The sequence below is a fragment of the Capricornis sumatraensis genome, chromosome 9 (assembly GCF_032405125.1).
Source record: "Capricornis sumatraensis isolate serow.1 chromosome 9, serow.2, whole genome shotgun sequence".
Classification (NCBI taxonomy): Eukaryota; Metazoa; Chordata; class Mammalia; order Artiodactyla; family Bovidae; genus Capricornis; species Capricornis sumatraensis.
The window spans coordinates 61700120-61758951 of record NC_091077.1 but is presented as its reverse complement, the minus strand read 5'-3'; the positions used below and the strand labels follow the sequence as shown (position 1 = coordinate 61758951).

At 40.5% G+C, this 58832-nt stretch overlaps 1 protein-coding gene across 2 annotated transcripts; it reads left to right on the top strand.

Annotated features, from left to right (window-relative positions):
• The first annotated feature begins 18169 nt into the window (after positions 1–18169).
• Positions 18170–51428, top strand: DCTN4 (dynactin subunit 4). 2 transcript variants are annotated; one of them, XM_068979540.1, is made up of 14 exons: positions 18170–18304; positions 21277–21347; positions 23486–23664; positions 28551–28594; positions 30675–30782; positions 31956–31976; positions 32370–32443; positions 32664–32776; positions 33069–33178; positions 36944–37017; positions 40211–40265; positions 41295–41402; positions 45860–45957; positions 48897–51428. In XM_068979540.1, exons 1-14 carry the CDS (start codon positions 18170–18172, stop codon positions 49108–49110), a joined length of 1404 nt encoding a protein of 467 aa, XP_068835641.1. In that variant the 3' UTR covers positions 49111–51428. The 2 variants fall into 2 exon arrangements, with proteins under 2 accessions (XP_068835641.1, XP_068835640.1); XM_068979539.1 differs by lacking the exon at positions 31956–31976.
• The last annotated feature ends 7404 nt before the right edge of the window (positions 51429–58832 follow it).

Here is a 58832-nt window from a genome sequence, read left to right as displayed (position 1 = left end):
GGCTACAGTAATCAAAACAGTGCAGTATTAGAATAATGATAGGCATATAGATCAATGAAATAAAAGTGAAGAGTCAGAAATAAACCTTCACATTTACAATCAACTGATTATAAGGGTGCCAAAACAATTAAGTGGGGAAAGAGCAGTCTCTTCAACAAAAGTGCTGAGATAATAGGATATCCTCGTGCCAAAGAGTAAAATTGGATTCCCACCTCACACCACATACAAAAATTAACTCAAAATGGATCAAAGGCATAAATGAAAGAGTTAAAACTGTGAAACTCTAAAAGGAAAATAGAGTAATTCTTCATGACCTTACAATGGAATATTACTCAGCAATAAAAAAAAAAATGTACTGGTGCAGACTTCAAGATGAACCTTGAAAATATCATGCTAAATGGAAGATCCCAGTCACAAGGGACCACATATTATGTGATTCCATTCACACAAAACATCAAAAACAAGTGAATCAATAGAGGTGGAAATATTAATGGTTTCCTAGGGCTCAGAGTAGGAGAAGGCAATGGCACCCCACTCCAGTACTCTTGCCTGGAAAATTCCATGGACAGAGGAGCCTGGAGGGCTGCACTCCCTGGGGTCTCTAACAGTCGGACATGACTGAGCGACTTCACTTTCACTTTTCAGTTTCACGCATTGAAGAAGGAAATGGCAACCCACTCCAGTGTTCTTGCCTGGAGAATCCCAGGGAGAGGGGAGCCTGGTGGCAGGCCGTCTGTGGGGTCGCACAGAGTCAGACACGACTGAAGCGACTTAGCAGCAGCAGGGCTCAGAGTAGTTAGGGGGTTGAGGAGCAACACCTAAAGAAGGTGAGATTTCTTTCTGGAATAATGAAAATCTAGAATTGATTGTTATGATAGTTGCACAGCTTTGTGAACATATTAAAAGCCAACGAACTGCACACTTTAAGTGAATGAAGTGTGTGATAATGTGAATTATATCTCAGTCAAGTTAAAAATACGTTTGGAATGATAGTGGGTAATGAACATTCAGTACTAGCTTCTTGTGAAATCTCGAGCAGAAGTCAGTCCTCCAGCTGTGGTAGTTGTTCAGCACCGTGTGTCACCAGATTTGCTGACCACCATATAACAAGGAGTCTTCTATGTCAATGAGTCAGGTCAAATATCCCCAACGTATAATGAAACCAGCCATTTTTGTGATCATAAACAATTTTTAAAGTTTGTAGTCATAGAGATGAACTGATGAAGTTACCCAGAACTCAGGAATAAATCAAAAGGATGACCAGATGTCTTGTCAACATCATACAATAGCATGGCCTAAGAAGCTGCCTAAAGATCATCTGACTCTCTAGAAATACGTATGTTTGTCTGATTTACTATTTACTGTTAATTAGGGTCCAGAGATTTTATAGTTGTATAAAGTTAGATGCTAACTTGTAGAATGTTTGATTAGGTATAGTTTGTTTGTTTGGTTAGTTGGTTGCTTGGTTGGTTTGTCCAGTAGAGATGCAAATTACTCCTGTTTGATAGAAAAGATAACCCCCAAAGTTGTGTTTTTACTGCCCCATGGGGCATTAACCAATTTTGCATCTAACAGCAATATTTTGTCAGCATCCTTTGTCATCTTATACTTCCTTTGTTTAAACATCTAAATAAAACTTTGACACATGCTTACTGTATATTTGAATACTTTTAGCATTTTCAAAATTATCCCTGGACAAGCTATTCAGAGAGGATACAGCACTCAGAATAGGGCCTGGTTCTGGCACTTACTAACCACGTGACTTGGGCAAAGCATTCACTGTCTATGAGTCTCAATTTTCTCTTCTACAAACTGTGAATGCCAATGCTTACCTCCAAGTGTTTTAATGAAGATAAATTAGAATAAACTCATGAATGTGAAAGAGCTTATGTCTGGTAACACTGCTTGTTGGTATACATCTGTTGTTCAGTCGTGTCCAACTCATTGCAAACCCCTGGACTGCAGAACATCAGGCTTGCCTGTCCTTCACTATCTCACAGAGTTAGTGTGAAATACTAAGTCTCACACTAACTCTGTGCTCTCATCCTGCTGCCCTCTTTTCCTTTTGCCTTCAATCTTTTCCAGCATCAGGGTCTTTCCAATGAGTTGGCTTTTCACATCAGGTGGCCAAAGTGTTGGTGTTTAAGCTTCAGCATCAGTCTTTCCAATGAATATTCAGGGTTGATTGCCTTTAGGATTGACTGGTTTGATTTCCTTGCAGCCCAAGGGATTCTCAAGAGTCTTCTCCAGCACCATTTAGAAAACATCAATTCTTTGGCGCTCAGCCTTCCTCATGGTCCAACTCTCACATCTGTACATAACTACTAGAAAAACCATAGCTTTGACTATTTGGACCTTTGTTATCAGCCAAGTGATATCTTTGCTTTTTAATATGCTATCTAGGTTTGTCATAGCTTTTCTTCTAAGGAGCAAGTGTCTTTTAAGTTCACAGCTGCCATCACTGCAATGATTTTGGAACCCAAGAAAATAAAATCTGTCACTGCTTTCACTTTTTCTCATTCTATTTTTCACGAAGTGATGGGATTGGATGCCATGATCTTAGTTTTTTTGAGTTTTAAGCCAGCTTTTTCACTCCCCTCTTTGACCGTCATCAATAAGCTGTTTAGTTCCTCTTCACTTTCTTTGCTTTTAGAGTGGTATCATTTTCATATCTGAAGTTATTGATATTTCTGTCAGCAATCTTGATTCCAGCTGTGATTCATCCAGTTCAGCATTTTGCATGATGTTAAATAAACAGGGTGACAAGATACAGCTTTGTCACACTCCTTTCACTATGTATACATAGTGAATATAAATTATATATTTATCCACAGGTTTTTTCCTGAGCCCTAAAGTAGATGTTTTTATTGCCCTTTAGAACACTAATCCATTTTGCATCTAATTTTATCAGTCTTATTTCAACATTTTTTTGTCATCCTATTGGTTGCCTGATACTATTTACAGTTCTTCCCTTCCTGAATTTTCAATAAACTAGGACACTGAAAATATAAAATCAAAGGGAAAATTAACAATCATCTAATCCAGTTCCCTCTATAAAGATGGGGAAACTAAACTGAGGCTCAAGGAGGGTGAGTGACTTCCCAAGGACACCAGCTGGCAATTGTCAAAGCTGGACAAGAACCCAGGACTATCCTGATTGCATTGTGTCATTCTGGCACTCTACACTATGATTTTGGTCAGAGTATGAATTTAAGGTAAGGTAAGTGAAGTCGCTTACTTGTGTCTGACTCTTTGCAACCTCATGGACTGTAGCCTACCAGGCTCCTCCATCCATGGGATTTTCCCAGCAAGAGTACTGGAGTAGATTGCCATTTCCCTCTCCAGGGGATCTGGCCAACCCAGGGATCAAACCTGGGTCTCCCGCATTGCAGCCAGATGCTTTACGTTCTGAGCCATGAGTTTATCAAGGCCCTAAGTTCAGAACTGCCTTTGCAATATTTTCCTTTCTATCACCAGCACTTGGTTCAGAATAATGGCCTCTCTGTTGAGTGAATGAACAAAGGATGCTGAGAGGTCTGAAGTTCTGCCTAAAGGCAAAGTCCTATGCTTGAAAACATATATTAGTCAGGGTTATCCAAAGAAATGGAACCAATTGTGTGTTATAAAGAGAGATGGGGGAAACAGGTTGATTTATTTTAAGGAATTGGCTCATATCATTGTGGAGGCTGAAAACTTCAAAATCTTTAGGGTAGAATAGCAGGCTGGAGGCCCAGAGGAAGAGTTGTTGGCAGAATTTCCACTTCTTCAGAGGTGGACAGGCTTTTTCTTAAGGCCTTCAACTGATTGCAGGAGGCCCACTCACATTATGGATGATAATCTGCTTTACTAAAGTCTACTTATTAAACTAGCAATCTCATCTAAGAAATACCTTCATAGCAACACCAAGAAGTGTTTGACCAAGTATCTAGGTACTATTGCCTAGCTGATGCACAAAATTAGGCGTCACATTTGTGTTTCCTTCTAGCCTTCCAGTCTCAAGGAAACTTTAACTAGGTAATTGTGTATGTACTTTACCGACAAAGGTCTGTCTAGTCAAAGCTATGGTTTTTCCAGTAGTCATGTATGGATGTGACAGTTGGACTATAAAGAAAGTTGAGTGCTGAAGAACTGATGCTTTTGAACTGTGGTGTTGGAGAAGACTCTTGAGAGTCCCTTGGACTGCAAGGAGATCCAACCAGTCCATCCTAAGGGAGATCAGTCCTGAATACTCATTGGAAGGACTGACGCTGAAGCAGAAACTCCATACTGTGGCCACCTGATATGAAGAACCAACATATTGGAAATGAGAAACTGATGCTGGGAAAGACTGAAGGCAGGAGGAGAAGGAGACGACAGAGGATGAGATGGTTGGATGGCATCACTGACGTGATGGATAGGAGTTTGAGTAAACTCCGGGAGTTGGTGATGAACAGGGAAGCCTGGTGTGCTGCAGCCCATGGGGTTGCAAAGAGTTGGACATGACTGAGCGACAGCTTCTAAAGCAGTCCAAAAAATACAGGATTATAAGAAACCAGGATGCAGAGATGGGGGGTTCTTGGAGGCCATGTGGACTCTGAGCAAAGCTCCAAGGTACACTGGGACAGAGAGAGCCATCTTGAGGGCCAGCCTAGACCCAGAATGTCAGCCAAGGAGAGGCAGTTCTTAGTTCACTCTAAAGAAGAATTCTTTTTGAGCTGTCTGAAAATGGAACAGAATGAGCTTTCTTGGGGTGTCATAAGCTCCCTAAATTGGAGGTATACAAATAGAGGATTCCATTGGAATAGTGGAAAGTTGGAGAGTCAGAGGGAAGTGAGTGCCCCATGGACACAAAGTAATGGGCATAAAACTGCCACTAAATCATACTATATTCTGGCTTCTTCTGCTGGCTCTGACTAGCTTGCAAAGTGATCTTCAGTGAGTCCCTACCCCTCTCCGGGTCTTTTGACCTCAAAAAGGGGGAAAAAAGAGACAGAGATAAATTAGGTATTCTTTTAAGACACTTACACTTCCAAAATCCCTTTAAAGCTAAGACTCACAGATTATAAGATGACCACAGTTTTGAGTTAAAAGCATATGCATGTGGGGTGATCCATCTCATTCCACGTATGGTTGTGGCCTGACTCAGACATAAACTCCCTCTTTACAGGTCCCCAGACAGCTCAGTTCTTTCCAGAGAGTTCAGGCACTCAGCGCCAGGATTCCTCTGATCCCTGTGCTCCTCCACTTCCCTTCCCCCTGGAAAAATTCTCAAGGTCTTTGTGCTCTACAGATCCTTGGGCAAAATGCCTTCTTACTCTGGGGAAGCCCCACTTGCTTGCTAACTCTGAAAAGAAATATGCTTTTAGTCTATAAACTGCTGCTGCTGCTAAGTCGCTTCAGTCGTGTCCGACTCTGTGCGACCCCATAGACGGTAGCCCACCAGGCTCCCCCGTCCCTGGGATTCTCCAGGCAAGAACACTGGAGTGGGTTTCCATTTCCTTCTCCAATGCATGAAAGTGAAAAGTGAAAGTGAAGTCGCTCAGTCATGTCCAACTCTTCTCGACCCCATGGACTGCAGCCTACCAGGCTCCTCCGTCCATGGGATTTTCCAGGCAAGAGTACTGGAGTGGGGTGCCATTGCCTTCTCTGAGTCTATAAACTAGATACAGGCATTTTTTAATTGACAACTTTTTTTTTTAACTGCAGCTGAACAAACTTTCTGAACTAATGATTAGGCAAGAAGGTAAAATGAAATAACTCTCTCCAAATATGTGGAATTTGAGATAAAACAGACTTCTGAGAGTACAGGAATAAAGAAAAGGAAATGAAAGTTTCTGTTTTATAGCTTTCTAGTGGAGTGGCAGTCATGCGGTCTCATTAATGTGGTTATTATTTGAATCAATTCTCATGGCTTAATTCCAGAATGTTCAATTATCACACAGTCATGTAGCTGAAGAGAATGCCTATTACTGGAAGATATCTCAGTCCAGTTGAACTAATTTTTGAAGTAAACTATGAGCTCAAGAAAAATATATGTAATAAAAGCCTTTGCTTTTTTTTTTCTCAAAAAATTACTTAATTAAAAAACATTTCTTTAAGACCACATAACATGTAGCTAGGATCTTACATGCATCATAACACTTATTCCTTGCAACAATTCTGTTGTGAAAATGTCCGTGCCCTCAATGTTATTAACTTAATCTCCCAAAGAGGATAAGTTCACTTATCGAAGATAACCCAGCCACTAAGTGGCAGAATTGATTCTAAATGCCCTGGACCCAGCTGACTTTTACTGAGTTAAGTTCTCTCTGTGCCTCTGTCTTCTGCTCCATGTACTAGAGTAATTCCTGCCATGGTTATTGCACAGTCAGACCACTAGACGCATGACAGTGATAGAGGAAGTAATTGTGAGACTCCAAAGGAAAAGTAGTTTTGAAAGCAAACAGTGCTGCTAAATTTTACAGAGTTTTCGTAAATGTTGTTGTTGTTCAATCACTCAGTCATGTCTGACTCTTTGAGACCCATGGACTGCAGCATGCCAGGCTCCCCTGTCCTTCACCATCTCCCAAAGTTTGCTCAAACTCATGTCCATTGAGTCAGTGATGCCATCCAACCGTCTCATCCTCTGTCATCTCCTTCTCCTCCTGCCTTCAGTCTTTCCCAGCAGTAGGGTCTTTTCCAAGGAGTCAGTTCTTTGCATCAGGTGGCCAAAGTATTGGAGCTTCAGCTTCAACATCAGTCTTTCCAGTGACTGTGCAGGGTTGATTTCTTTTAGAATTGACTGGTTTGATCTCCTTGCTTGTCTTAAAGACTCTCAAGAGTCTTCTCCAACACCACAGTTTGAAAGCAGCAGTTCTTCAGTGCTCAGTCTTTTTTACAGTCTGGCTCTCACATCTGTACATGACTATTGGAAGGACTATAGCTTTGACTACATGGATCTTTGTCAGCAAAGTGATTACCTAGTTACTTTAGATATGCATGTAAGTTTTATTTGTCCCTCCAGATTCACCCTTCACACGCTTCTCCACTCTGTGTTGTATACGGGGAGGGGCGTCTCCCCTGCATCCAGCCCACATCACTGGGCCCTGTAGCAGGCCCTGTTGATGCCCTGCCCAAAACCTTCAGACTTCACCCTCTTCCGTTCTCTGCAGACTTCCAACTGCTACTGTATCTGCATCTTTGTGTCTGAGGGCTTTTCCCAGAACCACACAAGGCCAATCTGCTGGCCTGGCATTCCATACATACCCAGGAATTAACAGTCATCCCCAGGAACTGCTCTCAACCAAAGACTTTAGAGGTATAAACACCCCCACTCCCTCACCCTTTGGTGGAGTTCTGTAACAGCAGAAATGATGAGACCCTTATGAGGCGTGTATTTATGTTGTTTCCCTGAGTTGCTGTGTGGGACTCAGCTCCAGGCACCCACTCTGATAGTTGATTTAGTATAACACAGTCTTCCTGGCTGCTTTCTCTTCCCTGCATCACTTCCTCCCTTCTCTACTAGTTTTCCCTGAACCTCTCAAATGAATGACTTTTACTTATGCCTTTATTGCATAGTCTTCTAAGGGAAGTCAAACTAACATAGGTTTCCCTGATGTCTTCCTGCTGGATTTCGCTGAGAGAGAAGCACCAGCAGGAACTGAGGTGTTTTGCATTCTACCTTCCCAGCTGGCATGGCATGTCAATGCCTGGCTGGGTCCTGGACCGACAGGCCCAACTCCTGTCAGGGGGCCTTCTTCACAGAGTCCTCTCTGTCTCGAGGTGCCAACTAGTGCTCCCTCACCTTATTCCATCAGGCATCAGGCTGTAAACAGCCGCCTACCTCTACTGGCCCTGGGGTACTGCAATATTCCTTACCCTCTGCCCTACTCCAACTTTTGCAAGCAGTTGCTTTATTCAGCTTTTCTCAAATTCCAAGTTAAGTCCACAGTCTGCTCCAACTGGTACCATGTGTAGTCTAGCAGGTTTGATGATGTCTGAGTTTGACCTCAGGAGTGTTTGTGATGAGGATACATGCGAAGGCACAAGGTGATGAGACAAGGATAGTGGAGGGGACAGAGATGGAACAGTGCAAAAAAAAGCGACAGTGCAAAAAAGACTAACTGTTGTAGTGGGAAAGGAAGCTGGTTATGTTATCTATTCCTGTGTACAAAGTATCTGAAAATTTAGCAGCTTATCAGAAGGAAAAGAAGGCACTAACTTGAAAAGAGATCTACACCCCTGTGTTCATTACAGCATTATTTACAGTAGCCAAAACAAGTATCCAGCCATGAAGGAAAGGATGAAAAAAGTGTGATAGATATGTATGTGTTATTCATGGCAACGTGAAGAGTTGTCACGAGTCTGTTGGCACATTCAGTTGTAAAGAAAACAATTTCTAGACTCTTGAATTCCTACCCTAGACAGCATATTAAAAAGCAGAAACATTACTTTACCGACAAAGGTCCAAATAATCAAAGCTATGGTTTTTCCATTAGTCATGTATGGATGTGAGAGTTGGACCACAAAGAAAGACTACCAAAGAATTGATGCTTTTGAACTGTGGTGTTGAAGAAAACTCTTGAGAGTCCCTTGGATAGCAAGGAGATCAAGCCAGTTAATTCTAAAAAAAATTAGTCATGAATATTCATTGGAAAGACTGATGCTAAAGCTGCTGCTACTGCTAAGTCGCTTCACTCGTGTCCGACTCTGTGCAACCCCATAGACGGCAGCCCGCCAGGCTCCCCCGTCCCCCAGGCAAGAATACTCGAGTGGGTTGCCATTTCCTTCTCCAATGCATGAAAGTGAAAAGTGAAAGTGAAGTCACTCTGTCGTGTCTGACTCTTAGCGACCCCATGGACTATAGCCTACCAGGCTCCTCTGTCCATGGGACTTTCCAGGCAAGAGTACTGGAGTTGGGTGCCATTGCCTTCTCCGGATGCTAAAGCTGAAGCTCCAATACTTTGGCCACCTGATGCAAAGAACTGACTCGTTGGAAAAGACCCTGATGCTAGGAAAGATTGAAGGCAGGAGGAGAAGGAGATGACAGAGGACGAGATGGTTGGATGGCATCACTGACTCAATGGGCATGAGTTAGAGCAAGCTCTGGGAGTTGGTGATGGACAGGGAAGCCTGGTGTGCTGCAGTCCATGGGGTCACAAAGAGTCAGACATGACTGAGTAACTGAATTGAACTGAACTGACTTCTTTAAATGATGTACCTGAGTTTCTGACAGGTAGGTTCTCCTTCCCCATCTCCTCTTTCTCAACAGCCCTTCTCTCATTTTATAGAAGAAACACAATCTTCTTTCCCCTTTTCCCACCATGTGGCTGACCTTGGTGCATTGCCCTAGGGGGCAGAAACCTTTGAGCACTAAACAACAGGGCCAGCCAAAACAAGGGTGTTGATATGGAAAAATGAAGACTCTAATCTCTGCCTTACAGGACCTTTTACAACACAAGTGGTTGCTAATTCTTTGCTTTCAACAAAATTGCTGAAGTGACTAATGGAACTGTCAGTTACTGAATCATGAAAATTAATTTTTGAGGATCATGATGGAATTTTTGGTACATAACTCAGAGGAAAGCAATTTTTGGTACATAAAGAATTGTGTGACAGTGCTGTGAGAAAAACTTTTCATTTCTTCCTACCTATTCATGTGAACAACGCTTCTTAGCATTTACATTTTTTAAAGGTGAAAGAGTCAAAATAAAATTGATACTGAATCCCATCTCAAAAAAAAATAGCAGCTTAAAACAACCATTTATTATCTCACAGTTTTGCGTGTCAGAAGTCCAGGAGCTGCTTAGATAGGTCGCTCTAACTCAGGGTCTCTCAGGAGATTGCAGTCAGGCTATCAGCTGGGTTTGTAGTCATCTCAATACTTGACTAGAACAGGAGAATCCACTTCCAAGCTCACACACTAGTTAGTCGTTGGCAGGCCTTGGTCCTCACTGGCTCTTGGCAGAGGCTTCAGTTCCTTATCACACAAGACTCTTCATAGGGCTGCTCACAAAACAGCAGCTTGCTTATCCCAAACAAGTAATCTAAGAGAGCCCTGTACACAGCAAGAGGGCACCATGCATAGAAACCACAGACTTTCATAATGTAATCTTACAAGTGTCACCGCCACTTGCCGGGGTCCAGCCCCGGTGGATCCAGGGTGATTCGAAGGTGGGACGGCGTCGGCGTCCTTGGAAAAATACATATTTAATCACAGATATATAGAGAGATTAGAAATGGATAGTGTAGTAGGAAGATTAGTGGAGAAAAAGAGGCTGAATAACTTGGATTACATGGAATAGCATCCATGCTCCAGATGGGAATTCAGCCAGAAAAACGAGCAGCAAGTATCAGGGGTACTTGATATGGGGGTATCAGTCTTTCTGGAAACTGATCCAATTTCTCTATTTTTCAGGTTTGTTTATATACCTTTTTGTTATACATAGGGATGAATACAGAGTCACGCGGGGGTCAGCAGACCTGACCCTTGTCACAATCAGGTGCTTCATTTAAATTATACAAAGGTCTTATGAGTTTCATCATCTTCTGGCCATGAGGTCTGCTGACATTTTATGGCCCTTTCTGATACCGGTCAGTTAACCAGAAAACTTATTTTTCCAGGGGTGATTTTTTTCTTAAATCAGGCGCCACCCTCCAAAAAAGTTGCATTCCTATAGGGTGAGGGTGTAGTGAGTTACAATCAAGAAAAGAATTTACTTAACCTAAGGTTTAACATGATTAATCTTAAAGGTTAATACTTATTTCTCCTATATGCTAGTTATATTCATTATAAGGGCAGGAATATGGACATTTAGCAGCAAATATTGGCTCAACAAATGTAAACCCTTCACCAATGTTCCCCTTAAGATCTATTTTGTCTTAAGATAGTAATAAAGTTACATTTTTACATAGCATAGTGATTTATAGTGATTTATAACAAAGTACAGTGATCTATAACAAAAAAGAAGATTCATTAACCCAAAAAGTCTAGTATTGCTAACATCAAAAAATTACTATATTTTCTTTTCTATATTCCAAATACATTGATTGATATATCCCCAGGTGCCTAAGGATATGGAGGCCTGATGGCAATCATTGACTCATCAATGAAAAAAGCCCTATGCTAATACTCCAAACTCTCTGTGCTCTTTATGGTTGAGAGGTTGTCACACACACGAGCTAGTCTGTCAGCAGAGAGGTTTGACCTGAGACATCCTTGTCACATCCAGGGCAGGGAATTAGCAGTAATTATTGGCACGACAAATGAAGAAAAAACCCTTCAGCAATATAATTCCTAATCAACCCACTATACTATACTAATGATCTTCTAACTTCTCAAAAGAGTCTGCATTTAGAAAGTTTTAAAACATCTTGTGCCTCTCACAGTTGGGAGGCTGTCAACAATCACATGCGGCCGGATGAACCTGATCAGGCAGGCCAGAGAACTTTCAGAGTTCGTAAGTTGAAACACTCTTATCACGCCCAGGAATTTTTATTAACTGGAGCTGCAAGTTAACTCCTTCTCTGAGAGAAATGGTTATGGGGGAGAGCTCCCCGTAAAGTACTCTGGTTTTGGGGGTAGATGCTCGGGAACAGGGGGTTTCCTGAGGCTTGATCACGCCTTTGCGTATCCCAAGCTTCCTTCCTCATGACTTTTGCCATGGGTGGAGTTCCTCACGCTGGCTCCCAACAGCCACTTCTGTTGTATGTTATTGGTCGCACAGACCAAATCTGGTACAGTGAGGAAGGGGAATATACAAGGGTATAATACCACTGAAGGACAAGTTGCAGGCTGGCTTCTACAGGTAGTCAAAAGTAACAAAATATCCCATTGAACTTCCCGGGGAGGGCAGAAAGATTCTCTGATGCGAAGCAACAGCTCAAAAATCTAAAAGAGCTTCCCAGAAATGAGCTGTAAGAGGCACTCAAGAGGCACAAATGAGAGGGCGGGAAAGCCTGGAGATCCCAATCGTCCAAACGTAATAAAGGAAAGCAGCTCAGTGTTCACTGAGTAAGCCGGAGATCCGTGTAACTTCAGACAAACTCTTTCTCCCTCTGGAACTATTTTCTCACTTGTAAATGAAGAGACTGGGCTAAACTGTGGCCTCAGAACAAATACTTAGGTAGCAATTTATCATGTTCTGTCATGTCGCTTTAACTTTCAACACACTTTACTTGCACGATGAAGGGCAAAACTTGTTTGGAAGAGCTCTTGGCACCATTGCAAATGGGTTGGGTGCTCCCACACCAGCTTCCCATTCTCAGCCTGAGCTGGAGCTCTAAAGATCTGATTCATGAGTTTGGTAATGGGCTGGCTCCTTCTCTGGGCCTCTTGTGAAATATGCTTTCCTGTGTGGCAATCATCATGTTTTGTGACTTGGAACACAGTTAACTAGAGACCAAACAAACTAGCTTCATCCACTTCCTTTAAACATAAAACTGTCTAATCCTTTCCGTGATGCTTTTTTGTTTTGATCTCCGGCACAAGAAACAGAGAGTCTTGATAATTTCTGAGGAAATAATCTCCCAGCAGCTGAATTTGGCCAAACCATGAAATGGATTTTCCCCCAGCCCAACAAGGACATCTCTGATGAGACTCCAAACCACCCTTCATATGCCAGTCTCTATACACGTCTTTCCAGAGTTTGGCATCAGGAAATACTGTGAAGTCTACTTCAAAATATAGTCAGAATCCCTGGTCCATGACACTGTTGCCTGTTGCTTGGGTCACTGCAGTAATCTCCAGACTGAACCTCCGCTTCTATCCTTGTTCCTCTGAAGTCCATTCCCAAAACAGCATCCAGAGTGACCCTTGTAAAATGTACTTTAGATCATATCACTGCTCTGTTTGAAATGCTCTCTAATGGCTCCCTACATCTTTCAAAGCAAAATCCAATGTCATTAAAATGCCTTCAAGGTCCTACATGAGCTGCACCCCTACACCTCTCCCCTTTGCTCCCTCCTTCTCAGCTCCACTGCCTCCCTGCTGTTCCTCAGTTAGGCCTTAGAAACTTTGCTCAGACTCTGCTTGGAAACCTCTTTCCCCAGATGGCCACCTGGTCCACTCCCCACCTCCTTCAAATCTTTGTTCCTATATTACCTTCTCACAAGCCGAACCCTGACCACCCTATTTAAAATTGTGACCAGGCTCCTTCTCCTCTTTCTTCCTTTACCTTCTTAAAGAAGTTACTTAAAGACCTCCCCCCGCCACCGCCAAAATTTTTTTTTAATTTAGGGGTTTCAGATAGTTGAAGATTATATTACTGAGTTAGGCTGGAATCTAATTTTCAATTCTCTTTTATTCAATTCAAGCAATACACTGGTGGTCTCCTAGAAGCAAGCTTTAGAGTTGGAAGGTGAACTGTAGAGAGATGGAAGTCCAGCTAAATGTGGAAAGGCTATAAAGTTGGAACAGGGATCTGCATTTGAGCCCTAGCTTCACCTCTAACGTCCTTTGGGAATCTGGGGTGGATCTCTTCCCTTCTCTGGGCTTCAGCTCTCCATCTTGAAAATAGGGGGAGAGGATTAATTAATCTCTAAGGTCAGGTCAGGAAGCAACAGTTAGAATTGGACATGGAACAACAGACTGGTTCCAAATAGGAAAAGGAATACGTTGAGGCTGTATATTGTCACCCTGCTTATTTAACTTCTATGCAGAGTACATCATGAGAAACTCTGGGCTGGAAGAAGCACAAGCTGGAATCAAGATTGCCAGGAGAAATATCAATAACCTCAGATATGCAGATGACACCACCCTTATGGCAGAAAGTGAAGAGGAACTAAAAAGCCTCTTGATGAAAGTGAAAGAGGAGAGTGAAAAAGTTGGCTTAAAGCTCAACATTCAGAAAACGAAGATCATGGCATCTGGTCCCATCACTTCATGGGAAATAGATGGGGAAACAGTGGAAACCACGTGTCAGACTCTATTTTTTTGGGCTCCAAAATCACTGCAGATAGTAAATGCAGCCATGAAATTAAAAGATGCTTACTCCTTGGACGGAAAGTTATGACCAACCTAGATAGCATATTCAAAAGCAGAGACATTACTTTGCCGACAAAGGTCCATCTAGTCAAGGCTACGATTTTTCCAATAGTCATGTATGGATGTGAGAGTTGGACTGTGAGGAAAGCTGAGCACTGAAGGATTGATGCTTTTGAACTGTGGTGTTGGAGAAGACTCTTGAGAGTCTCTTGGACTGCAAGGAGATCCAACCAGTCCATTCTGAAGGAGATCAGCCCTGGGTGTTCCTTGGAAGGAATGATGCTAAAGCTGAAACTCCAGTACTTTGGCCACTTCATGTGAAGAGTTGACTCATTGGAAAAGACTCTGATGCTGGGAGGGATTGGGGGCAGGAGGAGAAGGGGACGACAGAGGATGAGATGGCTGTATGGCATCACGGACTCGATGGATGTGAGTCTGAGTGAACTCCGGGAGTTGGTGATGGACAGGGAGGCCTGGTGTGCTGCGATTCATGGGGTCGCAAAGAGTCAGACACGACTGAGCGACTAAACTGAACTGAACTGAAGGTCACTTTTGGCTCTATAGTTCCATGACTTTGCCCTTTTCTCACTGAGAGCTATGACTTCTTGTGTCAGTTGTGAGTTCTCAGGACAAATAAGCAGGAGTAAGGGATCAGTGGTACAGAGCGTGCATGGCCATGAACTATCTCTTATGAGCCAGCACCTGAGGGGCCTGAGGTCTGCCTTCAGCACCAGCAGCAACTGGGCAACGGCTGCAGTGTTTAACTTGAAGTCACCTCTGCAAACTTCAGCCAAAAGAGGATTCCATCTCAGCTCCCTGCATCCTTATCAGAGCACAGAGAAAGTGTTCCCTGCTGCCAGAGAGTAGCATTTGGAAATTTGGAAAACTCAGCAGTGGCCACAGGACTGGAAAAGGTCAATTTCCATTCCAGTTCCAAAGAGAGGCAATGCCAAAGAATGTTCAAACTGCTGCACAATTGCACTCATCTCACACACTAGCGAAGTAATGCTCAACATTCTGTAAGCTAGGCTTCAACAGTATGTGAACCGAGAAATTCCAGATGTTCAAGCTACATTTAGAAAAGGCAGAGGAACCAGAGATCAAATTGCCAACATCCATTGGATCATAGAAAAAGCAAGAGAGTTCCAGAAAAACACCTACTTCTGTTTCATTGCCTACACTAAAGCCTTTGACTCTGAGGATCACAACAAACTTTGGAACATTCTTAAAGAGACAGGAATACAAGATCACCTTATCTGCCTCCTGAGAAATCTGTATGCAGCTCAAGAAGCAACAGTTAGAACCAGATATAGAAAAATGGACTGGTTCCAAATTGGGAAAGAGGTACATTAAGGCTGTATATTGTCACCCTGCTTATTTAACTTCTATGCAGAGTACATTATGCGAAATGCCAGGCTGGATGAAGCACAAGCTGGAATCAAGATTGCTGGGAGAAATATCAATAACCTCAGATATGCAGATGACACCACCCTTATAGCAGAAAGTGAAGAGGAACTAAAGAGCCTCTTGATGAAAGTAAAAGAAGAGAGTGAAAAAGCTGGCTTAAAACTCAGCATTCAAAAAACTAAGATCATGGCATCTGGTTCCATCACTTCATGGGAAATAGATGGGGAAACAGTGGAAACAGTGTCAGACTTTATTTTCTTGGGCTCCAAAATCACTGCAGATATTGAATGCAGCCATAGAATTAAAAGACGCTGCTCCTTGGAAGAAAAGCTATGACAAACCTAGACAGCATACTAAAAAGCAGGAACATTACTTTACTGACAAGGGTCCAAATAGTCAAAGCTATGGTTTTTCCAACAGTCATGTATGGATGTGAGAGTTGGACTATAAAGAAAGCTTAGTGCTGAAGAATTTATGCCTTTGTGTGGTGCTGGAGAAGACTCTTGAGAGTCCCTTGGACTGCAAAGAGATCAAATCAGTCAATCCTAAAGGAAATCAGTCTTGAATATTCATTGGAAGGACTGATGCTGAAACTGAAACTCCAATACTTTGTCTACCTGATGCAAAAAACTGACTCCTTGGAAACGACCCTAATGCTGGGAAAGACTGAAGGCAGGAGGGGAAGGGGATGACAGAGGATGAGATGGTAGGATGGCATCACCTACTCAATGGACATGAGTTAGAGCAAGATCTTGGAGTTGGTGATGGACAGGGAAGCCTGGAATGCTGCAGTCCATGGGGTCACAAAGAGTCAGACATGACTGAGTGACTGAACTGAACTCAAACAGTTAGTCTACCAAGCAGAGGAAGTGGGGGGAAGGGGATAAGCCTTGGTTAGGCTTGAGGTATTCTTGGGAAATTCCTGTTGAAACCAAGCAGAGAGCATTCTAGAGATGTGAAACTCATGTGTCCCAAATAGGAATGATGCAATCCCAGCAAACTTCCAGGGCAAAAATGAGTAGGCTATCCATTAATGTTCCACTTTCCCTTGCATTTGCTTTCTTCTCTTTTTAGAACAGCAACTGGTTTCCTACTCAACTGTAAATATGAATGAACTGACATAGTGTGCAAGGAACTGCATTTGTGGAATCAGAAAACAGAATACTACTCTACCAGGAGTGAGAAAACCTGGGGCATGTTCCTTTGACTCTTGGGACTTCATTTTCCCTATTTGAAAACTACAAGGATTGAACTAGGATCTTTCTAGTATATGATAATTCTCGGTTACCCAGTCTACCACCCCAGGAAGCAATAGCACGAATCAGCAAACTCCAACCTGTGGCTGTTGTCTGTTTTGGTAAAAACCTGCCAGCACTACTGATGCAGGCTGGCCCTGTGAGCCTCAGGAATCAAGCTGGGTATCCTCCTCCTCACTTTCCCCTTCTGTTCCCAGTGCCTGCCTCCCATGCCAGTGCCTGGGGCTTACTGCTCATCAGGGCCCACGCTGGTCACTACGCTATGCATTAGGGATTCTGCTACTGGTGACTACTAGTCACAGAGCAGAGGAATCTCAGTCTGCCTCAGTTATGGCCAGGCTTTCCAGGGAGAAGAGAAGACCACTGGGATCTCAATTTCCTGCATTGTGAGATAAAAATAATGATAGCACCTGCCTTCTGGAGTTCTGGTGAAAATTAAATGAGACTACGTAGTTTTGACACAGTGTCCTGCATTCAGTAAGTGCTCAGTAAACGTTAACTATTATTACTATTCAGTTCTGTTTCTTCTCAGTCACCAACGCTAATATCAGACAGATAGTAATACAACACTGGGCTTCCCTTGTGGCTTAGCTGGTAAAGAATCCACCTGCAATGCAGGAGATCTGGGTTCAATCCCTGGATTGGGAAGATCCCCTGGAGAAGGAAAAGGCTACCCATTCCAGTATTCTGGCCTGGAGAATTTCATGGGTATACTCCATCCGGTTGCAAAGAGGTGGACACTACTGAGCGACTTTCACTTTCAATTCTAGTACAAAGAGAAAAGCAGTGAACTGAAGCAGGTAGCATGGGCTCCAGTCTCTGCCAGCCTAGCTGTAAGTGGTCATTTTACATGCCTAAGCCTTAATGCATGCACTAGAAAAATGTAAATGACACCTAGCAACACTATTCATTGATTTCATTGCTTCATTACATTCCACAATATAGACTTGGTTCTCATGCTAAATATGGAAAGCCAGGAAATGAGATACAGCTCTGCGTGCAAGAGCTCGATCTAAGAAACTACAAAAGAGATAGTATCTGTTAAAGTTTCCTGTAGGTCAATAGTAAGATTGTCGGAAGGAAGTGCTGGTGTGGACTCTTAAGTTTCCAGTTTCCAAGAAACTCTGTCTCAGAAACCCTCCATCTAACTTCTGGAGATTTGTTTGGAAGGTGAGAGCGGGAGAGGCAGTTTTAAATAAATGAGCAAACTTCCTGTTAGAAATGAAGGAAAGAACAGTACTGAGTCTGTCTGGATTTGATCTGCGACTCCACATCTAGCAAAACAACGGTCTGAGCTCCGTCCGGGCAGTTGACACTCACAAAAATGCTGGAGGGGGACGAGCTTGGAGAACCGCGATTGGGAGAACAGGCCCCAACTTGGGGGGAGAAAGCCGGTATCTCTGGTGAGCATGCGCATTTTAACTTTCTTCTTGCGCAAAGCCCCACTTGCTCGGAGTGCTTACGTCAAAGTCTACGTTGAAAGACGTAAGGAAGGAAGCTAAGGAAACGCCGGCCCTCGGGTCACGTGATGCGACGGGTGCGTCGTTGACTCCTCCCCCACAAGATGGCGTCCTTGCTGCAATCGGAGCGGGTTCTCTATCTAGTCCAGGGAGAAAAGAAGGTTCGGGCTCCGCTGTCGCAGCTTTACTTCTGCCGCTATTGTAGCGACCTGCGGTCGCTGGAATGTGTGTCTCACGAGGTAACGCAGTCGTCCCATGAAGAGTGTGTGTGTTGGGGGATGGGGGAGGCGTTCCCCCTAGTCACCGCGACCAGCGGGGAAGTTCCGTCAGTTGGAGGCGGGTAGTCATTTTCCTAGCATGCTGATTGGCTTTGCCTTCCGTCACTCGGTTTTGTCTGTGATTTAATTTGCTTATAATTTGTCACTTGGAAAGGAGGAGCGGCCTTGGGTGGGGCTGAACGGCCTTTCTGTTCTATAGCGTCTTCTGATTGGACAAACTAGACTTTGGGGACCCTGGCCATCTACTAGGGGGTTTGGTAATTGGGCGGATTGTGGGGGGAAAAGATGTCGGGGTGCTTAGTTAAGGCCCTTTGAGGGGCGAGATACGGTCTTCCCAGGATTGATTGAGGTAGTGGGAAAGTCCGCGGTCGTTCTCATCCAAGCGCCTCCTGTCCTGGAAGTTCTGCCCCTCCTTGGGCAGAAACCCGGCCTTCTGACTGCCTTGTTCTGTTTCCCAGCCCAGCCCAAGGCCTGCAGCAGACAAGAGGGTTGGGATGGGGTGAGCTGAGAGAAAAGCGCTTAGAATCGGATCTGTTGTTTAAGAAGCTCAAAGTATTATATTTATGGCGCTTCTCCTGGGGGTACATTTCTATCCTTCACTGATACAAGTGGGCGTTGGAGGTGGGATTGCTCAGAATGTAAAAGACTCCACCCTGGGGGAAAAAAATCATCAACGAATAACAAAGCCCCCAAACGTCTGCAGCACTTTACACGTGTTCATTCAGTAAGATTTGGGGATTAAAAGACGAGTTAAGACATAAATCCTGCTCTTGAGTTACTTGCAGGCTCCTGAAGGAAAAGCTGATTAGTATTAATAATACATAGTTTATGCTTATTCAGTACTTTCTGTATGCCATGTGCTTTACGTAATCTCCTTTAATCATTCTACCTTTTTTTTAAAAAACCACTTTACCGTTAAGGGGTTTCCTGGTGGCTCAGTCCGTAAAGAATCTGCCTGCAATGCAGGAGACGCTAGTTCGATACCTGGATGGGGAAGATCCCCTGGCAGAGGGTATGACAACCGACTTAAGTATTCTTACCTGGAGAATCCCACGGACAGAGGAGCCTGGTGGGTTACAGCCCAGGGGTCGCAAAGGGTCGGACAGGACTGAAGTGACTGATGACTCTTGTACTTCACAGTTAAAGAAACAGGCATAATGTTTGCAGTATGTCACACAGCCAAAAATTTGAGGAAGGGAGGAAGGACCAGGATTTGAAACCGAGCAGCCTGATTCAGTGGACTTCAGTCAGGATCCCTGGACTGTTAAAAATGCTTATGAGAATATGTCCCATACTATAAGCCATTTTACACATTATGAATTACTATTTTATTGAGAATATTTTTCATAGTATTCAGAATAGTCAGAGAAAGCAGTTAAATAACACAGGGGGAAAAGAAAAATCAGTGCTGTATTTTACAGCATTGGTTTTTCTCTGTTAGCACTTTGTACACTTATCCCTTTGGCAGGCCCTTTCTCTCTATGATGCCTCCCTGTCCCATCTTCACCTCCAGAATTTACTGATTAGATTCTCATTTGGTGATCAGTAGGGACCTAGTTTTCATAATCTGTAAGGACACCTTCAGCTAGGACATTCAGTCTGTGACTGTATCTTTTATGGACTGGTGTGCACCTGTGAAACAGAAGCCATTAGGGTTTGGGGAAGGATGATGCCAATGAGGGTTGAAGCAGTCCAGAAAGTTCTAATGGGGAGCCTGGAATTGGAGCCGCACTTGAAGGGAGGAGCATAATTCAGAAAGGAACAAAAGGGAATGAATTACATTTTGCCTTTTATGATGAGTGCATTATGCCTTTTATGATGCACTGAGTGCAAATATAAGTTAACAGTACTGTATTTTGTGTTCCTGGTGACTATTTGAGCAGCAAGTTTATCTTTCAAAGGTGGTTCTGTTTATAAGCAGATGATAAAAACAGAAACCAGTTTCTCTCATAGTATTTATGTTCAGGTGAATCTGTCTTTCCATCTGCAGATGCCCAGAGTTCTAGAATTATCGAATAGGATCTACCTACATTCAAGGAAATAATTATTCAGTCCTTAAAAAAATACAGTGAATTTAATTTTTATACTGTGTTTTCAAGCTGAATACAATAAGACTATCTTGTTAACCTAGTAGTTTAATTTGCCATTTAAAAATCTCTAGTTGGTTGGCTATAGCTGACTTTTAACTGTTAATTTATGCTTTTCTTCAGCGAACATGTAATACATCAGTAAGGAGAGAACTTTTAAAATCTCTCAACAATTAAAGTGTTATTGCAGTCCCATAAAGCTGGGAGCAGGTAATGGCAACCCACTCCAGTATTCTTGCCTGGCAAATCCCATGGAGGGAGGAGCCTGGTAGGCTGCAGTCCATGGGGTCACTAGGAGTTGGATACGACTGAGTGACTTCACTTTCCCTTTTCACTTTCATGCATTGGAGGAGGAAATGGCAACCCACTCCAGTGTTCTTGCCTGGAGAATCCCAGGGAGGGGGTGGGGTGGGGGGCCTGGTGGGCTGCCGTCTCTGGGGTCGCACAGAGTTGGTCACGACTGAAGTGACTTAGCAGCAGCAAAGCTAGACTAGGTAAAAGGATTTTTGATCACAGCTTCATAACTTGGATTGTTAATCTATTTAGATTATCATAGAGTCTTTTTTAACTTAAACATATTTTAACATGTCTAATACATAAAACTCTGGTGAAAGGGAATAGGAAAATTCAGAAAAGAAAAATAAAAGGATTTCAAGAAATTCAGAGGTTAAGAAAAAAACAGGTGATTTTTATAAGAATAAACCCTGTGCTGGAAGCAGTCCAAGTTCTTTGCCAGAACGATGGTCTCTCACCTTCTGCTGCAGAATAATGTATTTTAAATTTCACTATTTGTTATAGGTGTATACACAAGCCAACATGATTTTTTGATTTCTTGTTTCATTCTAGGTGGACTCCCATTATTGTCCCAGTTGTTTAGAAAATATGCCATCGGCTGAAGCCAAACTAAAAAAGAACAGGTAAGACAGGGATCCATTTTTCCTATTTTCCACAGCTATGTTTTAATAGCTGGTAAGAAAACACATGAAATTAGCTGTTTTTCTTTTCTTAGCATCATTTTTTTTTGCCAAAGGTGACTCTTCCACTTAAAAAAAAATAAATTGTATTTTATAACAGTTTTGGACTTGAGATTACTGTGAAGATGATACAGAGAATTCCCTTTAATCTTTACCCAGTCTCCCCTATTGTAAATGTTGTATATCAGTATGGTATTATTTGTCTCAATTAATGAATATTATTGGTAGCATTATTATTAAATTTAGATTTCCTCAATTTTTCTCCTAATCTCATTTTTCTGTTCTAGGATCCTATTCAGGATACCCACATTGTATTTAATAGTCATATCTCTTTAGGCTCCTCTTGCTGTGAAATTTTGTTAGCGTTTCCTTGGTTTTGAGGAGTGCGGGTAAGATATTTTGTAGAATGTCCCTTGATTGGAAGTTGTCTGGTGCTTTTGGCGTCATCTGAGAGAATGTGTTATGGGGAAGAGGATCACACAGGTAGAGTGCATCCCTCGCCACACCATATCAGGGGTGTGTACCACCAATGTGACTTTTCACTGGAGATGTTGACCTTGAGTACTTGGCTTGAGCTATTGTTTGTCAGATTTTTCTGATGTAAAGTTACCCTTTTTTTTTTCCCCCTTTTCCTTTCCCGTATCATACTCTGGGAAGGAAATGTACGAGTACAGCCCACACTTAACTAGTAGCGAGTTATACTTCCCTTCCATAAGAGCTGTCTCCATGAATTACTTGGAATTCTTTTGCATGGAAGATTTTTCTCTTTTCCCTTTTTTATTTATTTAATCATTTACTTAAAACTGTGTGGACTTGTGAATATTTTTGTATACTTTAGGTAATACGCCAATACTACTTTTTTTTTTTTTTTTAACTCAGGTTGTTCCAGCTTTGGCCATTATAACCCTCTTTTAGTAGATTTCTGTCTCCCTTTGGCGTACCCCCATCATTTTATGGCATTGAGGGGGAGGGAAGCGTTATTCAGTTGCTTGAGAACTTTCCTACTTACTCCAGGCTTACCTATATTTTCTGTCCCAGAGCCGTTCTCCAAGGAGCCCTGGCGCCTTTTACTAGAGATTGGTATTAAAAATCAAGATCTGAGTAGTAGATGTGGTCATTGTTACTGGTGCCATTTTGGTTTTTAGCATGGTGTGGAAGTCCTTTGCAACCAGTCACACCTTTGTACCTCCAAGGATATAAACCACTATTTGTTCTTCCTGTCCTGGAGAAACAGCTCCATATAAACCATCTTTGTATGCCATCCATACCTTTATTTTATCATTTAATCCTCAAAGTATCCCTTTAAGGTAGGTACTATTATTATTCTTACTTGAGAATATTGTCCAGTAGCAAAATATCACAGAAAATTGAAGTTATGGAACTTTAGAGCAAATCTATGACTGAAGGTACAATCTTGATCATCTCAGATGGTAAGAAAGTAGAAAACTTTCTACTAGAAACACAAAAAGGCATGGGGGCCCCTGTAAGGGAATGTTGACTGGTTCACTAGGAAAAGTAATGCCTGAAGAGAGCAGAAAGCCCTGAAAATGCCGCACTTCTGAACCATTTCACCTTGGTAGCATTATTTGGTATCTGTTTCAGCTCTCTGCCACAGCAAACAAGCAGTTATTTTCCAAACCCAATTTCACAGCTTATCAAATTGTTGCCTCTCAGTTTTCCATTGTTCAGTTGGTCTATCCTCTCTAAAGTCATAAGCTGTGACGTTTCTTTGTCCCACAGAATCTTTGTGGTCTGTGCAAGCATAAGAAGAGTCTAAAAGTTAACTCCAGACTGTTAACAATGATTCCCTCTGTGAACTAGGCTTAGGTCATGCTGTAGTTATTCAGGAACTTTGGTGATGACTGCATATTTTAAGAAATAATTGGCATGTAATGCTTTTGAAATTTTAAAACAGTTTATAAGAGTCTCTTCAGAGTACTTTTTGGTTTCGTTTTGTTTGAGAGCCACCCTTCCCTTACAGTTCTCTCTTGAGCTCCTGACATACAGAGCAATATCTTGAACACAGTAGGTGCTTGGTGAATATTTGTGGGATGAATCAGTGACTGTTTGTTGTGTTCCAGATGTGCCAACTGCTTTGACTGTCCTGGCTGCATGCACACCCTCTCCACTCGGGCAACAAGCATCTCCACACAGCTTCCAGATGACCCAGCCAAGACCACCATGAAGAAAGCCTACTATTTGGCCTGTGGATTTTGTCGCTGGACATCTAGAGATGTGGGCATGGCAGATAAATCTGTGGGTGAGTGAGGTGGACTTTAGCATGAGATTTTGTGAAATCAGCAGAGTTGTAATTGCACACAAATCATGAATTCTGTTACTTGTTGGGAGGTAGGTGAGAAATTCAGAGTATTTTGCCACTAAATCTTCTGTGTTCCCAAATTCTCACATTTATGACCATGATATTTCATCGGAAACTGGGTATTCTTAAGGTTGGTAAAATAGCATTTATATATCTGACATTTTTTAGAATCAAAAGATTAATGTTCTTCATAAAAAATAATTGCTGCTGATGGTGAAACACACCATGAACAAACTTAAAAGATTAAAGTGGCCAATCTTATATATAACAAACTACAGATAAATAACCAAAAATTAGGAACCCTTATAAATCAATAGGGAAGCTACCCAAGAGAAAAAAAAAATGTCAAAGAATAGGAATAGCAGCCCTCAGAAATGGAAATAAAAATGTTCAATAACCAAAATGTGCACAAATCATTGGAATTTTTTTTTTTGCACACAACTTGGTGAGGTGATTTTTTTTTAAGTCAATAAATATGCAAAAGGATATGTTTCAGTTTTACTAGTAATCAGGAAAATGCATATTAAAACTTAATCCATTGATTTGGGAAAATTTTAAAAATCTGGTAGTATCACAGAAATATAAGATAATTGTTTTTTTGTCTGCTACCACCTTAGATAGCAGTTTAACATTTATTAAACTTTTAAATTGCTTTTATTCTTTTACCCAAAAGTTCCATGTCTGGGTATCTATCCTGAAGCATTCAAACACATGCTTAAAGAGACATCTATATATATTATAAGTGATACAGAAAAGTTATGTGTGTTTGGACCTAAAGACAGTCTAAAATGTTAATTGCCTATCCATCATTTTTGGGTTTCAAAGCAGAGGTTGCACTTAATCTTTATTAGGAAACTTTCTTAATTTTTTTCATTTTCTGTATTCCGTGGTTAATAACAGAGAAACACTATTACAGTCAGTTCAGAATCTTGAGTTGCTATTTGTTTTTTATATAAACAGTAGCATTGCTAACTTTCCATTGTCTTTTTTCTTTCTGAAATTTCATTAATTTTCTGAAAATTTTTTAGACTTGTTAAGAATTACCACTTTTAGATTTTCATTAAAAATGTCAACTTACCAACAAGGACCTGTTGTATAGCACATAGAACTCTACTCAGTGTTATGTGCCAGCCTGGATGAGAGGGAGGTTTGGAGGAGAATGGATACATGTGTATATATGGTTGAGTCCCTTCGCTGTTCACCTGAAACTGCCACAGCATTGTTAATCGGCTGTACCCCAATACAAAATGTTTAAGGCTGTACCCCAATACAAAATGTTTAAAGTTTGAAAAATAATCAGCTTACTAATACACGAGGAAGCCAATTAAAAAATTATTGTTATATGACATAACCCAAAGAAAGATGGATGTTAGGTAAAAATTTCCTATAGCTTCTTATATAATTTGGTAGTAAAAATGGGTGAAGTTCTTTCAGATTCAACTCTGTTCTTAAAACTTAATTCTTGATTTTCTTGAGTTTGCCCTTTGGTGTAGAATACCTGAGCTCTTGGTTGTTTTCCTAATTTCATACATTATATTGATAAAACATTCTTCAAAAACAAAAAGTTAACAAACAAGTTTCTTAAAGTATTTGTTGGTGGGTAGTTATTTCCTGAAATATGATTTATATTGGAAAGTTTCTGTACCATCTTTTTAGATTGTCAGTAAATATTTGTGTCTTAGTGTAGCAAGTAAATTGTTTAAATTTGTTTATGAATTTAAGTTAAATGTAAAAAACAACCTCAAAGTGGCACTTAGTTCAGTGAGTTAAGTGTATTTTTTCCATGTTTGTATTTTGTTTCTCTTTATCAGATTAAACAAAACCTAGAAATCCAAATAGATATCTCAGTTTGTTACTCTTTAAGTCTTTTTTGGGTACTTTTTGGACTATAAACCATTAGGATTGGATAATTTATTTTTTAGAATTTAAAGCCTGTGCTTATTTCTAGAAATCTAGCTCCTCTAAGGGTATCTTGACAATGATAATTGAATACTCAGAGCTCTTAAGAAGTACAGATAATTTCATTTCTTCCATGATGTAATTGGTATCTGAGAAGCCCTGAAACCACTTTAGTTACAACTATTTGTTTATTTATAAGTAAGCCCTTGTGTCATCAGTAATGTGCAAAAACTTAAAATGAGATCATAATGGCTCTCAAATTTGTGTTCAGAATCAATCAGCAGTTCTAAAAATGCAATTAGATAAAACTTAAGATTTTTCTAAAATGTTACTGAAACATTGTTTTCACATAATTATTTTTCATGTTTGCCTTAAGTAAAACAACTTTTAAAATATAAATATTGTACTAAAGGTTGTTACTGCTGCCATTTCCTGCAAGGAGTTACAGTGTAACGGTCAATAGGAGTTGTTTTTATTTGGGAAAAAAGTTATTTTTATAAAAATAATACACATTCATGAACTTAGCACTCAGCTTAAGAAATTAAACAGAACCAAAACAGTGTAAGCCCAGTATAGCCTTCCTCCCACTCCATCTGCCTTCTGTTTCCTAGAGAGAGATGGTCATCAGTCTTGAATTCAGGTTTTCATCAGTTCTTTGCATATTTTTGCAGTTGTCCACATAACGTATATAGCCATTAGCAAATGTGTTTCTCAAATTGAAACAAATAGAACCTTGTTTTATGTATCCTGCTACAACTTCTCTCTATCCAGTTTGTTTGTGGTGTGTAGTAGTGATGGTCAGTGATTCATCCCTGGCTTAACCACAGTTTACTTCTTTAGTCTCTTCCAAATGGACATTTAGGTTGTTTTCAATTTTTTGCTTCTGACAACAGTGCTGTTAGAATCCTTCTTACATGTGTTTCCTGTCACAGGAGCAAGGATTTCTCTGCGTAATTTAAAGTAAAATTGCTGGTTGTAAGATGTGTACATCATTAGCTCTTTGAAATGCGTTTACCAATTTTCGCTCCCACAAATACATGAGTAAACTATTCACTGCTCCACATCCCTGGCAGCTCTTGGTACTGTTGACTCTTTCAAGTTTTCCCAAACTCGTGGTTGTGAAATGGCACCTCCTAGTTTTTTTCCCTTTTTTTGGCATAGCTTTATTGAGATGTAATTTTACATATAATGAAACTCAGCAATTTTAAGCGTAGAATTCTTTGATTTTGGACGAACGTGTATAGGCACGTAGCCACATCCACAGTGATGATATAGAATATTTCTGTCACCCCAAAAAAGTTTTCTCATGCCCCAGTCAGTTCCTTCCCCGCACCTCCTGGCCCTTGACAACAACTAATTTGCTTTCTTGCACTGTAATTGTGCCTTTTCTAGAAGTTTACATAGTTGGAGTGTAAATCTTTCGTGTCTAGCTTCTTTCTCTTAGTACAGTGCTTCTGAGATTCTTTCATGTTTTTGCTGGGGTTTTTTTGAGTTGTATTCAATTGTATGGGTATACCATATTTTGTTTATTCATTCTGTAGTTGATAGACACTGAAATTTTTTCCAGTTTGAGGCTCATATGAATAAAACTGGATATGAACATTTGCCTGCAAATTTTAGTGTAAATATGTATTTTCATTTTTCGTATTTACCTAGGAATTTAATTGCTGAGTCATGGGGTTAAGTGTTTGTTTACCTTGACTGAAAACTGTTTCTCTAAGTGGCTGTACAGTTTCAGGTCCTCACCAGCAAAAGAGGAGAGTTCCATTTCCTCAATAACCATTAGTATTATTGGTCTCTTTCATTCTGGCCATTCTAGTGAGTGTAGTGATACTTCACTGTGGTTTTAAGTTGTATTTTCTTAATATGCTTATTTGCCATCTATGTGTTTTCTTTGGTGAAGTGTTCGTACAAATCTTTTGCCTATTTGCCTGTTTTTAAACTGAACTTTTATCTTTTTGTTGAGTTGTGAGAGTTCTATATTGTGGATACAAGCCCTTTATTGAATATATGTTTCGCAGCTATTATCTCCCAGTCTGTGGCTTGCCTTTTTATTTTCTCAAGTGTCTTTTGAAAAACACAAGTTTTTAGTTTTGATGAGGTTCAGTTTATCAATTTTTTTAATATATAATTTGTGCCTTTTGTGTCCTAGTGAAGAAACTTTAGCTTAACCCAAGGTTGTTAAGAGTTTAACTTTTGTTTTCTTCTAGGAATATTATGTTTCAGCTTTTGAGTGTAAGTTTATTACCATTTCATGGTAAATTTTGTAAATGTTGTGAGGTGTAAGGGTTAAGGTTAATTTTTTATAAATTGTGTAAATGGTTACAGTACCATTTGTTGAAAGTATTCATTATGGTTTTACTTTCAGCTTTCTGGAATAATTTTTTCCCTTATGATTTGTTTGTGCTTTTGTTTCTTATGTTAAGAAACTCTTCTCTAAACCGAGGTCATAGAACATAGAAATTGAACAATATTATAGGTAAGAGCAAATTCTCTGGAGTCAGACTGCCTGCATTTGAATCATGGCTTTATTGCTTACTATCTCTGTTACTTTGGGCAAGTTATTTAACTCTCTGAGCTTCAATTTCCTCACTTGTAAAATAAGCCTAATAATGAAAGTCCATACCTCAGAGGGTTATTATGAAAATAAAACAAAGTTTGATACATTTCAAATACCTGGCAGAGAAATTATACATGTATTAGTTGTAGAGGTGGTCCTAGTGGTGGTTATTGTTATCACCACCATTATATTTAAAGAAAGAATTTGATTCTAAGCACTCTGGCCTATGTAATTCCTAGGACTCTTTCTTGAAAATTCTTCGATTTTATGTTTTTAAGTTTAAGTCTGTGGCCTGCAGATGACCTGTTTTTTTGTGAAAATAAAATCAGATTATGTAAGCCTTGTTTAATATTCCTTTATTTTTCAGCTAGTGGTGGTTGGCAGGAGCCTGAAAATCCTCACACGCAACGGGTAAGTAAAGGGTCATCAGAGAGAGGATGACATGAAAGATGAAGAAAAAGACCATTTTATCAGTGAATATGGCTTAGGCTTATAAATCCATGATGTGTGTTTTGGTGTCTTTTACATTTAGAAAGTGCTTCTCATGTAAGACATTAAATCATAATGGCAGTTTTTTCCAGCCTGACTTAAGTTAATAGAGAAACCTAAGAGTAATTTTATTTCTGTACTCTTGTGAATTGGAAAAAGGAAATAATATGTTTCTGTTTTCCATATACCCACAAACTAAGTTAAAGGTCCATTTGTTCTCAGAAATATCATATCATCAACATGTAAACATATCAGCATATAAACATCTTAAGTCTTGGAAACATCACTAATTTAGAAGATGCCCTTGGAATCAGTAGCAATCATGATTTAGACATCCTTTAATAGTTCACAGTGAATTGATCTCTGCCGTGTAAATTAGGACTGATTTTGTTGCCTTGGAAGCAGAATATTAGAAAGATGGTGAAATGTGATTGAAATGAAGTTATACAGTCAAACTGGATTAAATAATAATTAATAATTATTCACTTATGACTCAGCTAAAATTAGAAATACTGAAAATATCCTGGATGGGAGTGTATCCGATTGGACCTTTGCACATATACTGTTGTCAGTGTGAACTAGTACAGTTTTCTTGGTCTCTCAGCAGTATCTACTTCCTGGACTCTGAAGTACAGAAATACTTGTACTTACGCATGAAAATATGTATATTCAGTTACCAAGCAGGTATCAAGCATATGCTCCATTCTGTGTGCCAGGGACCATGCTGAGCAATAGGAATATATGACCTTTCCTCTCACAGAGTTTAAGACTGATGGGAAAACAAAATCAGTTAATCCCCAGATAAAGGAAAAACTCAAAGTAATGTGAAGGAGAGAGAAGCTGTGCATGTGAGCATTTATTATAGGGAATTTGAACTAGATAAGTCTACATCTGAGGGTTGCACTAGGATCTGAGGACAACAGGCAGAGAAGGGAAAGAATTCAGGGTGCAGGAACACCCAAGGCAAAGAGCTGTAAGTGGAAGGAGCAAGTTGTAGACCAGTGGGCAAGTGTGCCGTAGTGGAGAGTTGCGGTAGCTGAATAGAGAAAAGGATTTGGAGCCAAACTGCGCAGAACCGTGTGGACCAAGTTAAAGCATTTGAGAAGCCTTTAAAGCAGAAGAGCTGACAGGATCAGATAAATGTTTCTAAAAAACAATTGCTGTTGACTTGATAGAAGAGTGGGTATCAGGAGACATTTAAGTGCTCTCAGAGGAAATGGTTAAATACCTTTAGGACACCTGTACCATTTAATAAGATGTAACCTTTAAAAAGAATGAGGTAAATCTATTAATATATGTACTGAGTGGAAAATTCACACATAAAGTGAAGAAGTTTTAAAAGAGCAAGTTTTTCCCCCTTATATGAAAAATATAAAGACATATTTATTTTGCACATACAAAAATTGTATGTCTATGCATGCATTTTTTTTAATGTACGCAGAGTATAATTTCATACCTGTGTCTGTGTGTGAGAAAGATTTCTAACCTGTAGTAGTGGATACCTGTGGTGAGGAGAAGGATGAACATGGGCACAAGAGATAAAAGAGAAATTTTACCTTCCATTCTTTATATTTCTGTATTGCTTGAACTTTTCACAGTTGTATGGCTTTTATGATTAAAGAATATTTTTGAAATGAAAATATGCATTGGAGTCGAGGAGAAATAGAATATGAAATGTCACATTGTTGGAAATAGATGGTCCCGTGGCCATGCCAGGAAAATAGGAGTGGTTGTGAGGGTAAGTAAGCAGTGACGTAAAAGAGCAGTGAAGAGAGAACATGGAATTTTCAAGCCTTTTCATTGCTCATTTCTTCTGTTGTTGAACTTGAAAGTTCCATTTCAATTCTGAAAATAGATCATGTAAGGAAGACAGATTCTCTTCAGGGAAGAGAAACTTGCCCACTTTAATTTGTCTTTTCTATTCATTATATCTCTAGTCAGTTTAGTTGATGAATTTCCTAAGCTTCTTGTTAGCTGTTTCACATACTTTGATTTCTTACAGATGAACAAACTGATTGAATATTACCAGCAGCTTGCTCAGAAGGAGAAGGTTGAGCGAGATCGCAAGAAACTGGCACGGCGTAGAAACTATATGCCTTTGGCTTTTTCGGTGAGAACTTGGTATAAGGAGGAGTTTCCAATTCACTGATCAAGACCATTATGGCATAAGAGCGGTGAACATTTCAGAAAGTGGCCATTGTCCCTAGATTCCTGAATGATGGCTAGCAAAAAAAGGTCCCTTAGGTGATAGGTGTCTAAGTCCAAAGGATATGCTTTTGCCATATCTTTAGGTCTGAGTTCTTTGAGTTTTAAGTACATTTGTGTTTCTTTCTCCATCACTCCCCTCTATCATCTTATTTCCTAAAGAGGCTACTATTAGTTTTGTAGGCACCCACATTTACAGCTTTTGCACATTACAGAAAGTCAGAAGAATATGAACAAATCATAGATTTTATTCATGCTATACTTGTAGTCCACCCACCTTTGGCATCCTGGTAGTAGTGATTTCCGGACTTTAGTTATCATAATTTTTGGGCACCTTCCAGTATTTCTCCAATGTGAAAAATACTGACTTTTATACTGAGTTTTTTTGTGGTTAAATAAGTAGTAATATATGCAGGTGTAATTTTGATAGAAATTATTGATCAAAGTTATTCTCTACTAGTTTGTAAACTGCCAGTTAGAAATGAGAAATTAGGGTTTGAAGCTTTTGCTGTTGTCCCCCCAAGTTTTATTTGCTCCCAGAATAAGTTATTTTTTGTGTGTTTTCTTGGAGCCAAGCAGATTGGCATTTAACAGATAATGTTTCTTGAATGGCAGTGATGTATCAAACTCAGTGCTGAGTTCTTTATACATATTACTGTGCTTAATCCTCACAACAGTCCTGTGTAGTAGGTGGTATATTCCCATTTTACACTGAAGGGAATGAGACTTGTAATGGTTAAATAAATTCTTGTACTGCTTCTGCCTGAGAATTAGTTAAGCCATTAAAACCCTAAGAATTGGTAAGAGTCATATAAAAATGTCTTTTAGAACTTAATAAAACATTAGAACTTGCAAAGCATCCACATTTGCCAGAGACTCTTATGACGTCTCCATGAATTTTTTGAACAATCCAGTGTTATAATCAGCATATGTAGTAGTGTATTTAGGGAGGAATTTGAATTAAATGTGTTACTCTTCCAACTTTCCCCTATGACCTGCCTGCTGTATGAGTTTGCTTGTATCTTATCCTGCATTTTTTTGTCTCTGTTGCAACCTGCTGCTATTTTGGTGCCTACAGCAACATACTATTCATGTAGTGGTAAGTTCTTTTATGATTCTTGCTGACCCTAAAGTTAGCAGACGATCTCACTGGTGTTCCAAGAAGACTTTCATCGTGTGTCTTAGATACTTCACATAATTTTCTGGTCTAAGCCATTGCCTAGGTATTTTTAGATTAAAAATCACATTTTGCTCATTTTCAGTGTATTAATGTAGTTTCAGTCTCCATGTTTGGTGCTTTTGTTGTCATTTTAAAAATAAGATGATGTGGGGCTACACTTACTGTCTTTAAAAGAAGCACTTATTAAATTAGCTTTTTTTTTTTTTGCTTATTTCCCTGAGCTTCTCATGCTGTCCCTCCCCAGATTCTTTATTTGATACAAAACATATATAAAAATAGAATTTCTAAGAGAAATTTCTTAACTCTGTTTAGGACAAATACGGTCTTGGAACCAGGCTTCAGCGACCACGAGCTGGTACAACCATCAGTACCCTTGCTGGACTTTCGTAAGTTTGGACATTAAATGGCTTTGAGGGAAAAAGCTGGTATCAAAATGAATATTGAAGGAATGTGGTTTTAAAGTAACAGTTGCCAGTGGGGAAGAAGATGCTCATACTTAGGAAAAACCTAGCCAGAAAGAATATTCTACAGTAGAGCAGTACTTCATTTAGCGATCTCGTGGACTTTTAGGAGGACCCTTGAGAAATGATTGCTGTTATCTTTTAGCCTTAAAGAAGGAGAGGACCAGAAGGAGATAAAGATTGAGCCAGCTCAGGCTGTAGATGAAGTGGAACCTCTACCTGAAGACTATTATACGAGACCAGTAAATTTAACAGAGGGTAATTTTATACATGATTCTACTTTGTTTCTCTTTTACATCTAATTCTGTTTTTGTTACTTCTTTGCCTTGTGATTTTTATTTTTTATTTGAGATTTTTAATGGTATAGTTGTTAGTAGTAAAATGAATCATGCAGAAAATAAGATAAAGGTAATCATTTGAAGAAATGTCTGTCAAATTTCTATACTTTTTGGAAGTCACAAAGGCAGTGTTATTTTGTGTAGTTATCACATATACATCTGATTTTTAGCAAGTCACTTAAACTAAGCGTGGTTTCTGCCTTTCATGCTAGTGACCACCCTTCAGCAGCGCCTCTTACAGCCTGATTTCCAGCCAGTCTGTGCTTCACAGCTCTTTCCTCGTCATAAGCATCTTCTGATCAAACGGTCCCTGCGCTGCCGAGTAAGTATTCCTCTCTGTAGAGTTGTCATTTTGTAAGAAAAAAAGCAAAAATAAATGCAGTTGGGATTTGGTCAGTATCAAAACCTCTGGAAAATAGTAACTAGAAAATGTTTATAGAGAATGTTCCAGTGTGCAGGCACTGTTTTAAAGCTTTCAAGATAAGCTTAAAGCCCCTAACTCAGTGAGGTAAGTACTGTTGTTAGCCTTATTTTACAAATGTGGAAGCTGGGGTATCTGAAAGTTAAGTTCATACTGCTAACCCCTAAAAGAATACTGAAAGAATATAAAGCTTTTAGGAGAGTAGGGAGGAAACAAAAAGGACTGATTTTTAAAAATCAATTTAAAAGAAAAGCAAGAAAGAAGAAAAAGAAGCAAATCCAGGCTCAGGGAATCTATGAAACATCAGAGTCCCTTCAATTAATAAAAGAAATACTGTAAAAGAAAACAGACCCAAAGAAGGGAAAGGAGACATTTTAGACCAATACTATCCAACAGAACTTTCTGCGGTGATGGGAATATTCCTTATCTGTACAGTCCAGCATATTAGCCACAAGTCACATGTAGCCTACTGAGCACTTGAAATATGGTAGTGCAGCTGTGGGTCCTGAGTCTTTCTAAGGTGAAATTCATTTAAATAATGACATGTGACTAATAGCTGCTATTATCAAATAACACAGCATTATATTAGAAGAGACTTAGGCCTATCAACCAAACAAATACAGTGTATAGACTTTAATTCCTCATTCAAACAAAGCATAGAAAGAAAGAAGGGAGAGATAGAGGAAGGAAGGGACCAGAGGAAAGAAGAAAATATACCATGCTAATACTAATCAAAAGAAAGCAAGAGTAGCCATATTCATCTCAGACAGCAGACTTCAAAGTAAGGACAGTTAGCAGGGCTAAAGAAGGATATTAAATAATGATAAAGAGGTCGGTTCTCCAAGAAGATATAACCATTCTTAATGTACATTTGCCCAACAATCGCGTGTCAAACCATGTGAGGCAAAATCTGATAGAGCTATAAGGAGAAATACATGACTCCACCATCATAGTTGGAGACTTCAATGCCTGTCTCTCAGAAATGGACAGATCCAGCAGGTAAAAAATAAATATTGGCCCATCAACCTCCCTGGAGATACACCTCTACAAATACAAACCAAAATACGTAGAGATTAGGATATATCTATCCAATGAGTACTGTAAATCTATAAGAAACAATGTCGTAACACGGGATGTATTTATAAATGCAAAAAAGCAGGGTGTAGAGCAGGCACATAACTTTTTATGTAAGAAAAGAGGGAATATATACATATACACACACACACATATATAAAAAATATTTGTTTATGTTAGATTATATTATAGACTGTTGAAACAGAATAGAGAAAGCAGAAACAGACTTATGCATGTCAGGAAACTTGATTTTACCAACTAGTGGCCTTTCAAGTCACTGGGGAAAGAATAGCTTGTGAAATCATCTCAAATGATTCTATGAAAAAAAAAAATGGGGCCTCTAACTTACATGATACACAGAAGTCAATTTTAGGAACCTTAAAAACTTTAAAGAGTAAATACGAAGAGCAATATTTCTAGAAGGAAATATGGAGACATTCTTTATGGCTTCTGGTTAAGGGAGTAAGTGATCCATAAGTAAGATAAACCATAAAGGATAAAATTACATATTTGACATATTAAAATTTGTACCCCCATTACAAGGAAAACCCATAAAGAAATGAAAAGGTAGATCATAGACTAAGAGTAATTTGTAAAGTATGTGATTGACAGAGAATTAGTATCCAGAATATATGAAGAAGTGTAACAAATCAGTAAGGAAAAGATAATACCCCATTCTAAAATTGACACGTAGATACTAATGTGCCAGTTATGGCAGAGGGAATTCCAGTTCCCAGTAAAGAGGAGAGATACTCAAACATGTACAGTAATCAGGAAGTGTACATTAAAACTGCAATGAGAAACCATTTCATAATCATCAGATTGGCAGAAGTTAGCAATTTGGCAATATCCATAAAAATAACAAATGGACTTTTAGGAAATTATCCTACAGATATATATATATGCATGTGGGAAGTGATTTGCCTACAAGATTACTCATTGCTGTGTTATTTGTAGTAGCAAAATTGTGGAAGCATTTATCAATTTGGGTCTGGTTAAATCAGTTACAGAATTATTAAATAGAACACAGAGATAGCTCTGTGTGTGTTGGTATATAATTTCCAAGATAGATTTGGTGGAAAAGGCAGAAGAATATAAAATGTTCTCTTTCGTGTTACTGTGAAAAAGAAAGATGATGTGTGTGTATACTTTTTATGCTCATCAGCTGTACATGAGAAACTGGGGGCTCTGAGGAGAGGAGCAGTAGGATCAGTAACTGGTGTCTTTATACTGTTCTTTTTTTTCTAGAGTTAAAAAAATTTTTAACTGGATATAGGTAGAGCCTATTCAAGATAGTAAGCAAGTAATTGTTTATTCTAAAGCGTGAGATCTGGAATCACAGCACTTGGATTTAAATCCCAGCTCCAAGTCTTACTGGCTCTGTGACGTTTGCACAGATGATTTACCTTTCCCATGCCCCATTTTCATCATCTGTGAAATACAGACAATATTTACAGTACCTATACCTACCTCCTGCAGTCAGTGTGGTGTTTAAGTTCACTTAAACCAAGAATGGGTATCTTTTAGACTAGTAGAGAGGAAATTAAAAAGGACTAATAAAAATAACATAAAACAAAAGAAGGGACTTCCCTGACAGTCCAGTGGTTAGGACACCATGCTTTCACTGCAGGGGGTATGGGTTCAATCCCTGATTGGGGAAGATCCCGCATGCCACTGCAAGCCACAGCCAAAAAGAAAAGAAAACGAGAAAGAGGAAAACTCAGCGAAATTGTCCACACTTAATTAGAAGTATGTGTTAGGGACTTCACTGGTGGTGTAGTAGTTTTGAGTCCACCTGCCAACGCAGGGGACCACAGGTTCGATCTCTGATCCGGGAAGATCCTGCATGCTGTGGAGCAACTAAGCCCTCGAGCTGCAGCTACCGAGGCCCATGAACCTAGAACCTGTGCTGCTGTCGCTGCCGCTGCTAAGTCGCTTCAGTCGTGTTCGACTCTGTGTGACCCCGTAGACGGCAGCCCACCAGGCTCCCCCATCCCTGGGATTCTCCAGGCAAGCACACTGGAGTGGGTTGCCATATCCTTCTCCAGTGCATGAAAGTGAAAAGTGAAAGTGAAGTCGCTCAGTTGTGCCCGACTCTTAACGACCCCATGGACTGCAGCCTACCAGGCTCCTGCGTCCATGGGATTTTCCAGGCAAGAGTACTGGAGTGGGGTGCGATTGCCTTTTCCGAGAGCCTGTACTCTGCAACAAGAAAACTCACCACAATGAGAAGCCCTCTAACCACAACTAGAGAAAGCCTGTGCATGGCAGTGAAGACCCAGCATAGCCAAAAATAAATTTAAAAATAAAAAAAAATTTTTTTAAGTATTTGTTAGTTATTATTTCAATTTGAAGCACTAAGGGTTATAATATTTGATAGTGTGGTTGCTTATTTTCAAACGTCCAAAACATCATCTTTCCTTTATTTTGGTTATCCATTAATATACACTATTTTAAAATACATGTGATCTAGCAGCAAAATAAAATCAAACTGTATTAAATGCTGTGCTTTTGAATTTAACAGCTGTGTGGATCAGCAGATTGTATTCTTGTTTTCCTCTGATACATATTATGTATTTTTTTTCTTTTTAGAAATGTGAACATAATCTGAGCAAGCCAGAATTTAATCCAACATCTATTAAATTCAAAATCCAGATGGTTGCTGTGTGAGTATTTGGAATTGGTGTTTCAGGTTACTGTTTTGTTTTTTCCCCCCACTATGAAATCTGCTTACTCTTGGCTTAAAAGAGAAGAGAGAAGCTACATCAGAATAATCTTACTATTCTGTTCTTGTTTTGGTTTTGAAATACAGAACAGGAAGTTTAAGGCAAGTCTACAGACACAGAATCCAAGGTGTTTATATCAGGGACATGTAATAGTATGGTCTCTGGCAATGTGGTATGTTGTTGGTTGGAGAGTCATTCATTCCAAATGATAAAGTAGCTAAGTTTGGGAATGATCTCTTTAAAAAATAAATAAAAGTATAGCAGATGAAAGAATATCATGTAACACTATTATTGAACTATGTTCTGATAGTGCTTTGTTGCATGGGATGAAAATAATTCATGTTAACTCACTGGAACTTGTCAGTAGAAGGGAATTTTGTGTATGAAAATCATCTATCTAAAAGAATAATTAGTAAATTATTGTCTTGACTTTAGGGTGAGAGAGCCCTTCTTGAATAAGGCAGGAAGTCCAGAAGCTAGTAAGGAAAATAGCCAGCTTTGAGCTTAGCAGAAAAATATGAGTTATAAAAAAACAAAATTGACCACAAAGTCCTGAGACAGTCGAGTAAGAAAGAATATTTGCTACTGCATGATAAATAAAACTTGAATATCCCTGGAATGGGTGGGATGGGGAGATGAGGTGGGGCAAAGGATTTGAATATGTAGCTCACAGAATAGAAATTCCTAATGGCTGGTAAATATATGGAAAGATGCTGCAACTTGGTAGGAAAATTTTAAATATTAGTTCGGAGTGCTTGTGGGAATGTGGGTAAACATACTTGTACATATTGTTGGTAGAGTGAATTGCTAGAGTCTTTCTGGAGAGTGACTTGGAATATCAAGACAAAATGACATACAGATTTTAACCTGGTAGTACTATCTCAGGAATCTATTCTATAGAAATAAAAGCAATATATAAAGACCGATAATATATAAAGATACATTTTTAAAAGATGTGTGTTGTAACATTTTAATGGTAAAAGCTGGAAAGTTTTAATGTCAAACTGATTAACCATTAACAAAGAAATAGTTGATTATTTGAGATACATGCATGTAGAGTATTATACAACAATTAAAAAGAAATCATTGGCAGTCAAATGGCAGATAAGTGCTGGTCTGGTAACTTAGGAGGAAGGAACTAGGAGGGCCAGATACGGGTTCTGTCACAGAATTTGTCTAAACTGATTTTCCTCATCTCTGAATGGGCATAACACCAGTCCTGCCATCCTCTTGTATTTGTTCAGTTCAGTTCAGTCGCTCAGTCATGTCCGACTCTTTGTAACCACATGAATTGCAGCACGCCAGGCCTCCCTGTCCATCACCAACTCCCGGGGTTCACTCAGACTCAGTCCATCGAGTCAGTGATGCCATCCAGCCATCTCATCCTGTCGTCCCCTTCTCCTCCTGCCCCCAGTCCCTCCCAGCATCAGAGTCTTTTCCAATGAGTCATTTCTTCGCATGAGGTGGCCAAAGTACTGGAGCTTCAGCTTTAGCGTCATTCCTTCCAAAGAAATCCCAGGGCTGATCTCCTTCAGAATGGACTGGTTGGATCTCCTTGCAGTCCAGGGACTTTCAAGAGGCTTCTCCAAAGTTCAAAAGCATCAATTCTTCAGCGCTCAGCCTTCTTCACAGTCCAACTCTCACATCCACACAAGACCACAGGGAAAACCATAGCCTTGACTAAATGGACCATAGTCGGCAAAGTAATGTCTCTGCTTTTGAATATGCTCTCTAGGTTGGTCATAACTTTTCTTCCAAGGAGTAAGCGTCTTAATTTCATAGCTGCATTGTTAAGAAGGATCCAATGAACTATTACGTTTGCAAATGGTTTGTAACTGTAAATTGCCATACAGTATGTTCTGTTTTCCTAACTACTGTTATTTAATGCATGACTGATTAGGACTACAGAAGTGACATGTGGTTTGAACTCCTTTCCTAATTAAGAATTACACTCCTTGCAGAAATCCCGAATGGCCAAATGTGCTTCATATCAGTTTCTTAAGAGTTCTTTGGGGGAAAAAGTGTATTTTTTTTTCTGGTATCATGGCAGGGTCACCAAGGAATCTTAATACATATGTTCTGGCCACAAATCAGTCCAGCTAAATCCAAATCTTTGATAGTGGGGCCCTTGAATTTTATATCAAATTACTCAGATAATTGTGATGACCATCATAAAAAATACCTAGCCTGAAGTTAAAATACCGTAATGCTAAGATGCCCTCCTACACGCACCCTCTTGAAGTGTTTCTCCAATAGATTTTATCTTAAGTTAATATTTGCATGATAACATTTATGCGTGCTTTGTTCCAAGCACTTTTTGTACATACTATTTAATTTATTCTTCACAATAAAAAGGAACTTTCAATGTTCTCATTTTATGATTAAAGAAACCAAGACACAAAGAGCTAAATATCTTGCCCTGCTCTTTACAAAGGAATATCTTAGTATATAAATACTCAGTTGGAATTTGAACCCCAGTGGTTTTGAGTCCAGAACAAGCACACACAAGTACAATATTCTGTTGTCTTATTCAGAGGGGTAGCATACAGAGTGGTTAAGAGCAAGACCCTGCAGCCAGACTGCCTAGGTTTGAATCCTGGCCGCTTCCAGCAGACTGCTTCTCCTAAACCTGGTGTCTTCATCTTTATAATGGGGATAATAGTAATACCTGTTTAATGCAATTGCAATGAGGATTACATGAATTAATATTTGTAACAAACTTCAAATATTGCCTGGCACATAGTAAATGCTACGTAAAAGTGTTTGGTTAGTATGTGGTATTGTTTTTGTACCCCTGACTGAGCAACTGAACTGAACTGAATGTATTATAAAATCAGTGTTGGGTCTTATCACCAGTTGCCATATAGATTTACAGAAATGAATTAATAAAAATCTCAAAAGACATATCTAATAAATACATAAGGGAGATATCCACCTTGATGCATGGATATATAGAGGTACACGTGAGATTTCAGAAAGAACTCATTACCGGTTTGATTTCACGTCTTAAATTCTTATTGTAGTGATAGGAAGAATCTTTAAAATTTTCTCTGACTTGTTCTAATTAACAAGAAGAAATCATTTCTTCTAAGAGACTGCAATGAACATTAATGCATTTTTTATTCACTTACAGCAATTATATCCCAGAAGTGAGAATCATGTCAATTCCCAACCTTCGCTACATGAAGGTTAGTATATTAATGGGAGGAGAAAGAGTTAATTGATCGAAGAGGTGTGCTTAGTGTATGTGGTGGCTGTGCATATTTGACACGGGATTCAATGAGCAAGAGATAGAAAAGAAGAAAGTTTGAAATAATAAGGGGACTGAGATTTTAAGTGTCCTTAAGCTGGGATTCTTGATTATAGCATCTTTGAATATATGCAGAAGGAGCAGGGTGCACATTACATGGTGGTAGAATCATGGCTGGTAAAAACGGAGATGTTAGACCCCACAGGCAGCTTCAGGTCTCCTCCTGTGTGTGTGTGTGTGTACACTGTGTGTGTGTGTGATTCTCTAACATCTGTGTGTGTGTGTGTGAGATTCTCCACCATCTGTGTGTGTGTGTGTATTGTCATAGATTTCTTTGTTACCTCAGCCCCTCTATTCTTTGAGTCTTTGACTCCCACACATGCCTCCCAACAAATTACAGAATGTTCTACAGCAATAAAGACACTTTTATAGTCCCTATTCATTTCAAAGAGTTTTTTTTTTTTTTTTTGCTAAAGAGCATACCAAAAAAGTTCAAGATATCTTAAAAGTCTTCTATAGTCTTGATATGCCCTTTTTTTTTTTTTTTTTTGGCTATATTAATACATTTGGCTGGCCTGTGGCTCCTATAGTTTATTTATGAGGGCTTCCTTCTTTTAAGTCCTAGTGACATCCTGGGTAGAGTAAGAGTTACGAACTTTAAACAGTCACTTAGATAATGTATATTTCTCAGAATTTCTGGATCGAGTAACTGGCCCTTTATATGGAATCTGATCCATTTCCTCAGTGAAATAGCAACTCTAGAGAGGATATAGTCTAGTGTATAAGTAATGTAGGAGTCGATGAGCATTTAAGAGTGCAGCGATGCAGAGGTACAGGTGGGGTGCTCAAGAATGATGGTGAAGGCGGGGGCGCACGGGCTGATGATTTTGTGATATAATCATGAGAGAAGGTGGACCTAGGTGGCAGCAGTGTAGCATGTCTGAAAGATACCTTTCCTTTTCCCCAGGAGAGCCAGGTCCTCCTGACTCTGACGAATCCAGTGGAGAACCTCACCCACGTGACTCTCTTGGAGTGCGAGGAGGGGGACCCTGATAATATCAACAGCACTGCTAAGGTAGGAGTGTTTTGCTTCATTCTGAGTGACCCTGACTTTCCTGAAGTGGCCTCATTTGACCTGCTTTAAAGGATTCCACACTCTGGTTTTCACATCCAGTCTTCAGGTTCTCTTGATTTCACCTCTAGAGTTTTCTACTTTATCCGCAGGCACACTGCCACCACCCTTTTTGGGGGTTTCATCATTTCTCACGTGGACTAGGACAGCAACTTTCAACTCCCTGTTTTCAGTTCACCCCCACTTCCACTCCAGCCCATCTCTGTCTTGCCGTTAGGATGATCTTTCTAAGATTTAGCTTTGATCATGGCAAGCAGCTTGTTTGGTGTCCCTCTGACATTGGAATAAACTAAATTCCTTGCCATAGCTTAAGAGCTCCTTAATATCCTCATCTCTTTTCTTCCATTACGATCTTCCCTAAAACGACTAAATCTAGCGTTCTCTAGATCATGCACATTAATGGTTGAGATCCAGGCAGATCCAGTGGGTCATAAACTCTAATGTTCCTGGAGAAATACATATGCTACTCATTTCACCTAGAATTCTTCCTTCCCATCCCACTCTTCTGACAGACATGCCCGTAGCTCTCTTTCTGCCTGAGGCATACTGATTCTTCAAGATGCAAAGGAAATGACATTTCCTTTTAAAAGCTGATGTGCCTCAGCTAGAGGCCCTCTGCTTACATAGAGTATGCATGTGTGCGTGCATGCTAAGTCACCTCAGTCATGTCCAACTCTTTGCAACCCTGTGGACCACAGTCCGCCAGGCTCCTCTGTCCATGGGATTCTCCAGGCAATAGTAATGGAGTGGGTTGTCATGCCCTCCTCCAGGGGATCTTCCCGACCCAGGGATTGAACCCGCATCTCTTATGTCTCCAGCATTGGCAGGTGCATTCTTTACCACTAGCACCACCTGGAAAGCCCTACATAGACTATCAGTTCAGTTCAGTCACTCAGCCGTGTCCGACTCTTTGCGACCGCATGCATCGCAGCACGCCAGGCCTCCCTGTCCATCACCAACTCCTGGAGTTCACTCATACTCATGTCCATCGAGTTGGAGAGAGTATACGTGGCACTAAATATTAAAATAGGCGATTCTGACTCTCAGTATTACTTGAATGAATGAACTGAGAACTTTCTACATTTTATTTCATGATTCGTCTACTACTTGAAATTTTAGAACAAGAACTTTTCTCTGTAATAGGCCATTTTATTGTCTCATAATTCAGCATGATGTTCATAACAAATCAGCAGAAAGGATGCCTATATCTTTAATTAGCTGTTATTCGAGTTATGCTTATTAGTAGAGAATTTGTCTCTCTATTTTTCCTTCTGCTTTTTAATGATTTCATTTCCCAGCATCACTTCTAAAGAGAGATGACGCTCGTCTGTCCTTGCTCCTTTTTAAAATATCACTAATGAGCTGTCTATCCAGTGTCTCTATCCAGATAGAAATAAGTGTCTGATAAATATACCCAGCTTATGAATTTGCTGCTTTTCTCTCTCTTTTAGCTCCCCAGCCACATTTATTTCCATAATTAGAAATGTTATTAACATTGTTATCTGTTAACCTCTAACAGAGCAAAGTTGAAGCCTAGTTACAACCAAAGGCTAAGTCTGAAGAAAACTGTTTTTCATGTCCATAAACATAGCCAATATTCCCATTTCAGAAAATATGTTGGAACCACTGTTTCTCCTTTCACTTCAGTTCAGTCGCTCAATCGTGTCCAACTCTTTGCAACCCCATGGACTGCAGGACTCCAGGCTTTCCTGTCCATCACTAATTCACGGGGCTTGCTCAAACTCATGTCCAGCGAGTTGGTGATGCCATCCTACCATCTCATCCTCTGTTGTCCCCTTCTCCTCCCAGGTTCAATCTTTCCCAGCATCAGGGTCGTTTCCAAGGAGTCAATTCTTTGCATTGGGTGGCCAAAGTATTGGAATTTCAGCTTCCACATCAATCCTATCAATAGAATATTCAGGACTGATTTCCTTTAGGATGTACTGGTTTGATCTCCTTGCAGTCCAAGACTCGCAAGAGTCTTCTCCAACACTGCAGTTCAAAAGCATCAATTCTTTAGCCCTCAGCCTTCTTTATAGTCCAACTCTCACATCCATACATGTCTGCTGGAAAAAACTTAGCTTTGACTAGACAGACTTTTGTCAGCAAACTAATGTCTCTGACTTTTAACATTCTGTCTAGGTTTGTCATAGCTTTTCTTCCAAGGAGCTAGCATCTTTTTATTTCATGGCTGCAGTCACCATCTTCAGTGATTTGGGAGCCCCTCCAAAAGAAAATGTCACTATGTCCACTTTCCCCATCCATTTGTCATGAAGTGATGGGGCCAGATGCCATGCTTCGTTTTTTGTATGTTGAGTTTTAAGCCAGCTTTTTCACTGTCCTCTTTCATTCTCATTAAGAGGCTCTTTAGTTCTTTTTCGCTTTCTGCCATAAAAGTGGTGTCATCTGCGTATCTGAGGTTATTGATATTTCTCCTGGCAGTCTTGATTCCAGCTTGTGCTTCATCCAGCCTGGGATTTCACATGATGTACTCTGCATATAAGTTAAATCAGGGTGACAGTATACAGCCTTGACTGATAAACTCCTTTCCCAATTTGGAACCAGTCAGTTGTTCCATGTCTGGTTCTAACTGTTGCTTCTTGACCTGCATGCAGATTTCTCAGGAGGCAGGTAAGCTGGTCTGGTATTCCCATCTCTTGAAGAATTTTCTACAGTTTGTGGTGATCCACACAGTCAAAGGCTTTGGCATAGTCAATAAAGCAGAAATAGATGTTTTTCTGGAATCTTGCTTTTTCTATAATCCAGCAGATGTTGACAGTTTGATCTCTGGTTCCTCTGCCTATTCTAAATCCAGCTTGAACATCTGGAAGATCACAGTTCACGTACTGTTGAAGCCTGGCTTGGAGAATTTTGAGCATTACTTTGCTAGCGTGTGAAATAAGTGCAATTGTGCAGTAGTTTGGACATTCTTTGGGATTGGAATGAAAACTGACCTTTTCCAGTCCTGTGGCCACTGCTGAGTTTTCCAAATTTGTGGCATATTAAGAGCAGCACTTTAACAGCATCATCTTTTAGGATGTGAAATAGCTCAGCTGGAATTCCATCACCTCCAGTAGCTTTGTAGTGATGCTTCCTAAGGCCCACTTGACTTCACATTCCAGGATGTCTGCCTCTAGGTGAGTGATCACACCATCGTGGTTATCTGGGTTATTAAGATCTTTTATGTATAGTTCTTCTGTGTATTCTTGCCACCTCTTCTTAATCTCTTCTGCTTCTGTCAGGTCCATACCATTTCTGTCCTTTATTGTACTCATCTTTACATGAAATGTTACCTTGGTATCTGTGATTTTCTCAAAGATGTCTGTAGTCTTTCCCATTCTATTGATTTTCCTCTATTTCTTTCCATTGACACTTCTTTCCATTGATCACTGAGGAAGGCTTTCTAATCTCTCCTAGCTATTCTTTGGAACTCTGCATTCATATGGGTGTATCTTCCCTTTTCTCTCCTTTAGCTTACCTTCTTTTCTCAGCTATTTGTAAGGCATCCTCAGACAACCATTTTGCCTTTTTGCATTTCTTTTTCTTGGGGATTGTCTTGATCACTGCCTCCTGTACAACGTCATGAACCTCCGTCCATAGTTCTTCAGGCACTCTGTCTGTCAGACCTAATTCCTTGAATCTGTCACTTCTACTGTATAATCAAAAGGGATTTGATTTAGGTCATACCTGAATGGTCTAGAGGTTTTCCCTACTTTCATCAACTTATGTCTTAATTTTGCAGTAGGAAGTTCATGATCTGAGCCACAGTCAGCTCCCGGTCTTGTTTTTGCTGACTGTATAGACCTTCTCCATCTTTGGGTGCAAAGACTATAATCAGTTTGACGTTAGTATTGACCATCTGGTGATGTCCATGTGTAGAGTCTTCTCTTGCGTTGTTGGAAGTTTTAAGTTTCCCCTTTATATGTTTTTCTCCTTTATATGTTTTATGTTTCTCCTTTGTTTTATGTTATACTTTTCTTCTTCATATGTTTTATGTGTTTCTCCTTTTTGTTTTTCTTTTTTTTATACCACAGAGTATAAAGAACAATATACAAACACCCATGTTCCACCAGTCCCGAAAGAAAGAAAACATTGAAGGCACAGTTGAAGCCCCCGTGTCCTCCCACTTGAATTACCCATGGCAACCCCAGTGAACTAAGCACTCTCTTGACTTTTTCATTCCCTTAAATTTCTTTGTTCTTAATCTTTTATCATAAATGTCTGTATTCCCAAACAATATGTTTTGAAACTTTTTGTAAGTGAAGTAATGTTGTATGTTTCCTGAGACTTGCTGCTCCCTTCAGCATGTCTGGGTCAGGGCAGTGCTGTGCTGTATTCTGTTGGATGAATGTGCAGTGCACTGACCACTTCTGAGCCAGCCTCTGTGTGCTGCTCTCCAGGTGGTGGTGCCCCCCAAAGAGCTCGTCTTAGCTGGCAAGGATGCAGCAGCAGAGTATGACGAGCTGGCAGAGCCCCAGGACTTTCAGGACGACCCTGAGTAAGTGATCTTCCTGGGACTTGCCCCCACCCACCCACCCACACACCACAGCTGGCTGGCTTGCAGGAGGCCCACTGATAGATCTCAGTTTTCTTACTTCCCTGGTAGCTCAGATGGTTAAGGGTCTGTCTACACTGTGGGAGACCTGGGTTCGATCCCTGCGTCGGGAAGATCCCCTGGAGAAGGAAATGGCAATCCACTCCAGTATTATTGCCTGGAAAATCCCATGGACAGAGGAGCCTGGTAGGCTACAGCCCATGGGGTCGCAAAGAGTCGGACACGACTGAGTGACTTTATCTTACCTTACCTGAATTTAAGTAATTTTTTCTTCCTATTTATTATTACTAACTGATATATATGAAGATATATTAGTGAAGTGAAAGTGAAAGTTGCTCAGTCGTGTCCGACTCTTTGCAACCCCATGGACTATAGAGTCCATGGAATTCTCCAGGCCAGAATACTGGAGTGGGTAGCCTTTCCCTTCTCCAGGGGATCTTCCCAACCCAGGGATCAAACCCAGGTCTTCCACATTGCAGGCAGATTCTTTACCCGCTGAGCCACAAGGGAGGCCCATTATTATATGATACAGTAAATCATATATATGAAGAAGAAAATAAAATCTCACCACCAGAGATAAACACCAGTAACATTTCCATAATTAGGATCATTCTGTAAGCACAGTTTTTTTAACCTGTGTTTCCCATGGTAAAAAATTTTCAGGTGTGTATTTGTTAATGGTTGTGTACAGGGTATAGTACTCTGTCCCCAGAGGTTTATCATTGGATTTATCGACTTCCCTGCCACCTTTCCCTCTTTGAGTGATTAGTGATTAATAGATTTTACTCTCTCATACCTAATACTTTTCAGTTATTAACTGAGAAGTAAAAGCCAAGCCTTTCCCAGATGAGGAATACTTTGGTTAGCTTTCAGTCTAAAAAACAGAAATCACATCTGTTATTTGAACAGAGAAAATTTAATATGAAGACTTGTTAACTGGGTAAAAGTTAAAAAGAAATCTGAAATATCCCAGAGATGGCAATTCAGTGAAGCAGTTACCATGCCTAGGGCTAAGAGGATAAAGAGAAATGGTTAAAATAATTAGAATTTAGAACCTTGAAGGAAGGAGGAGTCCCACGGAGGTGCAGCTCAGACCTCTGGGAAGTGGGGGAGGGAGGGGACACTGCCTGACTAGTGCTGACATGGCAGGCTGGCAGAGGAGGGGTGGCATGCTGAAGCTGGGTATGCAGTTGGAATATGCACCTGGATATGCCACTTCCTGAGTCAAGACGCATTGCTGGAGTGCTGCCCGCTGGAGCTACACGGAGATAGGAGGCTCACCCGGAGGAGCAGCCCCTTCTTCGCACAGGCTGCTGGTCTCTGTTAGAGCCCCTGAAGGGAGCCTGACAGGGAGCCAGCCTAAAAAGCAGGAGTGTGGTTAGCAGAATCCTGTGTCACAAAGCAAGATACAGAAAGTGGGCTGAGGGAATTCCCTGGCTGTCCAGTGGTTAGGGCTCCACACCTCCACTCCAGAGGGCCCAGGTTCCATCCCTGTTCAGGGAACTAAGATCCCACAAGGTGTGTGGTGCGGCCAAGAAAATAAGAAAACAAAGAGTGTGCTTTGAGCTGAAAAGCAATAGCATTTAGTACACTAGAATAGGGCATATTTAAGGCTTTTGAACAAAATGATTAAAAGCTTCCTCACCAAGATACTGGAGAGAACAAATATAATAACATGGGACAAACGAGAAAAACCAAGTGACTGCAAAGGTGAGGTTAGTACAGTGATTGCAACACTTCGGTTAACTTCAGAAAGCACCAGGTTGGGTGTTTTAATTTTTTTTTTTTAATTTCGTATAGAGTACCAGTCCCCACAGCTACTCTTTAGCAGGTCTAGGTAGGCACCAAGAATCTGAATTTTTTTTTTTAAAGCTTCCCAGGCATCAGTGTTTGCCTGGGAAATTAAGGCTAGAAAGAATTTTTTTTTAACTATTTTTAATTGAATTTTTAAAATGAATCTAATATGAAAGATTTAGTTGGTTCAAAATGGTTGTGCTAGTATAATGCTTTTTTGTATTTCACATTATTGTGCTTTTTAGGACTTCCAGATATCTGGAAATTAATAGTACATAATAGTGGATAATATGAAAATGTTTAGTTTCAGTAACTTCTCTTAGAGTAGTTGAGTATCATTTGGATAGTAGATCACGTTCTGTTTATTTCATTGTTTTTTTTCTTTTAAAGCTAAACTGTTTAAACACAAACTTCAAGTGCATATCAGAAAACTGAGATGGAAACTTGAACTAGAGATTTTTTTTCTATTCTAAAAATTCCTAATTCACAGAGGCTGTTTACAAGACACACTGATTTATGATATTCCAGAAATTGTTTAAAGCTCTGAGTTAGCATCAGTCTGTATCCTGTAGAAATATTACCACATGTTTATAAAAGTTAATATGAAGATATGTTTGTGACAGGAAATCAGTGTAAACAAATTATGGTTGCTATGCACCCATTAAGTAAAATGGAGAAGATCTGTATATACCAATATGGACAGGTGTTTGTGATAAACAGTGGGAAAAAAACTTGTTACAGAATAGTGTGTCCCTTTTCTATTGGTTAAAAAGCATTAAAGTGTAAGTGCATGGAAAAATACGTAGTAGGTTAAGAGCCAAGCTGTTGACAGTTTTTCTCTGTGTACTGAAGAAGAAAATAAGAGAGATTTACTTATGTACTTTTTCCTGTCCTAAGTTTTATGACTGTATTTTACTTTTGTAATAAGGAGATCAGCATTTTGCTGAAGAAACTTTTCATTGTTGACAAACGGGATTCTGGTCATATCTTGTTGTCAGAGATTTCCTGTGGGCCATAAAATGACTGTGAGTTTAACTGGCTTGGCTGACCGGTGACCTGCCTAATGCTGTGCTTATTTCCTTCCATAGCATTATTGCCTTCAGAAAGGCCAACAAAGTGGGTATTTTCATCAAAGTGACCCCGCAACGTGAGGAGGGAGAAGTGACCGTTTGCTTTAAGATGAAGCATGATTTTAAAAACCTGGCCACTCCCATCCGCCCCATTGAAGAAACTGACCAGGGCACAGAAGTCATCTGGCTCACCCAGCATGTGGAACTCAGCTTGGGCCCGCTTCTTCCTTAAAATGTTCCATTGGTGGGCAGATCCCCAAGGACAGTATCACCACGAACCTGCGTTAAAATGTGGAAGCCGCTGCTTCGTTAGACCTTGTTTATAATGATGTACCATGCACTACTGAGTCCTGTTCCTAGGAGGGTGGGCGCATAGGCAAGGCGTTAGGAACACAGCGACTGCTGTACCTCTGGCTCTCTCCTCTGTTCACACCCGTAAGTCTGTGTCTCCCTCACTGAACCCTGCACGTTGACTCACAACAGCATAGTTCCATCCCAAGAGAGGATGTGGCTGTTCCTTGGAGTGGCATTCAATTGACCACTTGAGAAACTGTCCATACTGTCTCCCGACCTGATGTCATAAAGGATCAGTCTCACAGATGAAAACGTAAAATAACTGAAAGTTAGACCTGCTATTGATGACCTGGCACTGGTCTCAGTGTTGCACCAAATGCTTTTTGCATTCCACTGGATATAGTCTAGCACTCTAAATATATATCCGTTCCCTTGCCTCCTGGCTTCCATCCATTTGACAGGAAAATAGAATTGTCACGTTGTCTTTAGTTTTGCAATGATTGGAAAGACCTGTGAAATAGTTAAGGCACCTTCATTTGACTTCTTTAAGTGAATGTAGGATACTTATGTATTAGTTGCTTTAAAAGTTTTTTTCCCAGCAGAATATGGAACTTTTTTCTCCTAGGGAAAATTTGAGAAGGAAGCAATTGCATGTCATGTCACTGGGTGGCAAATTCTATTCATTTTAACTGTTGCCACAATATCCAGGGATTGATGCTGCCATGGGGAGGCATGCTTTATATGTCTTACTTCATACCCCTTCTCCTCTCTGCCTCTTTAACTCAGTAAGTTATTTAGTATTTGGAACCTGGAAAGAGCCCAAAGAAAACTTGGTGGGCAAGTTCACTTCTGGAATGCAGAAAATATCTTAAAGGTTAGATTTTTATCATGATCTGAACTAATGTTCTTTCCAGTGATTGAAGAGGAAAGTAACATTTGTAATCTCTTGAATCCAAAACTGGATATTAAGAAAAAACCTTCCTCCTTCCTGAGTTTATGACTTTTATCGTACAGTTTGTCAAATAAGCCCATTTTGATCGTAAACCATAAAATAGTTCAACAAGCAGCCCAGAATACTTGCCTAACAACACACATGCTGTTTTCACTTGGTATCCTGGAGTTGGCTTGCCAGCCTTAGTTTCTGTGATGTTTTCTAAAATGAGACTTGACAAGTAGACCACCAGCTGCACCATATTTCCATAAATGTATTGTTAGCAAGTGGCCAACAGACTTTTGGGGGAAAGAGAAATTTCCTGTTTATACCCTGGTTTTGTTTCTAAGTTCAAGCCTTTAGTTAAAAAAAAAATGTACATAGCAATTTAAAATATAGGACACAGTAACTTTTCGGCTCCCCTTGTAAGGTAGAGATATTTAGGAAACCTTTGAAAGACACTAAATAGTACTCTTAAGATCAATATTATGAAACTATTCCACAGAGTAATATATATGCTGCAGTGTAAGAAAAAAAGAACTTATATCTCTTAATATTATGATAGTAATAAGGCTTAGTCTCTGAGAAGTTGGGGCAGTGTGTTATATAATGACAAATTTGCAAACCGTAGAAATAGTTTAAGTTTTTGTGACCGTACAAAGTGTCAAATTAATTTCTATTTCACTACCCACTACAGCCTGCCCTGACGCCAGTGCTGCATATTTGCCAGTGGAGGAGATGAGCCTCAAGGTAGAGAATAACGTCCTGTGTTTACATGTTTGCACAGACTACACACTGTTATGCATTTATGGCATATAGCTGGTGTTTGTTCCCAGAAATAACAATGTTGAAGTAACGGGTCTCATCACCCCCATGTGACACAGAAACACAAAAACACTTTTGATCATAGAATTGTTTCCTCAGAAGCCAAATTAGCTTGCAGAATAACAGAGCTCTTAATTTACTGTTTCCTCAAGACAGTTTTCAGTACAGGCTGGTAATTCTGCGTGTTAGTAGAAATGGTTCAGTATCTGCAGTTGGTGAATTTGGACTTTAATTTGTTCATTTTTTATATTAGATCAGGTGCAAGGTTTTTCAAGTATGGTGAGTGTGTACTACTGCAAGCAAATTAGATGTCATTAGCACTAGAAACTGCAATTTGGGGAACTTAATCTGAATTTGTGATTTGATTGGCCCACTAGAGTTTTCTTTTGTTCAGACTGTTTATAGACTTAATGAGCTAAATGTCAGGCATATTTGTAAAGAAATATGCTTTTTGGTCCATTTTGGGAATGAGAGGCGCTCCTTGGTCTTTATGAATGACAGGTTACTATTTTGCCTTATTGCTTAACTTCATGTAGTGAAATAAAGCATACAAAGCTTGAGTGTGTTTTGTTTGGTTTCATGATGGCTGACTGGAGTAGCATGCCAGTGCTTGGGAGGGTGGAGTCAGCAGTTAGCACCAGAGTCAGTGGGGTGTGCTCCCTTCTCATTTCTTAAAATGAACTAAGTAAGGTAAAACCTCAACTTAGTTCACTGTAACATTGTATAGATAGATGTTGCTTAAGCTCCCTATCTCAGAACTATTGTGTAAATGTTACATTGTTAGGACTCTACCAACTTTTCTCCTGGATCATTGCTTGCAAAGATACCTTTTAAATGTGCAAGTAGCCACTCATCCACTTTCACTTGTACTCAGCTTTTCCCTCCTCTTATTGTAGTGAATTGTTCATGTTCCTCTTGTCTAAAGCCAGTGCCACCACTTACTGCGCTCAGTCTCACCTTCTTACCTATTCAGGGAATGCACTTCAGCAGTTTCTCCACCCCCCCTTCTCTTGCATCATTTCCATTGGCATGCTGTGATGTATCTTTAAAAAAATTGACTAACACCCCTCTTCAACCACCACTTCATTTTTCTATTCCCTTTTCAGCAAAGCTGCCAGCTTTACCTTCCACTTCCTCCTCCCATTTTCATCTGAGCCTATTCCACTTAGGCTGCCACCACCTCCACATCACCAAAACAGTCCTTGTGAAGGTCCCCAGCAGTCCAGACCGTTAAATACAGCGGTCAGTTCTCCGGTCTTACCTCTTTAGCACTTGGGTAGCATCTACCAGTGGATGCCTCCCTGCCTGAAAGAATTAGTTCTCTTGGTTTCTGGAACACAGCTCTCCCGGTTTTCCTTGTGCCCTTCTGGCAGCTTTGCTTCTGTGCCCTTTGCTAGTTCTGTCCCATCTTCCTAACCTTGGAGCATATACTCACTGTGAGTGACCTCATCCATTTTCCAAGCCATTCCCAAGTTTACATACCAGCCCTGGTCCACAGTCCAGAACCACAGTCTGGATGTTCTGTTGCCACATCTGCCTCTCCAGCAGATTTATCCCTAACTAGATGTCTTCCAGTAGGTGGCTCAGTGGTAAAGAATCTGCCTGCGATGCAGGAGACACCGATTCAATCCCTGGGTGGGGAAGATCCCCTGGAGGAGGAAATGGCAACCCACGCCAGTATTCTTGCCAGGAAAATCCCATGGACAGAGGAGACTGGCAAGCTACCATCCATGGGGTCGCAAAGAGTCAGACATGACTGAAGCGAATGAGCAGGTGGCAGTTGTATACCTTCAGTTGCTCACAGTATCGCACGTCACCAGTGCTGCTCTTACGTGCCACATCCGGAAAGTCAGCAACAACCCCTTTCAGTTCTGTCTTCAAACTGTGACCACTCCTCAGCCTCTGCAGTGTTAACTATCCTGGGCTAAGTCAGAGTCATCTACATAGACCCCTAGATGATTAATCCAGTAAGGTCTAAATTGATCTTGAAGCCATCCTGGTCCCTGTCCCACTCTTTAGTCAGTTCTCAGCATAGCAGCCAGAATCATTTTGCTGCTTAAAATCCTTAGGCTTCTTAGCTTGCTCAAGAGCAAAACAAAGTCCTTAGAATAACTTAGGAGGACCTATAGGAACTGAACCCCACTGCCTCCCCCTGTTTCCCTGAATTCATCAAGTACCTCCCTGTGTTCAGTGCATCCCAGCCACAGGGGTCTCCTGTTCCTGAGTCACCCCAGGAGGCACCCTCTAAGGGTCTTTGCACTGGCTGTTCCCTCTGCCTGGAGAACTCTTCTAGACTTCTGTACGACCCAAACCCCCGCCAGTCAGATCTGTGTTTGATTGCTTCTTCCTTAGGCTTTCCATATTCTCTCTAGGTAATCATGTAAACTGCCCTCCGCTAATAGACATATCCCCCTTCTTTGCTGCTTTTTTTCCCCAATAGCACTGATCACCATCCAGCACTATGTACTTTATTGATTCTTTGCACTAGAACATAAGCTCCATAGTGTTTCTTTTTTTTAACTGATAGATCTGCAGAGCACAGAGCAATGCCTGGCAAGTAGCTGGCAACTAGTATTTGTTAAATAATACTATCTGCCTTTTTCTTGTTTATATAGCTGCCAGGGTCCAGCCCTGGTGGATCCAGGGTAATTCGAAGCGGGCACAGCGTGGCGAGAGAGATATATAGATTTAGAGAGAGATAAGGAAAGAGTTTGCAGTTAAGAGAATAGAGGAGAGAAAGAGGCTAAATAACTTGGTTTACGCAGAGAGGTAATAAAACCTCAAGACAAGAGGTTTGCACCATCTACGTTAGGCCGCTGGCACCCGCTTGAATAGCAGAGGGTGTCCCGCCTTGGGCTCCCTCTCGCGTGGGTCTTAGAAGCCAGGGCAAGTAAGTAGATATGGTGAGCCTCCATGCCCCAGATGGAAATTCAGCCAGAAAATAGAGTAAAGAAGACACGGGGGAAACCAATCTTTCCAGTGACTAGCGCATCCTTTATTGTCCAGAAAAGCCTTTTATACTTTTGGTTGTACATAGAGATCAACGGATAATACAAAATTATGCAGCATTAGCAGCCCTGACTCTTATCGAGATCAGGCTTTCTCTCTGCATACCTAGCTGTATACACAAATCTTAGGTGATTTACATCATCTTCAGGCCAGAAGGCCAATTAACATTTTACAGCCCTTTTCTGATAAGGATCTGTCACCCAGAGAACTTACTTGTCTTAATAGTGTTGTTCTTCCCAAAGTCTGGTACCACTCTCAGAAAGCACTAAATAAAGTTACACTCTTACATAGCAAGGACACAACAATTTATAACAAAGAAAGAAGAGTACAGTGATTTATAACAAAGAGAAAATTCATTAACTCAAAAGTCTAGTGTTGCTAACATCAAAACTACTATGTTCCTTTTTCTATATCCCAATTACATTGATTAATATCCTCCCAGGTGCCTAAAAGATAAAGAATATGGAGGCCTGGCAGCAGTCATTGACTCGACAGTGAAACCCATCACCAATATAATTTTTAGCTTTTTAGAAAAGGCTCTATATCTTTAAGATGCTTTAAGCTTTGTGCCTCTCGTGGTTGGGGGCCTGTAAACAATCACAAGTTGTAAAAGTCTCCAACTGTCAGGCAAGTTAAAGAGCTGTCAGAGGGATTTGAGCTGAAACATTCTTTTCATATGCAGGAGACTAATTGGAGCTCTCAGTTCAGTTCAGTTCAGTCGCTCAGTCGTGTCTGACTCCTTGTGACCCCATGAATCGCAGCACGCCAGGCCTCCCTGTACATCACCAACTCCCGGAGTTCACTCAGACTCGCATCCATCAAGTCAGTGATGCCATCCAGCCATCTCATCCTCGGTTGTCCCCTTCTTCTCCTGCCCCCAATCCCTCCCAGCATCAAAGTCTTTTCCAGTGAGTCAACTCTTCGCATTAGGTGTCCAAAGTACTGGAGCTTCAGCTTTAGCATCATTCCTTCCAAAGAACACCTGGGACTGATCTCCTTCAGAATGGACTGGTTGGATCTCCTTGCAGTCCAAGGGACTCTCAAGAGTCTTCTCCAACACCACAGTTCAAAAGCATCAATTCTTCGGCTCTCAGCCTTCACAGTCCAACTCTCACATCCATACATGACCACTGGAAAAACCATAGCCTTGACTAGACGGACCTTAGTTGGCAAAGTAATGTCTCTGCTTTTGAATATGCTCTCTAGGTTGGTCATAACTCTTCTTCCAAGGAGTAAGCGTCTTTTAATTTCATCTGCAGTGATTTTGGAGCCCCCCAAAATAAAGTCTGACACTGTTTCCACTGTTTCCCCATCTATTTCCCATGGAGTGATGGGACCGGATGCCATGATCTTCATTTTCTGAATGTTGAGCTTTAAGCCAACTTTTTCACTCTCCTCTTTTACTTTCATCAAGAGGCTTTTTAGTTCCTCTTCACTTTCTGCCGTAAGGGTGGTGTCATCTGCATATCTGAGGTTATTGATATATCTCCTGGCAATCTTGATTCCAGCTTGTGTTTCTTCCAGTCCAGCGTTTCTCATGATGTACTCTGCATAAAAGTTAAATAAGCAGGGTGACAATATACAGCCTTGACGTACTCCTTTTCCTATTTGGAACCAGTTTGGACAATTGAACAATTGGAGCTCTAAGTTAACTTTTTCCAGAGAAAGGTTGGGGGGGACAGCCCCTGTTGATGTCAGAGAGTGGAAAGCACAGTACAATAAGGCAGGTAGACTCTGGTTTTGGGGGGTAGATGTTCAGAAAAATCCAGGGGGAACCCCTGAAGCCAGATCACGTCTTTGCGTATGTCAGGCTTCCTTCCTCATGACCTTTGCCACTGGCGGGATTCCTCACACTGGCTCCTGGCATATAGCTGTTGACCTTTTATCTTTAAAATATATATATAATATGTATCATATATAAAATATGTATCATATGCTTTTTTTTTGTCATAAGCCAAATATCTTACTTGCTTTGACCTCTCTTGTGCTGGTGTCATCTCTGCCTAGGATACTTTTTCCTCTCTGTGCCTTCTCCAGAGTTAATTTCCTACTCTCACCTCTGTCTTCATCCCATTTAGATGTGGTCCTAATCTTTAGTACCTAACCTTCCGAGGGCATTTACTGCTTCCTTATACTGGGTTTTGTGTGTGTATCACTGCTTTGCTGTATTGCACACCCCTACAGAGCCAAATCCAGGCCCTTTTGTAATGTTTTTTCTACTGGATTAGCCAAAAAGTTTGTTAGGGTTTTCCCATAAGTTGTTAAGGAAAAACTCAAACGAACTTTTGGACCAACCCAGTATATTCCAGTCAAAGGGTAGTGTGGAGTAAATTAAAAAACTCAAGAGCTAAGTCGCTTGCTCAGTTGCAATATTGTTGATCCTTGAATAGTGCACAGTGCAGGGGTTAAGGACACTGACACTGGGGGAAAAACCTGTGTGTAAGTTTATAGTTGGCCTCTGTATCCAAGGTTCTGTATTCACGGATTTAACCAAGTTGCAGATTGTGTAGTACTGTAGTATGTGTTTATTGGACAGGGGGCAGGGAGTGTGTATGAGTGGACCCATGCAGTTCAAACCTGTTGTTCAAGGGTCAGCCTTTACTTATCCCCATTTTCTAGTGGTCAGGGACATGTATAATGAAATTTATTTCACAATATAAACTGCCTACACAAGACAGTGAAGCAAAAGTAACATTAAACAACATGGACTCAAACAGTCAAAAAGTTGTTTCATTTTCATGCCTTGCTCCCCTCCCACCCATCTTTCTGTTATATCAAAGGTAAAGTATCAGTTCTTTTATGTAACACTTATATATATATATATACACACACACATGTATTTATTCATGGCTGTGCTGAGTCTTGATTGGTGCTCCAGGGCTTTCTCTAGTTTTGGAGAGTGGGGGCTACTCTTTGTTGAGGTCCCTAGAGCGCACAGATTTCAGGAGTTGTGGCACACAGCTCCACAGCATGTGGAATCTTCCCGTTCAAGGGATGGAACCCATGTTCTCTACATTGGCTTGCAGATTCTTATCCACTGCGCCCCCTGGGAAGTCCTATGTAACACTTTCTTTTAAAAAAAAAAAGGGGGGGCTTCTGGCTCAGCCTTTGCCAGACAACAGTAGCTTACTGAAAAGTACTGTTTCATTTTCACTGTATTTGTTCTTAAGGCTATGTCTACACATGTGATAGGATTTAACATTACCGAAGTGATTTTAAAAGTGTTCCTCTTAGAATATATTAAGTAAAAGGAGATTCAGAAGTTCCACTTACGCCTGTGATCACCCTGACTCAAACAGAAAACTGGATAGGTGACAAAATCATGCATTTTATTGGGTCTGTCAGATGGCCGATGTGGCACAGCAGTCAACTAGCCTGAATTTCAAGGATGGACAAACCCCTCCAAGGAGAGACAGGACGTAGACTTGCTCACCTGTAGCAGAGCAGGGAGAAGTGTTGACCACCATATACGCAGATAAGAGAAAATCGACTAAAATATTAAAGAGTTGCTAAAGGCCAAACTGAAGCTAACATGACAGTATAAAACCCCTGGGAGCCTGAGATACAGAGGGACCATGCATGCATGGACCAGCCCTTTCCAAAAACCACCCCATGTTCGTGAGAAAGACTTGGGAGGAGTAGGGGTGCTGGACCTCTGTAGAGCCCCCCTGGGTTTGGAGGCATGCAAAGGAAGGAGGCATAGGAAAGTCATGAAACCTTGCTTTTCCCTGCCTAGGTCCTTCCCTCAGTAAGAGCAAAAAGGCCTAAGCCACTGGGGAGAGGGGGGAGCAGAAAACCCTGTCTACATAGGGCACAGGTAAAGACTCATTGCTGCTGGGCCAAGGTAAGAAAAAACCTCTGCTCTTGAAAGGGACAGGATTCAATCCTGAGCCCCAGGATTTTATATCAATACCATTAAAGGCCTCCTGCAAATGCAAGATGGGCAGGAAACTCCTCCTCCAGACCAACCACAGATACAAGTCGGGGTTTGGCTGCTACAGAAAGGAGGGACAAGAATGCTGAAAAGAGACTCATTCCCAAGGTCTGGGCACAAAGGACTTACTAAAGACTGAGGCTGAATTAGAACAAAGAACCCTGACTTCTCTCTACCAACCCAGCGAGCAGTTGCTGGGGGCATGGACAAAGGGCATAGAGACCTGTCGTTATGGTGCAGGTATGCACAACAGCTGAAAGCTAAGGATGAAGTATGAACACTTGAGAAAAATTCTACAGTCCCAACCAAAAGACAAAATAACATTAGTGATATGAAATCTGTGGTACACTAAAGGCAAGCATAGCAACAACAAAGCGCAAACCTAGCCCAGTTCCTATCTAGATTGACCAAACCTGGCAATGGCCTGGCAGAAAAAGAGACTTGCTTATTTCCAGACGTTAATACTATTGAATTCAGTCTCTACTGATACATAAGTAACAACTGGCATTCAATAAAAATTTTGAGATACACAAAGAAGCAAGAAAAAAAACTGACCCATTTGTGATAGACAAAACAATAAGACTATATTCACATATGACCTAGATATTGGAACTATTGGTCAGGGACTTAACTGATTAACATGTTGACGATCTAGTTGAAAATTGGGATAATATACATGAGCAGATTTCAGCAAACAGAAACTATAAGAAAGGGACAAACAAATGAAAACCACAAGATCAGAGGTGAGGAATATCTTCTCTGGGCTCATCAGAACACCTTATCATACCTGAGGAAATAATCAGGAAACTTGGAAACAGGTCAACAGAAATTATCCAAACTGAAACTCCCAAAAAGAAAACAGTACTCAAGGTCTATGAATAATAATATATAGTAGTTGTTCAGTTGTGCCTGTTTGTGAGCCCATGGACTGTAGCCCACCAGGCTCCTCTTCTGTTCATGA

Bases quoted from the DNA above. Each gene is read 5' to 3' on its own strand.
- DCTN4 (XM_068979540.1), top strand. From the start codon at position 18,170: ATGGCGTCCTTGCTGCAATCGGAGCGGGTTCTCTATCTAGTCCAGGGA. The intron at 31,977-32,369 runs GTAAGTTCTTTT...AACTCTGTTTAG, and splicing joins AACATACTATTCATGTAGTG to GACAAATACGGTCTTGGAAC. The intron at 37,018-40,210 runs GTGAGTATTTGG...ATTCACTTACAG, and splicing joins AAAATCCAGATGGTTGCTGT to CAATTATATCCCAGAAGTGA.